This window comes from Zingiber officinale, chromosome 2B (genome assembly GCF_018446385.1).
Source record: "Zingiber officinale cultivar Zhangliang chromosome 2B, Zo_v1.1, whole genome shotgun sequence".
Classification (NCBI taxonomy): domain Eukaryota; kingdom Viridiplantae; phylum Streptophyta; class Magnoliopsida; order Zingiberales; family Zingiberaceae; genus Zingiber; species Zingiber officinale.
In genome coordinates this window covers 6,075,156-6,147,244 of record NC_055989.1, presented here as the reverse complement: position 1 = coordinate 6,147,244, position 72,089 = coordinate 6,075,156, and the positions used below count along the sequence as shown (strand labels likewise).

At 36.4% G+C, this 72,089-nt stretch overlaps 1 protein-coding gene and 1 long non-coding RNA gene across 2 annotated transcripts; one reads left to right on the top strand and one right to left on the bottom strand.

Annotated features, from left to right (window-relative positions):
• The first annotated feature begins 19,435 nt into the window (after positions 1–19,435).
• LOC122048121 (oligopeptide transporter 5-like) lies at positions 19,436–34,529 on the top strand. The gene is made up of 10 exons (XM_042609725.1): positions 19,436–19,567; positions 31,773–31,871; positions 31,923–32,055; positions 32,140–32,234; positions 32,320–32,417; positions 33,163–33,421; positions 33,507–33,689; positions 33,779–33,971; positions 34,293–34,382; positions 34,495–34,529. The coding sequence occupies exons 1-10, from the start codon at positions 19,436–19,438 to the stop codon at positions 34,527–34,529; spliced, it is 1,317 nt and encodes a 438-aa protein (XP_042465659.1).
• A 34,658-nt stretch (positions 34,530–69,187) lies between these two features.
• On the bottom strand, positions 69,188–72,076 carry LOC122048959. The gene is made up of 2 exons (XR_006130755.1): positions 71,837–72,076; positions 69,188–69,407 (listed from the first exon to the last, which is right to left on the bottom strand). It is a non-coding gene; the product is annotated as an uncharacterized LOC122048959 (long non-coding RNA).
• Between the last annotated feature and the right edge of the window lie 13 nt (positions 72,077–72,089).

Genomic DNA, 72,089 nt, shown 5'->3' with positions numbered 1-72,089 from the left:
GCGTCTGATAAGAGTAAAGATAAGGACTACTGATTATACAGTATTTGACAATTTGTCGGAGATAATGAGGAATTTTAATTGAATTGGAATTACACAATCAATTTCAACTTCTCCATTGAAATGATCTTAGTAGATAATCTTAAGTTATCGACCTTAAATATTAGGTTGAGCTGCTAGGTACTCTGAAAGAAGGTTGTCTTGTATCATCAAGTCCAAATCTTAGTCGAGTCATAGTGATCACAATCGAGTTCCAACGTCGAGCGCCGAGTCAATCGAAAGCTCTGAGTGTCGAGTCAGAAGAAGTTGCAGCATCACCCAAATGAATGCGGGGTCAGAAAGCAAGCTGTCGAGTTGGATGCCAAATGATACCCGAGTGGAAGCCTAGTACAGTCAAGTCGGGAAAGGAAACCACCTAGTGATTCCTTCAATTAGTAAGTGAAGAAGCCGAATGCTTCCTTCAGTGAAAAAGTAGAGTCGCCTAATTAAAAAAAAAATCACTGAGTTAAAAAGTAGAATCATTGAGTCAGAAAGAACTTATTAATGTCATTAGATTGCAACACGAACATGTGGTCCAATTTATTAATATATAAATGTTTATTTATTTATAGTCAAAATATATAAAGTATGATTATATAATTTTACAATTATATTATATAATCATATATTAATATTATCATATAAAATCATATATTATATTTTAGATTTTGTAGAATTTAAAATAATTAATGTATAGTGTTGTATTTAAATTTTATTTTATCTTTTTAAATTGTTGTGTAAAATTATTCGTAGGTCCGTATGATTTCTATTTAATTAAACAATGATAAATAAGCAAACTTAATTATTTATAAATAGATTATTTGTCCGTTAAAATTTTATACTCATTTATAAATGATTTATCCAAACCTTATGTCAAATATATAAAGTGAATGGCAATTTTTTTTTTTTAAATGAGATGTTTGCTTTGAAAAAATTAACAAAATTAAAAGCATTGAATTAAAAAAAACTTAAATAAAAAGTTAGATATTTTATTTAATATTTTTTTTTCTTAGATCGGTGGCACTGGGCTGTGATTGAGTGGACACATACATTTTATAATCGCAAGTTCAAATGGAATGAGAACTTACGGTGTTTACGGCGTCTTATTATTATCAGTACATGTGCACATAGTAATATAACTCTAAATGATTTTTAATAGCCGGGTGATGATTAAAATATGAGATATTATCAACTAGGCGCATTTAAATATATCTTCCCTTTAAACACTATATTTATTTTTTGACGGACTAAATTCTGGCTACTGATATTTACCATAATTTGATTTGAAGCAACCAACCACATAATCAGACCAATAAATGTAATTATTAAAACTGATAATATAATTTACCATACCTGACTTACTAGGCGTCTTAATCATTCTTGAGCCCCTTAAGTTGAAAAAAAAAAAAATAAGGTTTTAATGTTTTTTAAAAAATAAATATTAAAAATATTACTAGAGACATTTAATTTTATTAGTAAAATTTAAAAGAACAATTTTATATATTGCCAATGATTATTTATGTAATCAGAAGGAGTGACCACCTATGTCACGTAGTAATAACTTTATCTTGTGTCAAACCTCATTTTTTTATTAGTAAAATTTATAAAAAACATAAAAAAATATTTTATGTTAACTAATTTGACCATGATTAATAAATTATTATAATACTATTAATATAGATTTTAATTGCTATTTATTTAAAAAAATATAAATTAATTTTAATTTGGATGAAGGTAAGTCTATGCAACGATACAAATTATTATTATATGACTTAAATGTAATATGTCCGACTTTTGAGTAATAGTCTAGTAGGTATAGACACTGCGTATAATAGACTCTTTCTTAGGATCCCATATTGGTAGGACCTCCGTGAATCAAGCTGTCTTTTATCAATTTTAACTTCGATAAATTATCAATTAAATTTATTTAGTCAAAAATATTTAGTTAGTAAATATCGATGACAAATTATTAAAAAAAAATGTATATAATAACTCGTCGAAGAGCAACGACATAATAAAAATGGTAAACTAATAATAATAATAATAAAGGAGCAAAAAGAAAGATAAATAAAATTTAGAGAGAAATAATAATATAATATTAAATATGCTTTGAAAGACTTTCAAAAGTATTTTTATAAAAAAATATTAATTAAGTATAATCAATAAGTATTTTTAATTTATTAACTAAATTTATTTCTGGAAATTAAATTAAAAAATAAAAAATTACAAGTCAAATTTTAATAAAAAATTAAAAATAAATTACCAACCATATCTAACTTTATTATTAAAAAAATTTAAATTATCGATCAAATCTACTACGAGTAAAAAAATATAAACGATTAAATTTAATTTTAATCTATAAAAATTAAAATTTATTGGTTAAATCTAAAAGTTAAAAATTATTGACCAAATATAATTTAGCTAGTAAAAAATTAAAATAATCAATGAAAATAAATTTTAACTAAAATTTATTTTATCTATAATTTTAAATATTTAATATCTAAATTAATATTTTATTTATATATAATTTGATGGATCCCAATATAATAAGGGTCCTAGGTATAGAGTTTAATAGCCTATGTCTTGAGCCGGTCCGACTGGCTGACACGATTAAGTTTCCATAGCTAGAGAATATCATGCTTTAGTAAATACTGAATAAATAAAGGTTAGGGTGAAAGTAAGAAAACTGATGAAAGTTATTGTCACGTCGCATGTAGTTAGGGTTGTAAACAAGCCGAGCCGAGCCGAGCCGAGCTTTGTGGTGTTCAAGCTTGTTTGATAAGGTAACCAAGCCGAGCCGAACTTAAAATGAACCAAGCTTTTGAAATGAGTATTCAAGCTTGGCTTGGTTTATTTTTTATGAGCTTGAGCTTGTTTGAAGCTTTGGCTTGAGCTTGGTTCGTTTAGATGTTATCAAGCTCTCAATTCAAGCTTGGCTTGAGCTTGGTTCGAGCTTGGCTTGAGCTTGGTTCATTTAGATGTTATCAAGCTCTCAATTCAAGCTTGTTTGATTGTTTGAAAGTTTTAGTTGTTTGATTGGATATTGAGCTTGATAATTTAAATTTATTTATTTATTTTATTTTATTTTATTGTTTATTTAGCATATTGAAAAGAGTTTTATTAATGAATATGGTTCATGAATGTTGTTCACGAACATTGTTCACGAACGTTGTTCACGAACATTAACGAGCTGAACACATATGTGTTCAAACTTGTTTGTTTAGCTTAACAAGCTGTTTAAGGTTGTTTGTTTAATTAATCTTATGTATATTGAACAAACATAAACAAGCTCTTATCAAGCTGAACACCAAACTTATTCACGAACGTTTGGTTCATTTACAACACTACATGTAGTTATTCTAACAACTTCTGAAGTCAAATGATTAATCTTAATCTATTCACTTAAACAATGATAAATAAACAAATTTATTTATAAATGAATTATTAGTGAGTTAAGATTTTTGAGTTATTTATAAATGTATTATTTATGATCTCTCCGCCAACCTCAACACCAGTTAATTATGCCAATTAATGTTTTTTTACTTTAGAAAAAAGTAATAAAATTTAAAGTCCTGAATTAATAAAACTTAAATAAAAAACGAGGGATTCCATCCAACAATTTTTTTTTTCAAAAAGAGGATTGTATACAACTTAATTATAATGGCATGAGATTTTGTTTTTTTTTAATCTCTTGTAGGTCTCTCGAGAACGCTATGAATGTTTTTTATACGGAAGGTGAGTATTCTCTATTAAAATTTTAATTTCTTTTTATTTTTTAAATTTCATCATGAGACCCACATTATTGTTCATTTTAGTTAGTCTGTTCTTCATGGATTAACTCAGTTGTTTTATATAATATAAAAATGTAACACTAATTTTAACCTGTGCAGAATACCCGTTAATTTTCTCAAATCCTCTTTGCATGGATTATTATTATAGATAAAACTCTCAATGATTTATCTTTTTTCTAAACCATTCTAAAACGGCCGTCGAGGTGACGTTTTGATTCTTACTACTCAGAGTTGATAGTCCACACGTTATTGTTAGATCAAAACCGCCGGCAACTTAGTAAATTAAATATAGTAACATATTAATTTTAATTAATTGTATCTGAAAATATCACGTGAATTTATGAGATTGGTTGATAGCTGACAACTTTAATGGGGTATACAGCTGCAAAAGGCGTTCTGTTTTCGCTTGTATAATTTAAATAATTAACGAATAGTGTTGTATTTAGATATTTTTAAATTTTTGTATGAAATTATTCATTATAATTAAATAGATGATATGATTCTAATCTATTTAATTAAATTATAATAAATAAATAAACTTAGATTATTTATAATTTCTCCACGACCAGTGAATATGGTAATTATTTTTTAAAAAAATAATTAATATTGGTTCTATCTTAAAATTATAAACTGGTTCTATAGGTATAGTGACTTGATGGTTGACTAAGAGAGGATCTTTTACTTCACATAGAGGTTTCCTTTCAATTCAACATATACAGAGACGAGCCAACAAAATATCAGCGTTTAGAAACCATGGGAGAGTCCCGGGTGAAGACCCTCCAACACTTAAGTTAGTACAAGTCCGGATGGATGAATGAAGAATACTAAGGAACACGTGCGCGAGAGTAGAGTTCAGATGTTCAGAGAACGTACCTTGCCGACAGAGATGACTCCCATTATATATCACCTCTCACAACCTTCGCAATTATGAGATGGTGAAATGTGTCAGAGGTTATTAGGTAAAGGAAAATGTATAACCTAAGTAATGTGCAATAATTGTCTAAAGAATATGTTGGTCTCCTGGTGGGCGGCAAGAGGGGAGTGAATTGTCCTGCATGATAAGAAATACCTTTCTCGACTTATAGCTTTATTAACACAAACACTTGTACAAAAAGAATTAAGAAGCTAATTAACAAAAAGAAAGAGGCACAAAGATTTACTTGATTTGCAATAAGGAGATTGCTAATCTAAGACATTGAAAGCTCACTAAAATCTCCTTTTGACAGAGAATCCTCTTACAGCAGTTAAAGCATCGAATTACAAAGCAAAACTAAAAGTAGATCTGTAAAATACCGAAAAATTATGAATAATGATAAAGGAATTTTCCAAAATTTTTAGAAATTTTTCGGGAATTTTTCGGAGTTCGTATGGATGAGTTTACGGGGATAAAAACAGGGCCCGGGGAAAGCCTGTTTAGGCTACCCTATTTAAGCGAGGAAAAGTTTTATTTTCCTTTTTGTTTTTTTCTCTTTTCCTTTATTTCTATTTTCCTCACCCGTGCCCTAATACGCCGTCTCCTCCCTCCTCTCGATCCCTTCCTCTTCCTCCCTTCTCGCCGTTTTCTTCCCCAAGCACTTCGGCTTCCCCAAATTGACGGCGCCGCTGCGATGTTTCTCTTCTCCGATTACAAAATCGCTGGCCAAGTTTTCTTCTCCTCCTTGCATTGCCTCACCCCTTTCCGACGCCGAATCCTTCCTTCTCCTTTTCTTCTCGCGTCGCCTCGGTGGCCACAGCCAACACCGATCGCCAGCGCTCGAGCAAGCCGAGTCTCTTCTCCTCGAGTCTTCTTGGGTTCGTGGCTCGGATCCCTAGTGTCGATCCCTTCTTTCCTCACGGCTTTGCCCTAGATCGTCGCCGCATGGAGTAGTGCCGACCATCGCTGGAGACCATCTCCTATCCCGATTTGCCGCGAGCCACAACGTCGAGCCACTTCTCGCAACAAGCAGCCAAGCTTGTTGTTGTGCCCTAGATTTCCTCTTGCTGTCGGATCCGAACTAAAGCAGCAGTGATTTCATCAAGGAGGTGCCACGGTTTTGATCCTTTGGTGCCATGGTTGTTTTTGTGAGGCCAGATTGGCGACACCGCAACCGTCGTGAGAGCTGTCGCGATTTCCCTGTGTGCTGGTGCCCATCAATTGTGTTGAGCTCGACCAGCAGTCGTCACCTTTGCTCCGACCGGTGTAGCCACCATTAGCTATGACAAATTTGGTGAGTTTGTAGGATGATAAGGGTTCATGGATTGAGTTAAATTTAATTGAACTAATGAGAATGGATCCCTAATCAGATTAGGGTTAAGTTAGCTATTTGGTTCATGATAGATTTAGCTCACTAGTTCATATTTGACCTAGTTGTACCATGCGTTATGTGGTTGCAGAACTTTAACGCGAGACGAGCATCTCGGTGTTGGATTTGACTGGATTGGACCTGATATGTGAGGCGGGTACCTTAACTTATCTTTGATAAAGTCATGTTGATATGTTTAGTAGGTTATAACCTTTAGTAATGATTATGCTCGTCTTTGCTTCGGTTGGTCACTACCCGATACCTGTTACATGCTTGTTTTGTTTACTTATTATGCACTTCATGATAGTACCTACCTGATTATACATGCTTATTGGGGTAGTGACTCGACCATGTGTATATTGTGTTCAGGATCTAGGTTTTATACCTTATCTGATCTGTGTACCTCTGATTTGGTTCATTGCCCTATGGTACACATTTTATATATATATGGATATTGCTATGCTGTTCAGGATATTGCCATATTTAGTGTCATGCATCATCTCGCATGATTGCATGCTGTGCGATAGTCTGCTCCATTATTGTCGAGCACATCGCCAGTTACATGTATCTGCACACACCACCACTCATGGGTTAGTGGTATATCAGACAGTTGTGTGTCAGTTTTGCTGTTTGGCTCCGTTGGTCTGGTGACTCAGCGTGGTAGCCGGCAGACAGTTCTGCTCTGTTTGGCTCCGCTGGTTTAGTGTAGCAACGTGGTAGCCGGCAGGCGGTTGGACTTTGTTTGGCTCCATTGGTCCGCTCATGGGTAGTGTGACGCAGCGTGGTAGCTGGCAGAGATTCCTCCCGGTCATCGTGTATCGGGAGATGAGAGCATTGAGCTCCCCCATTTATGATTTGGGGTAGGAGAATAGATGTACTCCGACAGCATCCCATCCACTTGGTCACTCATCAGGAGCAGTGACGGAAGAGTGCACGGTTGTCACAGCCCTACCCACTCGGTCTCACCATTGTGTGTGAGATGGCTGACTGACGTCAGGGGTGACCATGTCATTGGCATCATATGCATTTATGCATTTACTGATGGTGTTTGTTGCATTTATATGCTGCATTTGGATGGATGCATATGTTTGACATGCATACAGAATTTATGATACCCTCAGTCTGACGACCTGACTATTCTGATAGGAGGCCCTGGTGAGTACAGTTCTCTTCAACTTTTTCTATTGTGCATCTTCCAGCTTTTGTCCAGGAGACTGTACTCCATAATTATTACTGTCTGTTATATCTTACTATACATGTCAACTGGTATCTGCTGAGTTGTTGAACTCACCCCCGTGGACACTATCTTTTTCAGGTACCTGGTTGTTTATGGAGTTGCTTGGAGATCCTGCCTGCCGGTCCCCACGTCACATCAGAAGACCTGTCTCCGTTTTTGTTTATTTGTATTTTGGTATATGATATGTGTGTATTTGGCTGTGTACTGGTTTTATTTCCGGAGTGTTGTGTTGTTGTGTGTGTAAGCCTAGCCGGCTAGCAGTCTTCGTTTATAGTTGTATGTGTTGTCTATTGGATTTCCGCTGTGTTTGGTTTTGGTACAGCCAAGTGGACTGTTAGATTTATATATAACTGCGTGGTTGTATTTTTGTGGTATCAGCCGAGTAGGCTGCATATAAATTGTGTGGTTGTGTGTATGTTCCAGCCCCATGTGGCTGATGTATATTGTGTCTGTAGAAATGTTTCAGATTGTCACCCGTACAGGGGAGGTGCTGTCGAAATTTCTTCGGACAGGGACTTCCTCGGGGCGTGACAAGATCGTTTATGAGTGTTCTTATTAGCTACTGGGATCAGGGCTGTATTTATAGCTCTGATCGGGGCGCCTGAAAGGGTTCCAGGCACCTGGACTTGGATAGAACTTTTATCCACGTCGTATCGAATCGCAATAGGTGGTGTTTTGATAAACTTTCTGATCCAGGCGCCTGGACCCACTCTGGGGTGCTCGAACCCTATTAAATATGATTCACAGTCGAGGGCGCCCTCGACACCTGAAGTGGTCCAGGCGTCTGGACTTCGAGCGCCTGGAATCGCTCCAGGCGCCCAGACCACAGTCAACAGTAAGTTGACTTTTCATTCGACTTCCGCTCTGGCTCCGCTTACTTGGGTGATTTTGGTCATCCAGAATAGGGCTTACCCGAATCCATTTTTCGACCTTCTCGATCAACTTTCCGCTCTGACTTCTCGTCCCTTGGAAACGTTGTGTGCCTCCTTCTCGTTTGCCAGCGTACTCTTTTGCAGCACCTTGTCCCTCAGATGCACCGAATTCGTCGACTCTCTCCCATGCCGTCTTTCTCGCTAGCTGTATCTTTCACTCGACTTCCTGTGCTCCTAAGCTCTTGCACACTTGGACACAAGACATCAAACAAACAATAGGACCTAACTCTGATTTGATTGATCACATCAAAACTGCCATGAAGTATTTACAATCTCCCCCTTTTTCATGTGAATAACCCAAGTTAAGTTAGGGTAAACCACAAATAAATAACATTAAGGTAAGGTATAGATTTTGCAAAAAAAAAAAAAAATCATATACTTGTGGGATCGAAAAGCGCTAGGGGGGGGGGGGGGGGGGGGAATATCACTTGTGGCTAATTCGTTCATTTCGTAAATACACAGTGGAATATAGAAGTAAACTAAAAGCAATCGCTAACACTTTTGGTTACTTGGTTCGGAGTCTGTGTCGACTCCTACTCCAAGGTCCGCGATCATTGATCGCTTTCGGTGGGCAATCACTATAGGCTTAAGAATCTTTACAAGATTAATTACAAGTACTGAACTTAAAAATATTATACTGACAATGAAAGATTATAGAAGTAGTCATCGATTGTCGGAACAACAGCTGAGCATTGTTTGAGTCGTTTCAGCGTAGAGCGCAGCTTCGAAAATTGCTTATAGAATTGTTGTTCCAAGTAGCTGGTCGAGTCCCCTTTTTATAGCAGCTTCAAGCTTGATCCAGATCCCTTAATCTTCAGGATCAAGCCTTGACTCCACCCAGATCGATCAACCGATCCCCTGGTTCGGTCGACTGAACCTGCTGAACTTGCTCGACCTTCCATTCAGATGCAGCCTCTCTGGATAGCGCTTACGTTCGGTCGACCGATCCCTCCGTTCGGTCAACCGATCAACCAATGGTCTCTACCTCATCTAATCCGATCGACTCACTCAACTGAGTCTCTATCTATCCTTGGTTCGGTCGATCGATCCCGAGGTTCGGTTAACCGAACCTCTAGTTAACCCTTCGTCGAGAGCTGGAACTTCAACCCCTTTTGTATTGGGGTTCGATCGACCGATCAGGTCGTTCGGTCGATCGATCAAGGCTAAGTCCGACCCTGCAGAACTATTAGTTTCTTGCAAAATAGAGTTAGACAAATAGCAAATAATATTAAACAAATAAGTTGATTGCCTTCGAACTGTCCGGTTCTGACTTCGAATTTTCTCTGAAAATCCTAGGTTGAACTGGCGCCTACTGTTCCCTCAACGAGAAATGCGTCCTTTAAAAGGATTTTGATAAACACTTAGGTTTGAAAAACAATTATACTTTACTGCAGTCCAATGTCCTTGTCTAGGGTTACTTTGATATCTGCTGACTATGCCCTTGGCAAAACAGATTTCTGATCTCGTGCATAGCATACTTTAGGCTTCCGACAGCTGAAGCATAAAGAACTGCCTTCATTTCCTCTATCTCCTTTGATGTCTACGGAGACATTTCTTTAGATAAAGTTACTCCATGCTAAAAAGGTAAGAAACCTTTCTTAGAGTTTTGCATGCTTAAAACGAGCAAGGATTTTTTTCGATATATGAAGCTTGGGATAAGTGCAATATTCTTTTCTTGCGATCTCTTATTACTTTGATCCCAAGAATATATTCATTCTCCCAAGTCCTTCACATCGAATTGTTTGGACAACCATACCCTTACTTCTGACAACATTCTGATATTGTTTCCAACTACCAAAAATGTTATCTACGTATAGTACAAGAAATACCACAACGTTTCCATCACACTTTTTGTATACACAAGACTTATCCGGTTACTAAATAAATCCATAGGTCTGGATTACTTTGATAAACCGGATGTTCCAAGACCTTGAAGCTTTGCCTCAGTCCATAGACTGATTGAGCTTGCACACAAGATGCTCTTTGCCCTTTGTAATGAACCCTTCTGGTTGCTTTATATGGATGCTTTCTTCAAGACTTCCATTAAGGAAAGCTGTCTTGACATCCACTTGCCAAAAAGAAACTGGATAGACTTTAGCATGACTACCGATAAAAGGTTTTCCTTTTTTTTTAACAAGTCTTGCTTTGAAAGTATACACTTTCCCGTCTGTCCTTCCTTTTCTATTGTAGACTTGTTTAACATCCAATGACTTTTACACCATCTGGTGGTTTTACAAGCTTCCAGATTTTATTAGAATACATATATTCTAATTCTATTATTCATTACTCTTTGCCAAGATGCTGCATCTTTATCTTGGAGTGCTTCATCATATGTCCGGGATCAGGCTCATATTCATTTTGGGATCAAGTCCAAAGACTCTCCCAAAACATGAATCTCTTAGGTTGCTTGACAACCCTCCACTACGATGAGGCACTGTCTGTAATTGTGTATCATTTATGATACGTATTGCAGTTTCTTGTGATATTTCATCTTGTACAGTTGGTACTAGATTAGACATGTCCTTTATTATTTACTTAAGAACAAATTTACTTATGGGCACGTGGTTTATTACATAATCCTTTTCTAAAAATCGGTCATTGATGCTAACAATGACCTTCTGATTTTTAAGACTATAAACATTCTTTCATTTCTCTAGGATAACCTACAAATTAACAAGTGAATTCCTGTCCAACTTATCATTGTCTCTCTTCAGCATATGTGCTGGACTACCCGAATCCGAATATGCTTCAAAATAGGCTTATGCCTATTCAATAAACCTATATGAGTAGAGAGTTCTGACTTTTGAAGGTACTATGTTCACTTCCGTTTCCAGAGTATATCCTTAAAATGAATTTGGTAATTTTCCAAATAACTCATCATCAATCTACTTATTTCCATAAGAGTCCTATACCTTCCCTTTTCTACACCATTTTGTAGGGGTGTACCAGGTGCAGTTAGTTGGGATTGAATCCCTACTTCTGATAAGTGACTCCTAAATTCTCCCAAGAGGTACTTGCCACTACGATCTCACCGTAGTGTCTTGATACTTTTACTTTGACATTTCTCCACATCAGCCTCGTACTCTTTGAACTAATCAAAGCACTTAGACTTACGGCACATCAAGTAAATGTATCTGTATCTCAAATAGTTGTCTATAAAATAGACGAAATATTTGAAACAACCTGTTGCCTGGGTAGTCAAAAGTCTTCACAAATCAGAATGAACCTATTCCTATATATCTTTGGCTCCAAACCCCTTAGAGTTAAAAGCTTCTTGGTTATTTTTCCTTCCGAGTAAGACTCGCAGGTTGAAAAATTTTCCTCTACCAATGAACCCAAGAGTTCATCGATTATTGTCCTTTGAATCCTACTCAAGTTAATATAACCTAGCCTTAGATGCCAAAGATATGTTTGGTTCATTTTGAAGGTTCTTTCTCTTATAGTTAGAAGATGTGTTACTAATTTCCATTTGTTGCATCGTGGGAGTTATTGGATTTATAAATTGCCAACCAACATTCCAGAACAGATAACTTCCCTCTTTTTTTGATAACAACTTTGTTATTAAAAGAGGTAGAATATCAAGTTCTTTAAATAGTTTAGAAACTGAAAACTAGTTCTTTCTAAACTTGGTACGTAAAGACAATTACTCAAAAATTCATGTTTTATTTTTATCAAAAGATAAACATCTCCCACTGCAACAGCTACCACTTTTACAGTAGTGCCCATGTGGACGGTGTTTTTATTTTCATTTAGTTGTCGGGTTTCCTGGAACCCTGCAATGAATTGCGGACATGATTAATGACATCTGTATCTACACTTCAGGTTCTGGTAGATAACACCACTAAACATGTTTCAACTAATGAATTAAATACACCTATATTGTTCTTAGTTCTAAGAAGACAGTCTACCTTAATGTCCAAGTCCTATTTCCAATCATTATAATTGTGACTACTAAGTCTTTTCTATAGTATAACAACTAGGGGATTGACAAATATTTTAAATCCTAAGAATCACAAAAATATTTGGTCAAGATCAACTATTTAAAATCCCCATGAATTTTGTATGTCACGATAGTGTGGACGTATACAAAATCAAAGAGGAGATTTTATCTATTAATTTTATTATCTCGTCAACTTTACTTTATGACGAATAAAATTAATAGTTGATTTGTCTTTAATCAAATATTTGGTCAAAACTTTTGAATATAAAATAACATTGATTTCTCAAACAATATTATTTAAATTCACCAACACCTCAAACACCGTGAATTTTGCATGCCACGATAGTGTGGTCGTATACAAAATTAAACATTTGTAAGAGGAGGGGTTTACCCATTAATTATCTTGTCAATAAATCTTTATGACAAATAAAATTACCTCAAACACCGTGAATTTTATATGCCACGATAGTGTGGACGTATACAAAATCAAACATTTGTAAGAGGGTTTTTAATTTTATTATCTTGTCAACCTATTTATTTGACAAATTAATAGTTGATTTTCTTCGATCACACAAATAATAGCAGTGACTCCGATGGGGAGGATACTATTAGACGTGCCTAAGTGTATACCATTACTTGACACTAAGTCCATTAATAAGATTGTGCCCCTTCCGATGGGGAAGATCACACGCTCTTAATTAACTTCCTATAGTCATCCAAAATGGAAGTTTAATCTAGTGATCCGCAAACAAGCTCATCCGATATGGAGGAAGGCACTCAGAGCCAACGCGCAAGCTTGTTGCATCACTTATAAACCAGTAATGGAGACCGTGGAATTTATTTAAAATAAATCCCTCTCCCACTTAGTTATTTAAAGTGAGGAATTTTGACTATGCTAATCTACTTAACATGCATACTAACAAGCACACACAGCACAATACAAAAGCAATAAATAGCAAAACTAATTTTCAACTATTATGGCTTTTATCTATTGTTGTCCTCCGTGTGTCGTCATCCCTAGCTGCTGCCATCTTTGGCCACCGCCACCGGGTCTAGTTGTCGCATCCATCTTGCTCCTTGTTCCGCTGCGCCACTCTGATCCTCAAAAGGTTCCACGCCTTGCAAGATTCGATCCGCGACATAAATAGAATTTTATATTTTTCGATCCTATATTCCTCGAAGGAATATACATGTAAACTAGATCGAATATAAAATAAAGTTTACATCCATCGATCCTATATTCCATAAAAGGAATGTACATGTATCTAGATCAAAAAATAAAATCCTAATAAAACTAAATACAGCTCCTGCTGTATTTTATAATACAATCATGCACACATAATAAATGCCCTTGACATGTCCAAGGTTCCAATCACACACATAATACCTATAAGCCATAATAGTTGGATCCTGCATCCACAAAGTTAGCACATCCTACTATTAACCTGCCTAAATTATGTATGACATGTGCATAATTAAACTAATACCAAATACACAGAGGCAAAACCCTAGCTCTGATACCAATTGTTGGTTGCTACTCGGAAAACCCAATAGCTCCACTGTACAAAAATTTTGTACGTGATCTGAACCTTTCCTAGCTACCATGTGTTCTTTTATGTTAAACGTGTATCTCCTGCGGAACTTAACACGTTTGATTCCAAATTTAACTTATATGTTCTTTCAGGTTTAGATTTGGATCTCCTGCGGAACTTAACACGTTTGATCCAAATCACCTAGGTTATAAATTCAATTAAATATTAGTTTCCAAAATTGGCTTCCAGTACTGCATGGCGAGGCACTTGGCCTTCTTGGATATGGGAGCAACCACCACCGACTAGACAAAAGCCTTTTAAGGAAAGTTAATATTTAATTTCCTTATATAACTCTAGGTTAACCAAAAGGAACAATCAAATCATAAGGAAAAAAGAAAAAGAACACAACATCAAAATTAAATTCGAAAAACAAGAATCGAATGCCTCTTGTATTTGGTATTTATACAAAGAAAAATTAACTAGTATGATGCGGAAATTAAATACTAGTTATACCTTTTCCTTGTATGCTAAAAACCTCGAGATCTTCTGCCGTATCCCTCGCCTCCTCTTAGACGTCGTGTGGGCGACGATCCTCCAAGACGAACACCACCCGGAAAGATTCTCCTCCTTCTCTAGAATTCGGCCACCACCACCACAAAGGAGCAAAAGAGAGCAAAGGGAAGAGAGGGAGAGGGGCCGACCACTTGATGATCTCCGACAACAAAATATCAATTGTTATGTTTTTCAAGGCCTCCTCTTCCCCCCTTTTTATATTAGTTTCCCAACGAAAAATTATGGAAAGAGTTTTATAAAAAAATTAGACTCATTCCTATTTCCTTTTAATTTTTTCTTTTTCTTTCCTTTTAATTAATCAATCCTAAATTGATTTATTAATTAAACAACTATTTGTTGATGTTTAATTATTTGACCGGCCCCTTGCTTGGGCACCAAGCAAGGTGGCCGGCCACTTATTAAAAGGGAAAGAAAGAAAATTTTTTTATAAAATTTAAAAGAAGAAAACTTCTAATAAAATTTTACAAACTCTCCTTTTTTTTCTAATGTGGATATTAAAAGGAAAGTTTTAAAATTTAAAACCAAGTTTTAAAATTTAAAACATCTCTAATAATATTTCTTTTTAAAAGAAAGTTTTATAAATTTTACAACTCTCTTTTAAAACCTTGTGGCCTAATTTAAATTAGGAAAATTTTATAAATTTTTAAAATATCTCTTTTTACAAATTGTAAATATCTGAGGAAATTTAAAAATTCAAAAACAACCTTCCTAATTTAAATATTGCGGCCGGCCCCCTTGCCCAAGGCAAGGGTCGGCCACTTCTAGAGAATATGTGGCCTGCCATTGCTTGGTCACCAAGCAATGAACCAACCCCTTCTTGGACACCAAGATAGACTTTTCTTTGGATGGACTTGAGGCTTTATTAAGGCTACAACAGGGACCTAGAGGAGAAATTGGTTTTGGCCTTCCGATGAGCTTGAGTATCCCGTGCTCGCCCCGAACACACAAATCAAGTTCATCGATAATAACTCATTCCACTAGAGAGTTATTACCGCACTACCGCACCAATCCCAAATTACATTATGGGTTCCTTCTTATTATGAGTGTGTTAGTCTCCCTATGTTTAAGATTACGAATGTCCACTAATTAAGTGAGTTACTGACAACTCATTTAATTAATATCTAGCTCCAAGAGTAGTATCACTCAACTTTATCGTCATGTTGGACTAAGTCCACCTGCAGGGTTTAACATGACAATCCTTATGAGCTCCTCTTGGGGACATTCTCAACCTAGATCACTAGGACACAGTTTCCTTCTATAATCAACAACACACACTATAAGTGATATCATTTCCCAACTTATCGGGCTTATTGATTTATCGAACTAAATCTCACCCATTGATAAATTAAAGAAATAAATATCAAATATATGTGCTTGTTATTATATTAGGATTAAGAGCACACACTTCCATAATAACTGAGGTCTTTGTTCCTTCATAAAGTCAGTATAAAAGGAACGACCTCTAATGGTCCTGCTCAATACACTCTAAGTGTACTAGTGTAATTATATAGTTAAGATAAACTAATACCTAATTACACTACGACCTTCCAATGGTTTGTTCTTTTCCATCTTGGTCGTGAGCTACTGTTTATAATTTATAAGGAACCGATAACATGATCTTCTGTGTGTGACACCACACACCATGTTATCTACAATATAAATTAATTGAACAACTACATTTATCATAAATGTAGACATTTGACCAATGTGATTCTTATTTCTAGATAAATGTTTATACCAAAAGCTAGGCTTTTAGTATACATCCTAACAGTAGCGACCACCCTTCTTACTACTACTCTCTAAGGGTGACAGTTACTTAACTACTGACTCTACTTAACCGGAATGATCGAAACCACGAAGAGTCTCTACCGAAAAATTTCGACAGCATCTCCCCTGTACCGGCGACCATAAACTGGAATACATATATAGTATACATCAGCCACAAGTGGCTGGAACATATATCAAACACCCACGCAATTAAATAAGTGTCAAACTCATCTCAACACACAATCTAAAACAAAATAATCTCAAATGACATGGATCTTAAAGTACAATTTCAAATGTTTCTTAATCACTAAAATACGAAACTCAATAACATCCCAAGTCTCTCCCATAGTCCTGGCATCACACACCATCCGCACCTCCTCATCGCCTTCCTTTGCTATAACTTTTCCTTTCCTTTATCTGCAGTAAGAGGAAATGCAATCTATAAGCAAAATTGCTTAGTAAGCGCTATCAAACTCACAAAATCTCGATATGCATGTACATATATCTATAACATAAACTAACTGAATGCTTACTGAAAACTACTCATGCTCATCTAATAGTAAGGAATCAAACAGGCTGAAATGCTAAACATGTAAAGCTGCTCATGCTCATCTACTAGCAAATAACAGTAAGCTAATCTAAATAACATGCTAGCATAAAAGAAAACTAAACTTGCTGATTTTAAAACAAAGTGAAACTTATTTCATTTGTTCTAATCTTATTCTTTTATTTCACTTGTTTAAAACTTATTCTTTTATTTCACTTGTTTAAAACTTATACTTTAATACTTCAAAATAATAATCAACTTCTCTTGGGCCCAGGCGTAGTACCAAAGCGCGCTCCCTAATAGAGACTGGGGTAGCGAGCCACCAGTTCTACGAGGGTAAAGACCTCGGTCTTACCAGGGCCAAGACCTCGGAATTGGTCACCTGGATTTATTTAACGACAACCTCGGAAGTCGAGTACTAGCCTCTTCAAAGTAAAATATCTTATTTACTTCTTCTTTAAATGTCTTGACATTTTAACAAGCACCTTGTGTGCCAAAATCCCTAAAGTCTTGACTTGGAATCTACTTAAGGCCTTGGCCTTTTTCTTTTTTTTTCTTTATCTTTCTTATACTTGTTAATACCTCTATTAAAAAGGATGTCTCATACAAAACTGCACTAAAATGCTTATTAACATTGCACTGAAATGCTTAATAGAATTGCATGGAAATACTTAATAAAACTGTACTGAAATGCTTAACTGAATTGCATGAAAATACTTAATAAAACTGTACTGAAATGTTCAATAAAACTGCATACAATGCTAATCAAATTTCTGCATATTTAGCTAACAGAAATCTGCATACTGTGCTAACAAAACTGCACTATAAGCTTAACGAAACTGCACTTGAATGTTAACTAAAATCTGCACTTGAAATGCTTAATAAAATCTGCTCTAAGATTGGAGTTCTGCATATAATACATATCAAAATCTGCAAGTAATACTTATAAAAATCTGCATACCATACAAGCTTAAACTAAATCTAAAACTTGTTGGAATTAAAACCTATATAACTTGTTTCGTTTTAACAGAAACTTGCGTTAGAAATGTTATACCACATCTAATGAATCCAAGGGTTCCATATATAAGAAAACTAATAGCGAAAGATCCATAGCAAAACTAAACAAACTGGTTTGCGATACACGACAGTAAGGAAAAATCTAAAACTGAGGTGTTACTTAATGAAGCAAACTACATGCTCCAAATTCAAACCATTTCATGCTTACTGCCTAGCAACAAACCAAAACAAAAAATCTGCTAAGGTTTAAATCCTATGTAAGGCTTGTCTCATTTGTTCAAAACTTGCACTACGTATCAATCCAGTAATTCCTTATGATATGGAAGAGCAAAACAACTATGATCAAGGCATACCCAACTACCCAATCTGACCACAGTGGCTCTAATCAGACAGTAAGGGAGAAGTTACATCACATGCTCAAAATTATCTACATGCTCAACTAGTAGCTAATGGGAAACTACTCATGCCCCTTTTTCTTTGTACAGGATCAAGTTAAGCTTGCTGTAAATTCTAAAACAAAAACCTATGTACACAAATTCACAGTTTAAGCTCTTGTAAGGTTTCAGAAATCTTTAAACATGCTTCAACAGATTTGCACAGAAGAAATTAAATTCTTGGATCCATTCTAATAATCCCTAAAATCACAATTCTCTTCAACCAAAATCTGAAAGCCAAAAGAAACAGTTCGTCCTGTTCAGTGGCACGATAAGAAACCCAAACAAAAATGAACAGAATGCTCCACATACTTAACCCTTCCATGTTCTTCCTTTGAATCTCACGGCAACAAGCCCTAAACCAAAAACCTTCACGGCATACTAAAAAAAAACAAGGAAATACCAAATCAAATTTGGAACTACTCTTACCGCAGGTGAGTAGCAACTTACATCATTCTTGGACTTACAACCGAAGAAGGAAGGTTCTAGGGTTTCGGGTGAGCTCCAAATCTCGGCGATTCCTCTGTGTCCGCGTGCTCCCCTCGACGAGATGACCGAGAAGGTGTGAAAGACTCCCGAAAATCTCCCTTAGCCGGCCGCCGAAGAAGAACCCTAGATCCCCTGCTGTGTTTTCGCCCGAGAAGAGGAACGGCGCCGCACGCGAGGAGGAGAAGGGAAAATGTTTCGGAAGAGAAGACTTAATTTCACTCTTTATAACCTAGGTTTTTCTATAAACCAACTACTACTTATATACAATTCGCTCTTTCCTTAAATAGCACAGCCCGCTTGGGCTCTTGGTTAGCCGGATTCGCTTAGGCTTGGTTCGGCCGGAGGTCATGGGTTCGAATCTCGGCTTGGACATTATTTTTGTCGAAACTTCTTTCGTTTAGTAAAAATATCAAACGACCTCCAAAAATTACATAAAAACACTCTAAAAATTTCTAAAAATCACTAGAATATTTCTATAACATTTCTAAATATTTTTAAATTACTTTTGGGACTCGAAATGAGGAAATTTGGGTTGTTACAATTACAGCCACCATGTCTGAGGGAACACCCGTAAGGGATTATATCCTTAAAATGATGGCTTATCTGAACAAAATACAAGTCCTTTGAGGAGAAATCGATGGGGAAACCCAGGTCGATATAATTCTCCAAATGCTATCCAGAAGTTTTGAGCAGTTCCGCCTGAACTATAACATGAACAAAAGAGAGTATACGTTGGCGGAACTTCTGACAGAACTATAGGCAGCAGAAGGTATATTTCGTCACAGTTCTCAGATTTACTATGCTGAAAATGGTTCTACTTCTTAATCGAAAATTAAGGCTTTCTCCATACTTACATTAATGGCAAGTCATCAAGACGAGGACTATGATTCAAGCTCGGCCGAAATGAGCATCGAGAGCATCGATGAAGGGGGAGCTACATCGAAAGAAAGCAACAGTTTAGGGGGAAACATGGATAACGACATCGACAAGGTAAGTCAGGTACGTTCTCTTCCTCCCGATAAACTCTTTAAGTTTGTTAAATTGCTAACTAAAGGCTGTTGCAAGTTAGAAAAGGAAATTAAAATTTTAAAAGTAATTCTAGCTAAGTCTTTCCCATTAGAAGAGTTAGACAAATTAAAGTTAGAAAATGAAAATTTCAAAAGACAAATAGATTCTTTATAAAATCGTGCATGTTCCCATAATATAAATTTTAGAAAATACAACAATTTAAATTGGTATTTTAGATATCACCAGGGATAAATTAGAAATATTTCAAAAAGGTATGTCCCTAAGAAATTTTTAGTTAATCCAATAGGCTGGAACCTATATTGGGTTCCAATGTCTTGTTTGACTTGAACTATTAATTAGATTTAGCGCTTTCAACGAGAAAATTAAACAATTAATTTTTTTATGAGGCTTTATCTAAGAAAGTGGTTGTTGCTCTAATAACTAAGAAGGCCTAGTGGTTCGCCACTGCCTGGAAGCCAAAATATTGAAATGAAATGTTTAATTAACTTTCTTATAAAGCATTAAAGTTAAAATTAAATAATGCTTTACAAAATTTTTAAATATTTTTTTGGAAATTAAAAAAATTATTATTTTTTTATTTAAAAAAAATTTCTTTCTTAAGTTTTCTTCTTAGAAAATTCTCAAAAATAATTTTGATTGCAAAAACTTAGAAATTTTTCAAAATATTTATTCATGCAAAATTGTCTAACTTAGATTATTTTTTAACCTTGAAATTTTCTTTGAGATTTTCTTTCACTTAAATATGTTTTCTAAAAATCATTGAAATAATTTTCAAAATTTTCTAAATTTTAACCCTTAGATTGTTCTTGGAACCCCATTTTTTATGTGATCAAAGGGGGAGAAGGAAAAGTATAAGTCTAGGAGGAGGTAGACTAATTTTTCTATCTTTTTGCACATTATTGCAATATTAGATATTTTGTTTTTATGTCTATTTACCATAGCTTAACTTGGGTTGCTTACATCAAAAAGGGGGAGATTGTTGGAACTCCAAGGTTGTTTTGATGTGATCAATAAGTTAAGTTATGTCCTGTTGTGTTTTTAACCTTGTGTCTAAGTGTGCAGGAACTTAGGAGCATAGGGAGTCGAGCAAAAGACACAGTTAGTGAGAAGGACGGCACAAGAGAGAGCTGACGGGCTCTGTGTGTCTGAGGTACGAGATGTTGCAGAAAAGTATGCGGGCGGACGAGAAGGAGACGCGCGGTGTTTCCGAGGGACGAGAAGTCGGAGCGGAAGGTTGCTCGAGAAGGCTGAATTGGGTTTGGGTGAACCTTATTTCGGTTGGCTGAAATCACCCAAGCGAGCGGAGCCAGAGCGGAAGACTCGGACTGAGACGAGCAGCACTGGAGCAGAGGGCCCGGACCAAAAGTCAATTGTGTTGACTTTAGTGGTCTGGGTGCCCGGAACCATTTCGGGCGCTAGGAATCAAGTTTTGACCGGATCACGGTCAAACGCAATTCGTTGCGAAGGGGATAAAATTTTATCCCCTCCCAGGCTCCTGGACACCTTTCAGGCGCCCTGACCGAGGCTATAAATACAGCCTTGGTCCAGAAGCTTTCAATCAACTCAAGCAATTAGCATTTCCAACACTTGTACGCTTTCTTTAGAGTTTAGCTTCTATTTTTCTGTGTGTCATTGCTTTAAGAGGCTTCTCCGCCTAAAGGAGATACTAGTATGACACATTCCTTGGATTAACAACCTCCCCGGTTGTAACCAAGTCAAATCAGATGTCTCTTCCTTTTATTATTTTCTTTTTATTTATTTTATGCAAGTGTTATTTTGAGTGTTCGAGAAGGGTAGTTTTCTTTTACTTTTGCAGGGCTATCCAACCTCCCTTCTAACCGGCCAATTCAATCCAATAGTTATAGCCTCAACCCTCGCCGCTGCAAGTTCTGCCTACAAAGATTAAAGGGTGGCTTGAGTCGCATCCACTTTCTCTTGAAGGGTCGCTTCCCGGTCTGCATGGGTTGATAGCTCATTCTTTTTAGTAGCCATAACTACTTGCAGAGAGGCTCAGTTTGACTGAAGAACCTAGAGTTGCGAGGAGAGGCTCATGATTTCCTCACTCTTGGCATCCAACTCAGCCAAGATATTGACAAGCCTCAGGCTCTCAGATTTAAGTTTGGTGGCATTTGTTCGCAGGGTAGCTTCTAGCGTCGCTATCCTTTCGGCCTCTGCACGAGCCAGGTCTCGAGCCGTCTCACCTTCAACGATTCATTTTCCCAGTGAAGGCCAGCCATTAATTGGGAGATGCTTATGTTGGTGCGGTTAGCACTAACGGTCTAACTCAGGTTTTGATGAATGACAAAGTAGGTTAAGTTAGATTTGTTGTCATCTAACACTTTAACTGAGTGTGCAGGAGAAATCCAGCTAGGTCGACGGGTCGATTGGATAGTTGATGTGAAGTCCAGTGAAGTCGACGAGTTGACGAGCCGACAAGATAGTTGGCATGAAGTCCAGGTAGGTTGACGGGCGAACGGATAGCTGGCACGAAGCCCAACTAGGTCGACGGGCAGACCGATTAGCTGGCACGAAACCCAGCTTGGTCGACGGGCTGATCGGATAGCTGGCACGAAGCCCAGCTAGGTCGACGGGCTGATTGGATAGCTGGCACGAAGTCCAGCTAGGTCAACGGGATGACCAGATAGCTAGCGCGAAGTCCAGAGAGGTTGACAGACTGACCGGATGTCTGGCAAGTAAGTTAAGATAAGTCACTGGAGGGGAGTGACTTGGTGAGGACGCATTCCCAGTCAGGGAACTTAGGTGTCGATCCAACTTAGAACCATTTAGAAAATCTAAGTTGAGATCGTGACTAGATTCTAGTCTCGGGGAGACATAATTTAATTACTACTCTGTTTGAATATAATTGTGATAACGCATTATTTTGTAGAGTAGTATAATTTTTATTTTACCTCGGACTAATATTTTCTTACAGGAAAATAATTTTCTGGAAAATGGTGGTCCGGGCGCTCGGAAGGGATCCGAGCACCCGGAGTTTGTCCGAGCTCCCGAAAGGCAAATTCTATCCTTGCCAGCTAGGAGCGCGTCGATTGGTTGGATGATGTCACGGTCCAGGCACCCGGAATGGATCCGGGGCCTGGAGCACTCCTATAAAAGAAGGCCTCCACCAGAGCTTGACTACAACTTCTTTCTACGACTGCTCTGTTGTGCTCAGCTCCTGCGATGCTGTGAAGCTTCTCCAACAACTTGTGGCTCAAGTTCTTTTAAATTGTTGTTGGTATTTCTTTTAATAATTCTTGTTCTTATTGTTGTAATCCTTTTTGGGAACTACTAGTGAATTGCCCAACACAAGCACTCGACGAGTGCGGGTCTTGGAGTAGGAGTCGACGAAGGCTCCGAACCAAATAAAATTGGTATTGTTAGCATTGTGTCTTTCTTATTTTCATTGCGTACTCGACTTGACTGTGCCATGAATTTTTTATCATTATTCACCCCCCCTCTAGCGAACTCTACGATCGAACAAGTGGTATCATAGCAGGTACCGCTCTGATATGGTGCAACCACCAATCAGACAAAGGGGGTGAATATTTTTTTTCTTTTCGATTTTAAGTCATAATCCAAATTGGTATAATTGCCTCTTTGAAAAAATTTTCTCGTAACAAATTAAACTGAACTGGTGCAACACTAATTCAGTTTTAAACTTTTCTAAATTTTATCTCGCACTACTAATCCAAGACCAAGTCTTGGGATCCAATTATCCTTTCTCTCCTTGCGTGCAGAATTAATGGCCCTGAACGAAGGATACAACACCGCCCGTCCCCCTCTATTCAACAGCAATGAATTCCCATATTGGAAGAAACGAATGGAGGTCTACTTAAAGACCGACTTCGACCAGTGGTTCAGCGTCACCTGTAGCTACAAGGCTCTAGTCGACAACTCTGAAAATCCGATGGACCCAGAATAGTGGAACCCATAGATGAAAAAGAAAACCGAAGTAGACTTCAAAGCTCTCAACACCCTCCAGTGCGGGTTGACAAAGGAGGAACTAAACCGCGTTGGCCCACATGAAAATGCAAAGGAACTATGGGACAAGCTCGTCGAACTATACAAGGGAACTAACGACGCCAAGGTAACTAAACGAGATCTTTTCTTAAATAAATTATTTAATATTAAAATACAGGAAGGAGAAACGGCAAGCCAACTCCATGCAAGAATAAAAGATATCCTCAACGGGCTCCATGCTATCGGCCACCAAATGGAGAACCACGATTTAATAAGGAACGTCCTAAATGTGTTTCCTCGAAATGCATTATGGGCATCCATCATGGATGCCTACAAGATTTCGAAGAATCTTTCAAAGTTAAAGTTAGATGAGCTATTTTGTGAACTTGAGCTACACGAGCAAACTAACGCCAGGACTGAGAAAGGTGTTGCTCTTTTTGCAGGTTCCTCCAAGCAAACTAAATCAAATCCTAAAATTGAACTTAACTCATCTCACAAAATTATAGGATTCCTTGATTAAAAACTTAGATCAGGTGATGTGACTAAGGAAATTAAATTTAAATTTAAATTCAAATCCAAATTAAATTAAATTAAATTCAAATTAAATAATCAAATTAAATTAAATTTAAATTCAAATTAAATAATTAAATTAAATTAGATTTAAATTAAATTCAAATTAATTTAATAAAATTAAATTCAAATTAAATTAGATTTAAATTCAATTCAATTTAAATTAAATTCAAATTAAATAATCAAATTAAAATAAATTAAATTTAAATTAAATTTAAAATTAACATTAAAAAATTATTTAAAAAATTATTTTAACTTTAAAAAAATTATTTTAACTTTAAAAAAATTATTTTAACTTTAAAAAAAATATTTTAAATTAAATTATTTTAAAAATTATTATAACCATTTTTTAAAAATATATATTTAACTAAAAAAATTATTTTAAAAATTATTTTAACTTTAAAAAAAATATTTTAAAAATTATTTTAACTGAAAAGATATTTTAAAAATTATTTTAATTAAAAAAATTCTTTTAACTTAAAAACTTATTTTAAAAATTATTTTAACTTTAAAAAAATTATTTTAAAATTTATTTTAACTTAAATTATTTTAAAAATAATTTTAACTTAAAAAAATTATTTTAACTTAAAAAAATATTTTAAAAATGTTTTTAATTTAAATTATTTTAATTTAATTTTTTTAAAAAAATTATTTTAACTTAAAAAATATTTTAAAAATTATTTTAACTTAAAAAAATTATTATAAAAATTATTTTAACTTAAAAAAATATTTAAAAATTTATTTTAACTTAAAATAATATTTTAAAAATTAAAACATAAATCAATTTAAAAATTATTTTAACTTAAAAAATTATTTAAATGAAAAAAAAATTATTTTAACTTAAAAAAATTATTTTGAAAATTATTTTAAAAATTTAAAAAATCATTTAACTTAATAATAATAATAATAATAATAATAATAATAATAATAATAATAACTTGGTCATAAACTAGGGTCGGGCACCCCTGATATTACCTTCCGGACGCCTGGAAGCACTTCCGAGTGCCCCACCCTAGCACTCTGCTCGAGGCGCTTGAAGGTGATCTGATCGCCTGGACCTCCCTATAAAAGGGGTGGCAGGCGACCCTCCCCCCCAATTCTCTGCACCTCTCCTTACCACTCTTACAAAGGCTCTCACTAAGCTTTAACGCAAGAGGGATCAAATTTAAAATTTTACTTCCTCCTACAGTTATTACGCCGCTGCAAAACAACCGAGGTCGTCATTTCTATTATCTTCATTAACGATGGCTCGATAAATTTTACTTCCTTTCCCAAGTTTCTAAATTACTTTATTTTAATATTTTATACTTAGTTTAGTTTTCTTTGATAAATTAGGAAACGTTCTAGATTTGGTGTTGGGCCCTCTATTGCTAGTACTGATCCTAGGTTTCCTACTGAAGAACTTAGGATTAAGTTTGACTCTACCATCTATATGCCTATATGGACTAGGTGTATAGATAGACAATTTTGTATGCTCTCTTGCATCCCAGCTGTAGAGGTCATTGACTACTACAGATTGTAGCAGCTAGTTTATTGTACCAGTTCAGTTAACATAGGTTTATGTGTTGAACTATACAACAACCTAGTTAGAGTAGATGACCTTACATATACTAGTAGGGTAGCTGGTACTGATGTCACGCTATCTCCTACCATCATCCGGACCTCTTTAGGTCTACGACCATCTACATGCACTTTTCAGTGTTATCCTCCTAGGGACCTACCATTTGGTGATCCTTACTCGCATATTACTCATGACACGATTTATTCATATTTTTTTTAGGGAGAGCGAGTACCCACTTTTACCCAGTTTAGGTATGTCTCCCTTCGAGTCCAGGACTATGTCCTCTATAGGGTCTTAGTCTTCTGCATTTTATCATTGACCACTCGCGACGTCACGATGATGTTGTCTACAATATAAATTAATTGAACAACTACAACTAAATGTAGACAATTTGACCAAATGTGATTCTTTATTCAAAATAAATGTTTACAAAAGCTTAGGCTTTCAGTATACACTCTAACAATCCCACTGCTAACGCATATGAGAATTACTCCATCTCCTTTATTTCAAGTTCAAGCCGTGGACACTGCTACAAGCTAAACTTGTCACCTCTTGACACAGGTGTATCACCGGGTGTACAGTTCTGCATACTATACCTTACAAGCACCTTTTCAATATATGCCTATTGTAAAAGTTCAAGAATGTCTCTTGAACGATTACGATAAATCTGTATGCCTAAAACAAAGGATGCTTCTCCAAGATCTTTTATTTCAAAATTACCAGATAGAAATGACTTGGTTTGAAGCAACATATCCTTATTATTACTGGCAAGCAATATATCATCCACATACAAAACAAGTATAACAAAGTTGCTCCCACTGAACTTGACATATATGCACTGATCAATGGGGTTCTCTTTAAATTCAAATGAGGTAACCACTTGATCAAATTTCTGGTGCCACTGATGAGACGCCTACTTTAAACCATAAATGAACTTCTTTAATCTACATATTAGGTGCTTTAAGTCTTTACAGTCAAAGTTCTCTGGTTGCACCATATATATAGACTCCTCTATGTCTCCATTGAGGAATGCAGTGTTTACGTCCATTTGATGTAGCTCCAAATCATAATGAGCTACAAGTGTCATGATTACCCTAAGGGAGTCTTTCGTCGACACGGGTGAGAAAGTCTCCTTGTAATCAATGTCTTCTTTCTGAGTGAATCCCTTGGCAACAAGATGAGCCTTATAATTTTCGACATTACCCCTTGAATCCCGCTTGGTTTTAAATATCCATTTACAGCCAACAGACTTCTTTCCTTCAGGCAATTCGACAAGTTCCCAAACGTCATTGTCCGCCATAGACTTCAACTCTTTTTGCATGGCGTTAATCCACCTTTCAGGATCATAGCATTGTTTGACTTCTTGGAAAAATGTAGGATCACTCTCCAACCCTATATCAAAATCATGCTCTTGGAGATAAACATAATCACGAGAATTCGTGCTTCTCCGTTCCCTTGTGGATCGCCTTAAAGGCACTTGTGTTTGAGGTGGTTGAGGTACTTGCTCATCAATATGAGGCAATACTTCAATTTTAGTGGCAGATTCCTCCAATTGCATTGGAGATATCATGGGAATATCTTGGTTCACTACGCTTACTGGATCCATAATGTGCGGTATGGTAAACATACCTCTACTGATCGCACTAGTAGTAACCACAGGAGGATTGCCAACGGATTCCTTAAAAGATATTTCCTGGATTTTATCCTCCCATTGTCCTCAATGAACTCGACATTTCCTGTTTCAAAGAAGGATCTATTAGAGGGATCATAAAATTTATACCCTCTTGACTTCTCAGAGTATCCTACAAAATTACAGCTAACCGTTCTCAAGCCCAGTTTCTTTTCATTAGGCTTGTAAGGCCTAACTTCACCTGGACAACCCCAGACGTGTAAGTTCCTAATGCTAGGCTTCTTACCCGTCCACATCTCGAATGAGGTTTTAGTTACTGTCTTACTAGGTACTCTATTAAGTAGGTAAACTGCAATTTTGAGTGTTTCACCTCCACAAGGACTCTGATAGAGAAGTGAAAGTCATCATACTTCTTACCATATCTTTTAGGGTTCGATTGCGATGCTCAGCTACACCATTCTAACTGGGTGTACCAGGCATGGTATACTGAGGCACAATTCCACAATCAACAAGGTAATTCGTAAATGGTCTTGGGCGTTGTTCACCTGATCTATCATATCAACCGTAATATTCACCTCCACGGTTAGATCAGACAGCTTAAATTTTCTTACCTAGTTGAAGTTCAACTTCGGCTTTGAAAATTTTGAACATGTCCAAAGATTACGATTTCTCATGAATGAGGTACAAATAGCCAAATCTAGAATAGTCATTTATGAAGCTAATAAAATATGTGTGTTCATTCCAAGATACCTTAGGGAATAGTGCACAAATATCCGTATGTATTAACTCCAAAATATCACTACAATGGCTAGCCCCCTTATTCCTTTTGTTAGTAGTCTTCCCCTTGAGACACTCTATGTAGACATCAAAGTCTGACATATCAAGGAAATCAAGAATTCCATGTGATATTAACCTTTCTAGGTGTTGTTTTGATATATGTCCTAAATGCCTATGCCACAACATGGAAGAATTCTCGTTAGTCAATTTACGTCTCATACCTATACTATGCATTATCACGTTGTCAACTGTAGGAGTAAAGGTGTTCAATTTATAAAATTTATCAACCAAGGAATCATTGCCAAACAACACTGAATTAAAGAAAATACTAAAAATTACATTTCTAAATGAACAAGAATAACTTGATTTGTCCAAACAAGAAATTGAAATTAAATTCTGTCGAAAAGATGGACCAATAAATGCATTTTCTAAATCCTGAAAAAACATCGGTTCCTAAACAAAGTATAAAAACATCAATCGACTCGACTTTAGCCTTCTTTTCATTTCCTGTATAGATGTATCTTTCACCATCAAGCGGAAGTCGGCTCCTGAGACAACCCTGCATAGTGATACTTATGTGAGTAGTAGCACTGGTATCTATCCACCAAGTGTCAGTGGATACAATAGTTAGATTGACTTCCGAATTAACAAAGTTGAGAAGTTTACCTTTCTTTACACGCCAGTTGGCGTACTTGAGGTAGTCTTTCTTCATATGACATTTCTTCTTGTAAAATAAACAAGTGGATTCCTTATCCTGCTTCTTGTGCTCCTTATGGTCATTGCCTCCGGAATCTGCAATTTGTTTTCCTTTTCCTTTGTTATTGATCCTCTTTCGTTTCTTGTTCATACTTTGAGAACTAGATGCTAAGTGAGTACTCTCAGATATCTCAATCTTTAGTCTCCCCTCCTCTTGCACATATTGGGCAATAAGTTCATTCAATGTCCACTTTTTCTTTTGAGTATTATACGATATCTTAAAAGAAGTGAACCATGCAAGAAGAGACATCAAGACGAAATGCACTAACATACCCTCAGACATATCGAGTTTTAGTGTTTTCAGACTTGTCGCTATATTAGACATCTCCATAATGTACTCTCTTATGTTTCCTTTATCATTATACCGCATGCTTACCAACTTCGTAAGAAGTGTGCTCGACCTTTTCATTTGAGGTGAATCGGTCTGCTAATTGGTTTAGGAAATTCTTAGCATCTTCTCCCTCCGTTATTGAGCCCTTTATTAGTACCGGTATGGAAACTTCATGATACTCAAACACATGCGATTTGATTTCTCCCATAGCTAAACTTCAGCTCTCTGCTCTATAGTGCTAACATTGGTCAGAGGTGCGAGACGATCATTCCTTAATGCATAGTCTAAATCCATGCAGCCTAAGACTACGGTTACGTATTCTTTCCATTCAGCAAAATTTGAACCAGTTAGTGTTAGGATGTTATTAATACTGACAGTTACAAATTGTATTGAAATTAAAAAAAAAGAATTTATTTAAGCTTACGATTTAACTAAAACCAAGAACATATAAGTAATAAAAAATTATGCAAATAAAATAAAATTTTAAATGCATATAAATGGGCTCTTTATGAGATACCAAGTACAACATAATGCGCTTTCCTTTGGGCCGACACATTATTTGTTAGCGATACTCTCTAATATAACTCAAACTTTAATTGGTCATACAATGTGTCTTCCTTTGGGCCTGTCTACCCATTGTGCACATAATATGATACTTTATATGAGTTATATTTTGATTCATAGCTTACAACAACCTTAATCGGCCACATAATATGTCTTCCTTTGGGTCAATATATTTTGTGCATGATTTAAACAAAATAATATTTTGTTCTATAGTTATAAACTACCTTATGCATATATTTGGCATAAAAGTAACCTTCCTTTGGACCGATTACTTTTAGCATAGATATACCTCTACCAATACAAAATGTACTAAACCTAGCTAAGATGTCTTCCTTTGGGCCGACACATTAGTTCAACTTAGTAGCACGTTGTGCAGATAGATCCAAGAAAATACTAGAAACTTAATTCGAACAGATATTACTTAATCAGTCTTAACGACATAAAATTAGACATATTGATCGATTGATACGTTATAATAATCGATTGGTGTGTTTCAATCGATTATTCTAATCGATTTGAAAGAGTATTACATGCGACTACATAATTATATATATAGTACTCAAGTTTTTTTAAATTTTATAATTAAATAGTACTATTTAATAATAATTAATTAATTAATTTACTGTTCATAGAAGATTCAATTTGAAACAAGTGTTTCAAAAAAACATATATATATATATATATATATTCTTTACGCATGAAACAGTACAATACCATTTAAAAAATAATTTTTTGGTACTGTTTCAATTTTTTTTTTGAAATAGTATTATTTTGAAACCGTGTTTTTTTTTATTGAAACATTGTTTCGTTGAATCCGTTTTTTTTAATCGAATAACAGTGAACTTAATCAAATCGATTAAAAAAACTTAATTCAAACAGTAAATAATCAATTGATTAAAATTAATTTTAATCGATTGATAATTAACATAATCACGAGTTTAAGACTGATAAATTATTTAAGAAAAATGTTTAATCAATTTCTATGATTCTATTAGATGTTTTAGGTTTGGTAATCGATTGGTCGACCAAATCAATCTATTAAATCATTACTAATGAAAGATCAAACTTTTCTTAAATTTTCTATACAAAAGATTTTGACGATCAAATAATTGTATTATATTAGGAAAACTTAATCTAACATACAAACAATAAATCAATGAAAAATTTAAACTTTATTGCCAATGAAAACGATGAAACAGAAACCGGTGGCTCTGATACTAATTGATGGTTCTCATAAAAATCTAAGCCGCATGAATTTTAGATAATCAAAATAAGAATTTGTATAGGAAAAACAAGAACATATGAGCATGGATCTTCGTTTTATCGAGAACATGATATAAGAAAAAGTAAATAATACATAAACATAATGATAAAGAACCTGATTGAAGAGTCATATCGAAAGGTAAGTCTTCCGAAGGAGTTAGGTTGATGACGCCGAATTTTCTTTGTCAATAGGGAACAAAGAGACGTCTCAAGATTACTCTAATCCTCTGAGAACAACCCATTATATAATGTACATCTATTATCAGCCCATAAATGATAATAGATGCGGGACTATAAGTTCTACACATATGAGATCCATATCCAATTATCCAAAATTCATTAGACATAAGTTAGATCACTTTAAAGAGTTCAGATCGTAATGTACAACTTACAAAATAAACTCATATAATAGGAATAATTATATCTGACAGAGACATTTAAAAGGTTAAAATTTTGCATATATGATCATGAAAACTTTAATGGAAGAAAATTAAAGGCGTTAATCTCTTTCCTTCGTGACTTTTAAAATTAAATAAAGGGCGTTAATATCTTTCCTTCGTGACTTTTAAAATTAAATAAAGGGCGTTAATATCTTTCCTTCGTGACTTTTAAAATTAAATAAAGGGCGTTAATCTCTTTCCTTCGTGACTTTTATCAATCACTCACATTAACATTTTAGAAGTAAAATTTTCAACAAATTATTTCCTATAACTTTTTCTTGTATCGATTAATCCATTTTTCATGAATATTTAAGTGTGTCAAGTATTTGCAAGGTGATAGGAAAATGGAGGATGACTCGCCGATCGAACAAGTGCGACTAACAGTTCCTCCCATAGATGATCCAACGTTGCAGGTGTTAACATTTCGTATGTGGATTCTCGGTGTTCCACTTTGCATCTTGCAGTCGGTGTTGGTTCGAATTGGTTATTTCAGGCAGCCATTCGTTTACATATCATCAGTTTGTTTCGACATCTTCATGTTCAGTGGAGGTAATATGTTGGCCAAGGTTTTGCCAAATAAAGTTGTTAGGATTCCGGGTACAAGATGGAGTTTTTCGCTGAATCCATGCTCTTTCAACGTCAAAGAACATATCACCATGTCCATATTTGTCAATTCAATAGGCAGCTCAGGATTTCTCAACATTAGCATAGCTAAGATCTTTTACCATAGAGAAATTCATATTTTGCCCGCTTTACTCTTGGTTATATCAACTCAGGTACCAAGTTTGTTATCATATATATATATATATATATATATAAAAGAAGAGAAGTGATCGTATATTTTACACTCAATTTATGCAGTTTTTAGGTTTCGGATTTGCTGGTTTGTTTCTAAAAGTTTTTGTGGATTCAGCATATATGTGGTGGCCCAATGTAATTGCCAATATCTCGTTCTACAGGTATGTTAATTAATTTATTTTTCCTAATGAATTATAAAACATAGGATGAAATAAAAACGATGTGTAATTTTTTATTTATATTTATCAGGGCATTACATGAGCAGGATAAGAGGCCTAAGGGAGGGTTATCACGTTATCAATTCTTTTGTATTGCCACTGCTGCTATTTTCGCTTATAATATCATCCCTTTTTATTTCTTCCCGTCTATTTCTGCTCTCTCATTTGTGTGTTGGATATGGAAGGATTCGATCACTGCACAACAAATTGGCTCCGGGATGAATGGGCTAGGCATTGGATCATTTTCACTCGATTGGATGATGACGACAAGTTTCATAGGAAGTCCTTTGGTCGTTCCTTCATTTGTGATATTCAATATGTTGTTTGGATATATTGTAGTTGCATACATTATCTTACCCTTCTCTTATTGGAGTAATGCATTTGAGGCAAGGAAATTTCCAATGGTTTCGACCAATATCTATGATTCTACCGGCCACAAATACAATATCTCTAGAATTCTAGATTCAAATACTCTCTCGTTAAATCAAGAAGCCTATGATAAATACTCAAAGGTATACTTCACTACGTCACTAATTTATAGTTACGGGTTTAGTTTCGCTCAGTACACATCCTCTATTTCTCAGATTGCTCTTTTTAATGGGAGGTATGTACTCATTTTGTAACATTGTACGTAGTTGATGTATGCATAATCTTAATTAGATTAATTGGTTCAGTGATCTATCTGCAGGTCACTTTGGCAGCAGTTTAAGAAGGCATATAAAGATGACGAGCAAGATGTGCATTCAAGGCTAATGAAGCAAAACTATGAATCTGTTCCTCGATGGTGGTTTTACATCATATTTTTCCCAATGATCGGAATGGCAATTCTAGTCTGTGAAGGTTTTGGAGGTCAAATTCAACTTCGTTATTGGGAGATTTTATTGGCATGCGCTCTGGTGCTTGTGTTCCTTCCAATGGAAACTGTACTCCAAGCAATTAGTGGTCTGGTGCGCACTCATCTTTACAATGAATTATTTGTTGATCCGGTCGAACCCATAATTTAACTTACGAATAACTTTGTTTGACACGTAGGGATTCTCATTAGATCTGTTACTAGAAACCATCATTGGATATATGAATCCAGGCAAACCTATAGCCAACTTGGCTTTCAAATTATACGCATCAGAGGCTCACCTTTTGGCATCATCTGTTATATATAACTTCAAATTATCACACTACGCCAAGATTCCTCCAAAAATCTTATTTCATATCATGGTAAGTTTATTCACTATCTTAATTCTTTCATATCATGGATGCTTGATTTTATTCATCATTAATTATATACAAAATGAGTTTATTCACAGATTCTAAGCACGGTGATTTCATGCTTCACTGATTTTGGCGTAGCATGGTGGATACTCCATTCAATAGATAATATTTGTCAACCAGAATTGCTTCCGAAGGGAAGTCCTTGGACATGTCCTACTGAGAGAGTAACATACATCTCTGGGGTAACATGGGGACTTGTCGGACCTAGTAAGATGTTCTATCCCAATGGTATGTACTCGGTAGTCTTCATCTTTGCTCTTATTGGCTTCTTCCTACCAATTCTCATTTGGTTATTATCGCACAAGTACCCTGAAAAGAAATGGATTAGACTCATTAACTTTCAAATTATATTTCATGCCTCTATTCTCATACCTTATGGTGGGACCGTGAGTTATTCGAGTTGGTTTATTGTTGGCATACTCTTCAACTACTTCATCTATCATAAACATAAAGAATGGTGGACAAAATATAATTATATATTGTCTGCTGGACTTGACGCGGGTTCTGCAATTTTTGCTATTTTGGTTAGCATCTCTCTTCAATTTCAAGACATATATGGAGTGAACTGGTGGGGAATAGAATTAGGTGATCATTGTCCATTGGCAAAATGTCCCACAATAGCTGATATTATTGTTGAAGGTTGTCCCATAATCCATTGACCATATTTGTTATTAAATTCAAATATTCAAGTGTGTTTTTTTAATTTTATTACTTTGTTTAATCTGACAGTTGTCGATTTTGTTTTCTTTAGCAACTGTTTTTGGTAAAATTTTCATTTCACCGTAGCTTTAAATTTATATATTACTATTTCCATTAAGGCGCATTCTATTTAAAGGCATAATAATTTTACTAATTTTATAAAGAAATAGTTCATAGATAAATATTTTAATTAAACATCATCCTCACACATAATTTTTTAAAAAATCATTTTGAGCCTCCAACTTTGAGCCAGGTATAAATAATATAATGCAACTATCAAAATTGGTCGGCCTTATGTACCGTGTTAAATCCTAGCTCGGACATAAATTGATTGCAGTGCAAATTCTAGCTCAATTGGCCCATACCTGGCTGGCTCAAACTCAGTAGCAATTAACAAAATTCATGCATCAGAATAATAAACGTCATTTTTTTGAAACCGAATACTGAGCTTAGTATCGAACTGTCAAAATTACATTTTCTTAATTGATTCCTTTAATGTTGTCCTTGCTCTTTAATTCTACATATTACTTTACAATAAATACTCTCAAATTTCAAAAATATTAAAAATAATTAATTTCTAAATCCAAAAGAAGAATACAATTACTACTAAGATAAATAAATATTATATCGTCTTGAGATAAATACAATCATATATTACGATCCCAATTTCTTTTTCTTTTTAATAATTTCTTACTCGATGCATGCCTTCAATTTCTTATGACAATTCTTTGTTATTCTCATTAGAATAAATCTGTTAAAATTTTAATTCTTTGATCGTCTAAATGTTAATCGCTTTGAAATTCATACATGTTGGTCTTTTTGAGAGCATGAAATAAAACGAAACGAAAGTGGTAACCACTCACAGTAATCTCTCAAAAAAATCGCAAATGAAGACGTCGGTCGACAAAGAGGCTGTCACTGTCGGAAGCACGATCACGGGGCAACCGGAAAGCACTTCAAAGTTCACGAGTCATATCTCAGCCTCTAGACGTTCACCTTTGCTCGCTGATCACCTCACACTTCGCTGCGCTCCTATTTGATCACCTTTCCAAAACCTCTACACCCTCTTCCTCTTCTCAAAGGCTTGGACGCACCTTTATAAGAACACTAAGGAAGACGAAGGGGAAAGGTCACCCCTTTGTCTCCTTGGCGTTTGCAGTAGTTTGCAGCAACGAGAGAGACGAAAGGACTCCGTTTCCCTTCATCTCCTGTAACGCCCAACATCTCCCACTCGTCCAAGTCAATCCATAAGGTTATATGGTCACATAGACTACAAGGTGATCATGTCACGAAGACCAGAGCAAAATTAGTCACAATGACCAAATAAGTCACGTAGACTTTATGAGGATCAAGTCACGAAGACCAGAGCAAAATTAGTCACAAAAACCAAATAAGAACATTCATTCCATACATTAGGGAAAATGGTTCGTGCGACAGCAAGCACATTGAGCATTCAACTGCTAAGAAGATTGTCACGCCTTACTTAGCTGCTCAATAGAACGAATCAGAGACATAAATGACTTGTCTTTATCCCAGATTAAATTATTTACATCATTATGAGCATCTCTAATCCCTCATATTGACCATATGTCAAGAGCATGTTCAACATCTTCAATCAAACAAATTATTCACAATTACATTTTATGTACTGAACTAAAAATGTAACTGGTACCAGTGAATAAATGTCACAGATGTAAATCAATCTTAATCTTCCTTTTTAGCTAGAATCTATTTATTCTAATCAGTCGCTTTCCTAGTTATGCTCCATAAACTGAATCATCCATAGTCAATAGGAAACATGCTAAAGTAGCAGACACTGATTAAAACTTCAAGTAGACAGCTAAATAGTCACTTAGGGTAAGATTGAGATTAACTTATAATCTCAAGGGTCTCACATAGTAGAGAAGTAGGGATCCATTCTCCTACTACCCTTCTTGTCACCATAGCATATGTGGTATGAATCACATGCTACCATGTTATTCTCTTTACTAAAAAGAGCGTATATTTTTCCCAAATTTAACATCGTACATATTTCGATCTAGACATACCTAATGTCTAATCCTGAATTCAACATATGAATTCTAATCTGGCCTTTAAGCAGATTCAGTAAATGGTGGGTGCATTTACTCCAATCATTACACAAATGATCTCATCTTGACACACTTATCAAGGTCACCTTAACTTATGAGTATGTCTCTATTCACAGCTACATAAGTTGTCCCATAAGCAACGGTCTTACCTCTATTTGTACTTAACAAATAGAGATGATTGTCCATGTGAGTGGACCAATCTCAATCTGCCAACATGCTTATCGAGACTTTTATTCGAATGTAACAAAGATATATATACTGAATAGATCATGACATTTTTCATTTATCAAAATGTCTTTACAATTAGTTACATTCTTCGAAGTCCCAAAGACTTCACATGTCCATGAAATAACTCTTTAGTCAATGGCTTAGTAAAAGAATCAGCAAGCATATTTCATGTAGGGATGTACTCAAGAATCATCATTTTCTTGTCCACAATATCACTTACAAAATTATACTTAATTCTATATGCTTGCTTTTGCTGTGATATTTGGGGTCCTCAGCTTGGCCGTTACAGTACACTGTAACAGGACTCCCACTGTCCTCAGCAATTTTCAAATGCTTTAAGAACCTTTTTCAACTAGACAGATTGTTGCACAACTAATATGCAAGCCGCACAACTAATATGCAAGTCACACAACTTCCAATGTCGACAAGGCTACATAAGCCTACTTCTTGCTATTCCATGAGATGACGCTATTATTTAGCAAGAAGGTATAGTCTGATGTAGTTTTTCTGTCATCAAGGTCTCCTGCCCAATCTGCATTTGTGTAGCCACTCAGGCTTATCTTTGATCCTTGAAAAATAGATACATAATTTGTTATCCTTTTCAGGTATTTAATTATCCTCTTCATCGCTTTCCAGTGTCTAATCCTGGGTTTAACTGGAAAACGACTAACTAAGCCAACACCATAGTTTATATTAGGATGAGTACACAACATAGTGTACATCAAACTACCAATAGCACTGGCATATGATTTCTTCTTCATTTCGACTATTTCCTCAGAAGTCTTAGGATACATACTTTTGCTCAAAACAGTACCTTTCGCTATAGGCGTCTGTTCAATGTTGCAATCTGACATATTGAAGTGTTGTAGCATCTTAGTGATATAAGCTTCTTGAGACAAACCCAAGAGCCTTCTTGATCGGTCTCTAACGATCTTCACTCCTAAGATGTACTTTGCTTCTCCCATATCAATTATGTCAAATTATGATGAAAGCCAACTTTAACTTCTATCACAGACTTTATGTCGCTTCCAGCTATTAGCATATCATCAACATATAATGATAAAATGATAAACTTTCCTTTTTCCTTTCTTAGGTAAACACAATGATCCTCATTGACCATTTCAAAATTATAAGACAATATTACTTCATTAAATCTTATGTTCCATTGTCTTGACGCTTGCTTTAGCCCATATATAGACTTCCGAAGTCTATATACTCTTTTCTCTTGGCCTTCAGCAACATAATCTTCTAGTTGTAGCATATAGATTTCTTCGTCAAGATTACCATTAAGGAAAGTCATTTTTACATATATCTGATGTAATTCCATGTTATATTGTGCTACTATAGCTAGGATGACACGTATTGACACAAACTTCACAATTGGGGAGAATGTCTCTTCAAAGTCAATACCCTCCATTTGGGTATATCCTTTTGCAACTAATCGAGCTTTGTATCGATTAATCAATCCATCTGCTTTCCTCTTTACTTTGAGAATCCACTTATTCCCAATAGCCCTTCGTCCCAAAGGAAGATCAACTAAATCCCAAACTTGATTCTTTCTCATTGACTCCATTTCTTCATCCATTGCAACTTTCCATTCTTTTCAAACTAAGTATCTCAAAGCTTCCTCAACTGTTTGAGGTTCCTCATCATCAACTGGGAGAACCATCAATGCCTCATTCTCAATATCAAACCTTCTCCGAGGAATAATCTGACGACTACTTCTTCGAAGGTTAGACTGTTGAAAAACTGACTCATTCAGTGGCAAATTACTCCTACTCGGTTGACTAGATTCAGACATCTCCTGATCTGTTGATAAAGGAACATTATCCTCCTCCTCTATCTCATATAGAGGAATTGTCTTATCAACTTTACCTCATGTTGGGAACTCAGTTTCTAAAAAACGTAGCATCTCTTGACTCTATTTCAGAGATAGTTCCATCTTGTCGCTCACCAATAAAAACATAACCCTTAGAAGTCTCAGAGTACCTTATAAAGATACACTTCTTACCTCTAGGTCCTAATTTTTCATGTTCGTGAGTCTTATCATAAACGTAGGCAGCTGACCCCCAAGGTCTCAGATTACTTAAATCCGACTTTCTGCCTGTCCAACGTTCATGTGGGGTAGATGAAACTAACTTTGAAGGCACTTTGTTAAGTATATAGGCCGCAACTAATAATGCATCTCCCCAATAGGAGATTGGCAAATTAGCCTGCGTCATCATAAACCTAACCATTTCAAGAAGAGTCATATTTCTTCTTTCAGCAACCCCATTTTGCTGTGGAGTTCCAGGGATAGTAAGCTGTCTAATAATCCCTTTCTCATTACATATTGTCTTGAATTAATCAGGCAAATATTCACCTCCACGGTCAGTGCGTAAGGTTTTAACCTTATGTTCCAATTAATTCTCAACTTCGTTCAAGTAACGAATAAAGCAATCCAATGTTTCAGATTTATGAGAAATCAAATACACATGACCAAAACGTATGATGTCGTCAATAAATGTAATGAAATAATAACTCCCATTTCTAGGCTTCATATTCATTGGACCACAAATATCCGAATGAATTAATTGCAATGGTGATTCATCCCTAATAGTCTTACCAAATGATTTCCTAGTCGTCTTTCCAGCTAGACAATGCTCACATATAGACAAGTTAATCTTAGCATGAGTGCCTAAAAGGCCCTCCTTAGCTAATTTATTCATTCGTTCTTGTCCTGTATGTCCCAATCTAGCATGCCAAACTTCATCATTAACATCAGCATTACTAGTAAGAGCAATGTTTGAAAAACAACCATAATTATTATTTGGTTCTACATTAAGAACCATAAAACCATTTGTTACATAACTATACCCAATTAACATAGAGTTAATTCAAAGTTCCACACAACGACTATAAAAGTTTACATTGTAACCTAAATCAAGAAGACAAATGACGGAAATCAGATTATGTCGAATCTCAGGAGCATGCAGGACATCATGCTGAAACAAGGTATGACCACCACGTAGGTTGAGCTTGCAAGTGCCAATTCCTTTGACTTCAATTCTTGCATTGTTTCCTATATATATCAATTTGTTGCCAGCTGGTACCCGACGGTACTCCACATATGTAGCTCGATCACGTGCTACGTGATTCGTTGCTCCTAAATCTACAATCCATAAAGGATACGAATCAACTAACAACACTGTACTTGCAATAAATTGCTCGTGGAAAGAATACAATAATGGATCTACCTTTTTAGGCTCATCACACTCCCTAGCAAAATAGCCCTTCTTGCCACAGTTGAAGCATGTCAACTTGCTCATAGGTCTCTGTCTATATCTCTTTCCTTTCTTCTTGATTTGGTTTTTAACAACAACAGCACTAGCCTCCTTTCCTTTTCTCTTTCCTTTCTTAAACCATCTTTTCTTATTTTTAGAACCAGAACCTTCAGTTACAAAAGCTTGACCAGAAATCCTTACGGATTCAATCCTCTCCGCCTCAAGTTCAACATGGCGTGAGACATCGGCGAAAGTCTTGATACTCTCACTGTAGGTCAAATTATGTTTCATCGTTTCCCAAGAATCAGGAAGGGAACGGATAACTGCTTGAACCTGTTGTTCATCGGTCAACGCATGACCAGCAGCCTTAAGCTCTCGAATCATGCTACCCTTCTCCTTGAGATGTTGGGCCATGGTAACATTCGAGTGTTTTTTATATCTATCAAACTTGATAGTTAACTGACGGAGCTTACTCAAACTTACTCCATTGTACTTTTCTCTAAGGGCTGCCCAGACAAGATAAGCAGATGGTAATGGCTCATACTCCAATACCAGGTCATCCACCATTGAACTAATCAATATACCCTTAGCAATGGAGTCCTTCCTTTTCCATGTCTTATAGGCATTAAGGTCACGTCTGTGCTGTGCTGTAGAACCATCAACCGGTTCCTCCATGAATTGATTTAGAGCATCTAAAACTTCTTGTTCCTCAAGAACGTATTGTATCTTGATGTGCCAGATTTTGTAGTTATCCCCATATAATTTCTCACCCTTATTGAGTTCAGTTATGATGTTTTTTAGTTGCCATGATCTACATAAATAAATACATTATTTATTATTTCAGTGTAATTCATATATGTGCAATTATTCATTGACTCAGTGTAAATTAGAGTTAGTTTACAAAATCAAGTGATAACATTGTTTCCACTCTTCATTCGTATGTTCTAATCTAATCAACATTGATCAATTTTATTACACACATCCCATCTAATGAATGAATCATTATTAAAATGAACTAAATATTTTTCATATGAACTAATCATATGGATATATGAACGAATCATATTCACATGAACTAATCATGTCATGAAATGAACTAATCATTTCCAAGTTTGTTAACATATAACAAAACTTTTCATTATATAATTTTGTTCGTACATAACGACAGAAATTATTACATGACTCAAAAACTAGATGAGTTAACACTGTTCGTACATAACGACAGTAACCAGAATACTAGTAATATAGATAAGCTAGCACTACTCCCACTAGGATAAATGCTAGAGTAACAGCCAACATTATCCCTATTAACCTGGACTCATTTGGGATAATCTCAGATGGGGCAGCTTCAGGATTCTCCATCAAATCCATTTCTAGATCTTCCTTGAATATTTCTTGGTCATCTTCAGACTCTTCAGGCTCTTCTTCACCCATATGGTGGAGCAGTTCCTCACACAGTTCTGAATATGTGACGCATCCTTCATGACGCCATCATACATAGTCTGTTATTACCCTAGGATACTCTGACAATGATTGCATTAATGGCCAGATCCTATAACTATCCAAGATTGGAAACTCTTCTTGCTCAAGTTTCCAAAATAGTGTATAAAGCCGTCTAACATGTCCGTCGACTCCATAAGCAGACTTATACTCTATCTCCTGAATCTCCTCTCGGAGCTGGTTTCGCTACACTTCGCGACGAGTCAATGTGATAATAGTCCGTGTCATCTGAAAAATTGAATTTAAATAAGTCAGTACAAAACCGACTAACCAGTACAAAACCAGTTCAATTCAATTTATACAGACAGAAAACCCATCATTATAAATCAAGAAAAATAAATCTTCTCGATTTTCAGGAGTTTAAGTCGACTGACCCATTGGACCGGTCAATCAGGAATTCGGATCTCTAAGCTTAATCTATTGTCCTCATTAGAACTAATCTAATTGGACAGAAATTTCTAACCTATGTTCTGTTATTGTTTAAGCTCATTTGAGTCAATCTCAGACTTATTGATCAAACTTAGGTCCGTTTGATTCATCCAATTGTCTATTGGATTAAATCTGGCCCATTAAAACAAATCTAATCTTTTTGATCAAATCTGACACAATAGAACTGATCTGGTCATATTTGATCAACCCAACTTCTGTAATCAAACTCACCCCAATTAATTCAATAATAAACGAACTGGTTAAATCAACAAATAATTTGAACTAGATCTAGATATCATTGAATCAAATTGGTCTATTTAAATCAATTAATAATTTAAACCAGACCTGGGTTTGATTGGACAAGTTGGTCTGGTTCCATTTTCAATAAATTGAACCATAAATTAATTAAATATTTATTTATTAATTAATAATACATTTCCTTATGTAATTAATTAATTAATAAATATATTTAATTAAAATTTAAACATCTACGGATTTATATATGTGAAGAAAAAAAAAACTTACATGCACATGCATGCACTGTTCTTCGAAAACACTACTGTTCATGCCCTTTTTTTCCCAAGCTTTAATCGATTCATGAATCGATTCAGTGAGTGTTTTTTTCTTCACTGTGCTTCGTCAAAAAGCACTATTCATATTTTTTTTTTTCTCTTCAATCGATCCATGAATCGATCAAAGAAATCTACGTGATTTTGAATCGATTGAAATGTAATTTCAATTGATTCAATTTAATTGAATTGATTGGTTAATCGATTCAATTGATGACTGTTCATCTTCTTCTTCATAACAGAAGGAGAAAAAATGCGAGAGTGATCTCCGCGTTGATTTTCATGCATTCAAAACTATGCTCTGATACCATTGTTGGTCTTTTTGAGAGCATGAAATAAAATGAAATGAAAGCGGTAACCACTCATAGTGATCTCTCAAAAAAATCACAAATGAAGACGCCGGTCGACGAAGAGATTGCCGCTATCGGAAGCATGATCACGGGGCAACCGGAAAGCACTTCAAATTAAGTTCACGAGCCAAATCTCAACCTCTAAACGTTCACCTTTGCTCGCTGATCACCTCACACTTCGCTGCGCTCCTCTTTGATCACCTTTCCAAAACCTCTGCACCCTCTTCCTCTTCTCAAAGGCTTGGACGCACCTTTATAAGAAGAGTAAGGAAGACGAAGGGGAAAGGACGCCCCTTCGTCTCCTTGGCGTTTACAGCAGTTTGCAGCAACGAGAGAGGCGAAAGGACTCCGTTTCCCTTCGTCTCCTGTAACACCCAACAATACACCCTCCCCTTACATGAGTCACCCACATCACATCATTATAGCTAATCTATCACCAATTAGCAAATTTGCCACCCACCACATCATGATTAAAGATTGAATGAAGAATGAGTAGCGTGATCAACATTTATCTCTCTTTATTATTTCGGTTCATATTACAATAACATATATTAGTCTAATAAATATAAAAGTAAATAAATGAAATATAAACTTAGGTCGATTTGTTATCCGCGAACTCTCTGATACCACAATTAGAAATTAAAGAAGCATGCTGATAGATTTTCAATAATAAAAGTAAATATTTTGAATATTTATGAAGGCTTCAGATGGAGCATGAAAATTATACCAAATATTTAGAATAAATAAACTGAAACAACCTCAATTTGTCAAACGAGTCAAAAAAAAAAAAAAAAGTCAGCATGTCCTTAGCAAGAAAAGCATTAGAGTCTAAGCATGCAATAATATAATTTGTCAGACAGTGACCTATTATACCTGTGACCATCCATAATGGATGCTTCTTCGAACCTTGGACTTATCAATTCCCATCTCAAAAGCAATTGTTGCTACAACAACCTAATCCGTGAGAATATTGAAGAGGGAAGAATCAAGATTAACCACGGGTTAGATATTTATGTTCACAAAAATGATGCTACGTAAAAGCCAAAGTTATTCCCTTTCATTTGGTACTACAAACTAGTATAATACAAAAATTACCTGTACAGAGCCTTGATGGAATTCATGATGGACATGTCTCAGATGGGTTTTTGGTAGCTGCAGAATATTTCAACTTAGACAAAAAAAAGGAAAATATTTGAGTAAAAAAATAACACCTGAAATATAGCAGTCATATTGCACACTCTCAGAGATTCAAGAAATATATTTATGTATGTAGCAAACTCCAAAATGCCTTTGCTTCATATTTTCAAACTCTACCAAGAAACAACACATTCAATTGACTGTACCTACCTTGATAAGGCGATGTGTTCTCCACTTTCAGAATAAAAAAACATTTTATACAATGAATTTCTCTTTTATGTATGTAGCAAAGAAACAAGGAATTGCAACAACTACCAAGCAATACTGAGGAAATAAAATGAACTATTGAAACAAAGGGAAGTCGTCTCTCCTTTAGCCCAGGAAGAGGGTAAAACATAGAAGACATTCTGTAGGACAAATTTGTTTATTTTCGAAATAAGTTTGTTATTGATGCAAATTCATCTGAGTTCTTTTCTGAAATCCAAATTGAACAAAAAACAACAGAAAGAAGCAATTTGAAAAAAAAAAAAGAAAGCACTTGTTCAATTACAAGACTGGAAAACTGGTTTAGTTGAAGGAATATTTGTCATTCGAAAGATGAAAATATATTCACATTCAATCATGGCATAAAAGTGAATAGTGGACAAACATGAAGCATAACAAAGATCTTTTTTGTTGATGACTTCAGTCTACCAGTACCTTTGCATGATATGCTGCTGCCTTGACATTAAACTTACAAAGATAATCTGCTATCCTTAAAGTTTTTTTTCGAGTAGGGACTTTGATAATTGTTGGACGTTCTTCCAAAGACACTTGCATATCAAATGGTATGGATATGTCAAAAGTCTTCAAATTCTCGGATTCAATAGCAGGAAACTCACCGCAAGAAACTGCAAAATAAAATCAATTTGAAACAAATGGCATAAGAATCGAAGAACAAGGGCATGCGAGATTTAAATGACAAGTAAAGATAATACTAATTGTTAAACCAAGTGAAATTCCATGACTGTAGTGCAGAATGCAACCATTTTGCTGACAAAACAAAATGCAAGAAACATGTGAGATGCCATTTTAGGTTATTTTAAGGCAACAGTGTGTCATGCTATTGTTCAACTTATTTTTTCGGCTGCACATCGAAAGCGGAGGAGGCGGGGCGCTTGGCGCAACCCTAATGCCGAAGAGGATCATGCCAGAGGCAGGATCAATAACCATGATCCCCTTGTTAGTTAGAGCCCTAGAGCCAATCATTTGATGATTGTATGGACTCATTGTATCATATTCTTGTATATTAATAAAGGCATTTGTTTGGTTATTATACTTATTTGTATTAGTGCCAAATAGACTAAGTATAATAGCGTCCTTGAGTAGAAAGATTCATACTTATATCAATCGATTAGTTGAATCGATAGTGAGATGATATAGGGAACACTACTCTAAATCATTCCTAGTCGAGTATTAGCATTCAGGGACAATGTTAATACAATAAAACTAGCATGTAGGTCAGCTCGATGACTTGATCTCACAAGTCATGGATATAGAGATATCAAGCTAATACATGGGTATGCATTAGAGAATGTATACTGAATGACCCGCCATGAGAAAGTATCATGGATCGTTATATGAGTGTCATATACTTTCTCATGTGGCTATTAGTATGACTATTAGTCCTTTGACCTGAAGTCACCATGGATCCCTACATAAGGAGTTATGTACTTTGGTTTCGTCAAACGTCACCCGTAACAGGGTGGACTATAAAGGCGATTACTGGGTATGTAACAAATTATGCAGAGGGATGTGAGTGATGTAGATGGGATCTATCCCTCCCATATGACGGGAGCGACATCAATATTCTTGATAGAGTTAGACCACGAAGTGCATGGCCATGCCCAAGTGAGTCAACATGAGATGTTGAGCTCATTTGATTGAGTGAGTCTACTTGGAGTTCAAGATTTAGATTGATTAGAGGATGACACGGTCTATGCCTCACATTGATTAATCTAGATGTCTAGGATAGAAGGACAATGTTATATATTGTGAGGAGTCACAATTAGTAGTCACAAGGTGATGTCGGATCTCGACATTCTTGTAACTTGGGTAGTAATGATGTGTTGCTAGATACCGCTCATTACTTATGCTCCTAAATGGGTTTAGGGCATTGCCAACGTTACAAGAACCTATAGGGTCACACACTTAGGGCAATTAGATGGAGATTAGGTTCATATGATGAACTAAGAGGATTAGATTCATTTGATAAATCAAATTGGATTAAGAGTAATCCTAATTGGGCTAACTTGAGCTCGACTCAAGTTGATTCATGTGTTCAATGAGTCTAATTTTGATTTTGACTCATTGAATCAATTTAATTAAATGAATTAGATTCATTATATTAAGTTGACTTGAATCAAATGGTTGGATTCGATCAACCATGGAAGAGATTTGGTCAAGTTTGACTTGACTTGAGAGGAAGATTAAAAGTCAAGTTTGACTTGACTTTATGTCACCTCATTGGTGAGTTGGCATTGAAGTGGACCAATGATGTTACTCCACATCATCATGGGTGCCACCTCATGGAAGTTACAAAGTCATTTTCTTAATAACTTCACATTAATTGCATTTAATGGGGAGTTACACAAGAAGAGTGGCCGGCCACTTTGGTTTGAATGGTGAATTCATTTTTCCATTCAAGTGGTGTATCTTCTCCTTCCTCCTCTTGAAGCTCTTCCTCTCCCTCTCCTCTTTGCTTGGCCGAATCTCACCAAGGTGCTAGCACACTTTTTGTGTGAGGTTTCTCCACCTACGTGTCCGTGTGGATACTTCTAGAGGACCGGCGCTTGACGGTCTTGAGATCCGGCAACTCCTTGGAAGAGCGGGAACGCGAAAGGGCACGCAACAAAGGTAAAGTTCTTAATATGTAGATCTAGGAGTAGATCTAAAAGGTTTTAAAAAGGTTTTTCAAACTCGTACTCGTATTTATCGTTTGGTTTTCCTTGCACGGATCCATTGGCCTTGGGTGATTCGGGGTTTTCGCGACGCGAAAAGCGGTTTTCACGGCCCGAAGAACCCAACAGTGGTATCAGAGCCACGTGCAAGGCTTGTACGAGTTTGTTTTTGGTTTTATGAAAACTAAAGTTTCTGTAATTTTCTGTAAAATTATGATTTTCAAGTTTTTATGGGTAATTTTTCCGTAGAAGCGAAGCACAAGTGTCTCGGCACTTGTAGGCTTCGGCTACCGGAAAGATTTTTCCAAAACGGCTTCGTTTTGCCCCAAAATTTTTGGGGACAGTGGCTTGGGTGCCATTAGATCGCTTAGGAGCAACTCGCGATGGTTAGATCGCGGGTAGGGTTACTGCCCCTAACCCTGCAAGGGGATTTGCTCTGCGGTTGCACCCGAAATCGCTAAAAACGAACCCGCCGGGAAGATTTTTCCGAAACGGCAATGTCTCGGCCCAAATCGTTTTGGGACAGCGGGTTTAGGCGCTGTTGGATCTCAAAGGAACCCTCACGATGGTTAGATCGCGGGTAGGGGCGCTGCCCCTGGCCCCGCAAGGGGATCCGTTCCGCGATTGCGCCCGAAACCGCTAAACGGGTCCGCCGGGAAATTTTACTCGTAAAAATTGTAAAAATTAATTTTAAAATTACAGAAAATTATGAAAAATATATAATTTTGAATTATATATTAATTTTGTGATAGTCATGGCCCAAAACCCAATATGATTGGATTGTGTTGTAATTCATAATACGGCCTGCGTGCCGTTATGTGTTTGTGAGTGTTGTATTATATTCGCGACCTGCGCGTCGTGCCTTCTCTTATATTCTTGTTATAAATTAGATTTAGACTCGAATGTAACTCGAGTTTCAAATTGTAATGTACAAATTGGAGCGATGGAGGGTCCACACGAGACGGAGTTCCGAGGCGGGCACGAGCAACACAAGGTGGTCAAAGGGAGGAGCTTGGAGAAGCTGTTGACCCTAGGTTGACCAATCGATCTTCTCATTGGCTTGAGAAGATCGTAGTAGGGCCATGACTAAATCACAAATAGATTAATTAATTGCTTGTGTATGTGATGCATATTTAATAAGTAGTTAATTAATTAGTGCCTTACGATTAGATTAGATCTAAGTCGTGCACATGATGCACCCTTTGCGATTAGATTAGATCTAAGTCGTGCACAAGATGCATCCTTTTCGATTAGATTAGATCTCAATCGACTCAACTCTAATGCCTAACTGTGCCGTGATACATATCACTACCTCGATCACATGTATTGTTGAATCTGCCAAAGCAGAGCAATACATATTATCTTGGTAGGGTACGAAGGGACAATCTTGGTCCCGCTTATCAACGCATGAGTGAATACAAACTCAATTAGATTGAGTATTCCTAGTTACTCGGTTGGATCGAGTCAACTATAGGCATTCTTCCAATAGTTAGAAAGGTAGGACAAAATCACGTTTATATTAACTCTCGGGCGTATTAGCCAAAGCTAACTAGAGTTTTAATATAAATATGGATCTTGATCCTATAAACAAGAGTTGCATAGAGATGTAATTGGTAATCGTTACCTACCGATCATACTAAGCCTTGGGCGGATTAGCCAAAGGTAACTCAAGGGTTAGTATGATGTGGATCTTGTCCCACATGAATTATAGTATTCAGTGGGAGCATCATTTAGTTAAAGGCCTAATTAAATGATTTTAAAAGAATATGATATTTATTTCTGCAAATTTTTTGTTGTAGATAGCCATGACGTCGAACACGAATTCCTTCTCCCTGCGATCTGTCCTTGAGAAGGACAAGCTCAACGGAGCGAATTTCCTGAACTGGTACAGGAACTTGAGAAAAGTTCTCACCCAGGAACGAAAACTGTACGTTCTGGAGCAGCCCATTCCGGAGGCTCCTCCTGCCAATGCCCCGCGAGCAGACAAAGATGCTTACAAGAAGCATCAAGACGACGCATTAGATGTGTCCTGTCTAATGCTCGCGACCATGAACTCTGAGCTTCAGAAGCAACACGAGTTGATGGGCGCTTACGATATGGTTGAGCGTCTTCGCCAGCTATATCAGGGACAAGCGAGGCATGAGAGATTTGAGATCTCTAAGGCACTGTTTCAGTGCAAGATGTCAGATGGGGCTCCTGTAGGTCCTTATGTACTCAAGATGATTGGGTACATAGAGAATGTACAAAGACTGGGGTTCCCACTTGGCCAAGAGCTGGCCACTGACTTGATCTTGCAGTCCTTGCCGGATAGCTATAGTCAATTCGTTCTCAACTATAACATGAACGAGATTGACAAGCCACTGCCCGAGCTACTTAGTATGTTACGAACTGCTGAGATTAACCTTAAGAAGGTTAAGCCCATTCTGATGGTCCAGAAGCACAAGGGCAAGGGCAAGCCCAAAGGAAAGGGAAAGTCCCAAACCAAGGGCAAAGGCAAGGCACTGAAGCCTAAAGGAGGGGTCGCCAAGGATGCTACCTGCTTCCACTGCAGTCAGACCGGGCACTTGGAGGATCTTAAGAAGAAGCGAAGTGAGACTTCCACTTCAGGTATATATGTTATAGAAGTCAATATATCTATTTCTACATCATGGGTATTAGATACTGGATGTGCTTCTCACATTTGTACTGATGTGCAGGCGCTGAGAAATAGCAGAGCATTGGCAAAGGGCGAGGTGGACCTACGAGTAGGCAATAGAGCACGGGTTGCTGTTGTTGCTGTAGGAACTTATCAGCTATCTCTGCCCTCTGAGCTTGTACTAGATTTAGATGATTGTTGTTATGTGCTTGCTCTTACTAAGAACATAGTTTCAGTTTCTTGTTTAGACAAGAAAGGATACTCTTTTATAATAAAAGACAAATATTGTTCTGTTTATTTGAAAGATATGTTCTATTGTAGTGCACCACTAATAAACGGACTCTATATTCTAGACCTTGAGAGCTCTATCTATAACATTAGTACCAAGAGGTTCAAGTCAAATGACATGAACTAAACCTACCTCTGGCACTGTCGCTTAGGTCATATAAATGACAAGCGCTTATCTCAGCTCCATAAGGATGGTTTGCTGGACTCATTTGATTTAGAATCATATGAGATATGCGAGTCATGCCTACGAGGCAAGATGACCAAGACCCCCTTTAGTGGGCATAGCGAGAGAGCAACTGATTTGTTAGGACTCATACATAGTGATGTATGTGGCCCTTTCAATGTTGCTGCTAGAGGCGGTTATAGATACTTCATCACATTTACTGATGACTTCAGTAGATATGGTTATGTGTACTTGATGACACATAAGTCTGAATCCTTTGAAAAGTTCAAAGAATTCAAGAATGAAGTACAGAACCAGCTTGGCAAGAGTATTAAGATACTTCGATCAGATCGAGGAGGAGAATACCTTAGCCATGAGTTTCGTGACTACCTAGTTGAGTGTGGGATTCTATCCCAACTCACTCCTCCTGGAACACCACAGTGGAATGGTGTATCCGAAAGGAGGAATCGTACCCTATTAGATATGGTACGATCTATGATGAGTCACACAGATCTTCCGACATATCTATGGGGATATGCTCTAGACACGGCAGCTTTCATACTCAACCGAGTTTCATCAAAGGCCGTGATAAAGACACCATATAGGATATGGACTGGGAGAGATGCCCAGGTGTCTTTCATGAGGATTTGGGGTTGTGAGGCTTACGTACGACGTCAAGTCTCAGACAAATTAGGACTCAAATCCGACAAGTGCTATTTCATCGGATATCCCAAGGAAACTAAGGGATATTACTTCTACATTCCCAGTCAGCACAAAGTAGTTGTGGCAAAGACTGGGGTCTTTCTAGAAAGAGACTTTGTTTCTAGAAAGACTAGTGGGAGCACGTTCGATATTGAAGAATTTCAAGATGCGAACAATAGCACTAATGTCTCGATGGAAATTGAACTGGAACCACAAAGTGTTGTGGATGATGTTGTTCCACAAGGAGTTGAGGAACAACAACCGGTTCAAGTAGACATACCTCTTCGCAGGTCTGATAGGGTACGTCGTCAGCCTGAGAGATACTCATTTCTCTTGTCTGACCATGATGACATTGTGCTCATAGAGGATGAGCCTATCACCTATCAGGAAGCTGTGATGAGACCAGATTCCGAGAAATGGCTGGAAGTCATGAGATCCGAAATGGAATCCATATACACCAACGAAGTATGGACTTTGGTTGATCCACCTGAAGGGGTAAAACCCATTGGGTGTAAGTGGGTCTTTAAGAGAAAGACTGACATGGATGGACTTATCTATAAGGGTCGCTTGGTAGCTAAAGGTTTCAAGCAGATTCATGGTATTGACTATGATGAAACCTTTTCTCCAGTAGCGATGTTTAAGTCCATTCGGATCATGCTTGCTATTGCAGCCTACCATGACTATGAGATATGGCAGATGGATGTCAAAATCGCGTTTCTGAATGGAAACTTACTCGAGGATGTGTACATGACACAACCTGAGGGTTTTGTAGATCCACAGCATACTAATAGAGTATGCAAGCTGCATAGGTCCATATATGGACTAAAGCAAGCATCTCGGAGTTGGAATCTTCGATTCGATGATGCAATCAAACAGTTTGGTTTCATCAAGAACGAAGATGAACCTTGTGTCTACAAGAAGGTTGTAGGGGATATAGTTGTCTTCCTCATATTGTATGTGGATGACATACTACTCATTGGGAAGGACATCCCTATGCTTCAGTCTGTCAAGACCTGGCTAGGGAGTTGCTTCTCAATGAAGGACTTAGGTGAGGCATCCCGCATTCTAGGGATACAGATCTATAGAGATAGATCTAAGAGATTGCTTGGCCTAAGTCAGAGTACATATTGACAAGGTACTCCTTCGATTTGCCATGCAGAACTCCAAGAAGGGATTTCTGCCGATGTCACATGGCGTGAGTCTTTCGAAGACTCAAGGTCCCTCTTCTAGAGAGGAGAGAGACCGCATGGATCAGATCCCTTATGCCTCAGCCATAGGATCGATCATGTACGCCATGCTATGTACTCGACCTGATGTCTCGTATGCTTTGAGCATGACGAGCAGATACCAGTCAGATCCAGGTGAAAGTCACTGGATAGCGGTCAAGAATATTCTTAAGTACTTACGAAGGACTAAAGAATATTTCTTGATATATGGAGGCAATGATGAGCTAACTGTAAAGGGTTACAGTGATGCCAGCTTCCAGACCGATCAGGATGATTACCGATCGCAGTCAGGGTTCGTGTTTTGCTTAAATGGTGGTGCTGTGAGCTGGAAGAGTTCGAAGCAGGACACAGTAGCTGATTCTACAACAGAGGCCGAGTATATTGCTGCATCAGAGGCAGCAAAGGAGGCAGTTTGGATCCGCAAGTTCATCACTGAACTTGGGGTGGTTCCCAGCATTACTGATCCCATTGAGCTATATTGTGACAACAATGGAGCTATAGCACAGGCGAAGGAACCTCGCTCACACCAGCGGACCAAGCATATACTACGGCGCTTCCATCTCATTCGAGAGATTATCGATAGAGGAGATGTGAAGATTTGCAGAGTACCTACATAGGCTAACATCGTAGATCCCTTGACCAAGGCTTTGGCACAAAGGAAGCATGATGGTCACACTAGGTCATTAGGCCTTAGAGCCTATACTGATTGGCACTAGTGCTAGTGGGAGATTGTTAGTTAGAGCCCTAGAGCCAATCATTTGATGATTGTATGGACTCATTGTATCATATTCTTGTATATTAATAAAGGCATTTGTTTGGTTATTATACTTATTTGTATTAGTGCCAAATAGACTAAGTATAATAGCGTCCTTGAGTAGAAAGGTTCATACCTATATCAATCGATTAGTTGAATCGATAGTGAGATGATATAGGGAACACTACTCTAAATCATTCCTAGTCGAGTATTAACATTCAGGGACAATGTTAATACAATAAGACTAGCATGTAGGTCAGCTCGATGACTTGATCTCACAAGTCATGGATATAGAGATATCAAGCTAATACATGGGTATGCATTAGAGAATGTATACTGAATGACCCGCCATGAGAAAGTATCATGGATCGTTATATGAGTGTCATATACTTTCTCATGTGGCTATTAGTATGACTATTAGTCCTTTGACCTGAAGTCACCATGGATCCCTACATAAGGAGTTATGTACTTTGGTTTCGTCAAACATCACCCGTAACAGGGTGGACTATAAAGGCGATTACTGGGTATGTAACAAATTATGCAGAGGGATATGAGTGATGTAGATGGGATCTATCCCTCCCATATGACGGGAGCGACATCAATATTCTTGATAGAGTTAGACCACGAAGTGCATGGCCATGCCCAAGTGAGTCAACATGAGATGTTGAGCTCATTTGATTGAGTGAGTCTACTTGGAGTTCAAGATTTAGATTGATTAGAGGATGACACGGTCTTTGCCTCACATTGATCAATCTAGATGTCTAGGATAGAAGGACAATGTTATATATTGTGAGGAGTCACAATTAGTAGTCACAAGGTGATGTCGGATCTCGACATTCTTGTAACTTGGGTAGTAATGATGTGTTGCTAGATACCGCTCATTACTTATGCTCCTAAATGGGTTTAGGGCATTGCCAACGTTACAAGAACCTATAGGGTCACACACTTAGGGCAATTAGATGGATATTAGGTTCATATGATGAACCAAGAGGATTAGATTCATTTGATAAATCAAATTGGATTAAGAGTAATCCTAATTGGGCTAACTTGAGTTCGACTCAAGTTGATTCATGTGTTCAATGAGTCTAATTTTGATTTTGACTCATTGAATCAATTTAATTAAATGAATTAGATTCATTATATTAAGTTGGCTTAAATCAAATGGTTGGATTCGATCAACCATGGAAGAGATTTGGTCAAGTTTGACTTGACTTGAGAGGAAGATTAAAAGTCAAGTTTGACTTGACTTTATGCCACCTCATTGGTGAGTTGGCATTGAAGTGGACCAATGATGTTACTCCACATCATCATGGGTGCCACCTCATGGAAGTTACAAAGCCATTTTCTTAATAACTTCACATTAATTGCATTTAATGGGGAGTTACACAAGAAGAGTGGTCGGCCACTTTGGTTTGAATGGTGAATTCATTTTTCCATTCAAGTGGTGTATCTTCTCCTTCCTCCTCTTGAAGCTCTTCCTCTCCCTCTCATCTTTGCTTGGCCGAATCTCACCAAGGTGCTAGCACACTTTTTGTGTGAGGTTTCTCCACCTACGTGTCCGTGTGGATACTTCTAGAGGACCGACGCTTGACGGTCTTGAGATCCGGCAACTCCTTGGAAGAGCGGGAACGCGAAAGGGCATGCAACAAGGGTAAAGTTCTTAATATGTAGATCTAGGAGTAGATCTAAAAGGTTTTAAAAAGGTTTTTCAAACTTGTACTCGTATTTATCGTTTGGTTTTCCTTGCACGGATCCGTTGGCCTTGGGTGATTCGGGGTTTCCGCGACGTGAAAAGCGGTTTTCGCAGCCCGAAGAACCCAACACCCCTTGTCCAGGAGCCAAAGGAACAACCCTTCCTACGCCCACTCGACCACCCCGTGGAGCACCTTATAGCTGAGGTTCCCCCACACCTCCTTAATTTTAAATATCTCCTTGAAATATAACTTTCAAATTTATTTTTGGCAAGTATTTTGAAAAATGTTTTGAAGATGTTTAGTCTGCAACACCTCTTTGAAAAATTATATTTTTTGAAATACTTAATTATATCTTTCAAATATTATTGTTGGTGCACAAACCTAATCGAGAGTAACCTTAATGTTATATCCTTTTGATGTGTATAAAAGGGGGAGAGTGATCTTAAGTTAGAAAAGTTAAAGGAAGAGAGTTATCTTAAGTTAGAAAAGTTAAAACATTTCTAATCTCTCAAACTTTGAGAATCAACCCTTAAAGATCCAAACCTAACTTAAGAAAATTGTCAAACATCAAAAAAGGGGAGATTGTTGGTGCAATCGACCTCTATGGTTTCGATGTTTGAAAATATGACCAAGGGTTGGCCCAAACAAGACTTGATGTTTGGGAGAGAAAAGTCTAGTCAGGATTAGATAACTAACAAAGGTAAGTTCAAAAAGTCCTAACCAAAGGTTAGGCAAAGTGGAAGTCCTGGTGAGTGAAGTCATGATCTAGTGAGTGAAGTTAGGTAGTGGAAGTCCTGGTGAGTGAAGTCAGACTCTAGTGAGTGAAGCTAGGTGGTGGAAGTCCCGGTGAGTGAAGCCGGACTCTAGTAAGTGAAGCTAGGTGGTGGAAGTCCCAATGAGTGAAGTTAAGCCCTATTGAGTGAGCTAGGTGGTGGAAGTCCCGGTGAGTGAAGTCGGCCCCTAGTGAGTGAAGCTAAGTGGTGGAAGTCCCGGTGAGTGAAGTCGGACCCTAGTTACTGAAGGTAGGTAGAGGAAGTCCTGGTAAGTGAAACCAGGTAATAAAAGTCCTAGTGAGTGAAGCTAGGCAACCCTAGGGTTATACTGGTTTACGGTCGACTGCGCACGGTCGACCAGACCAGAAAAATTCTGTTAACATTATTTTACTTTATCATCTTATCTATTGCGATAACTCAGTGTTGCATGGAAATTCAGTCAGGTCGACGAGCTGACCGGATAGTTGGCACGAAGTCCAAACGGGTCGACGGGCTGACCGAACGTCTAGCAAGTAAGTTAAGGTAAGTCACTAGAGGGGAGTGATTTGGTGAGGACGCGTTCCCGGTTAGGGAACTTAGGTGCCAATCCAACTTAGAACCATTTCGGAAATCTAAGTTGAGATCGTGACTAGATTCCTGTCTTGGCGAGATGAAATCTAATTACTACTCTTTTCTTTAATTGTGCTAACTTTTATTTTGCAGGGTAGTATAACTTTTATTTTGCCTCGGACTAATATTTTCTTTCAGGAAAAGAAACTTTTGGAAGATGGTGGTCCGGGCTCTCGGAAGGGATCCGAGCGCCCGGAATTGGTTCGGGCGCTCGGAAGGCAAATTTTATCCCTTCGCAACATGGAGCACGTTGGTTGGTCCGGTCTACGTCACAGCTTGGGCGCCCGGAGCACTCCTATATAAGGAGGTCTCCTCCAGAGCAACAAACAACAACTTCTTCCTACAACTGCTCTCTTGTGCACTGCTCCCGCGACACTGCGAAGCCTCTCCGACAATCTGCGGTTCAAGTTCTCTTTATTGTTGTCGGGATTTTTTTTATAATAGTTCTTATACTTACTATTGTAATCAATTTTTTGAACTATTAGTGATTGTCCAACGAAAGCACTCGATGAGTGCGGGCCTTGGAGTAGGAGTCGACGGAGGCTCCGAACCAAGTAAAATTGGTTCATGTTAGCATTGTGTTGTTGTTGTTTTGCTGTGTATTCAATTTGCTACGATACTTTTTCGATCGCTATTCCCCCCCCCCCCCCCCCCACACTAACGATTTTCATGATCCAACAAGTGATATCAGAGCGGATACCGTTTTGAATTGGTGCAACCACCAATCGAGGAAGGGGGGTCTTTCATTTTTTCCCTCCAAAATCATTTTTGAAAAAGTCATTTTCATCTTTTCACCATTCGTCAATATTAGCAAAATATCACATTTACTAAATTTGAAATAATATTTTATTAATATATTATTATTATTTTTGAAATTAATGAAATACTATTATTTCTCTCTAGCACTGCTAATCCAAGACCAAGTCTTAACACCACTTTTTAGTTTTCTATCTTCAGTGTTCAATGTCTCTTCAAGCAGGACGGAGCATCCACAAACCACCACCATACGATTAAGAAGATTTCAACTACTGGAGGCGAGCAAGAATGGTTCTTAGGAAGCCTAAATTTCGATAATGTGCCGATATTGAAAAAGTCTTCTCGGGATTCAAAATTAAACAAAAATGTAAGTAAATAAATTTGTAATATTTTACCTAATAATGTTATATGCAGACTAAAAAGTATAAGAATGCATATGAGCTTTGAACCCAGTTGATCAAGCTTCACGAGGAGCCGATAGAGCTAGAGGATCAAGTCGAACTAGAGTTCGGATCTAAGTCTGAATCCTCAGAGTCATCCTTAGAATCAGACCAAACCAACTTTATGGCCTTAATAGCACAAGGAGAGGTAGAAGGATCTTGTAAAGACCCCACCCTCCTCCCTACTAGTCTATGAGGGTGGGACGCTACTGGACTACTAACTTCTCTTAACTAATGTTGCTCACATGAAAATATCTATACTTAAAACTTTCAAGAACTCAAAGCATACAATATGTAACAGCGGAAAACATAAATAACTCATCTATATATACTACTCAGTCTTATGTTCACAACTAAATCTATACATCAATCTGAACATGCTAAAAACAAAATATATACTAATCTGATCATGCATGCAACATTAATACAACTCTATTAATGGAACTAATGTTCATAGCAATTAAAAGGAAGAGTTCTAAACATAAAATATCCAATGCAAATCTAACAACATGAAGAAAGGTTCCAATATTCTGAATACAAAGTCTTAATGAATTATTAAACTAAATCCCAAGGTTTCCATAGTCCAAACATCACACATCCATCCGCACCTCCTTGTCACCTTCCTTCGCTATAGCTTTTCCTTTCCTTTATCTGCAGTAAGAGGAAATGCAACTATAAGCAAAATTGCTTAGTAAGCGCTATCTAACTCACAAAACTCGAATATGTATGTGAATATACTGAAATGCTAAACATGTAAAGCTGCTCATCTAATAGCATACAACAGCAAGAAAATTCTAAATAACATGCTAGCATAAAAGAAACTAAACTTGCTGAATTTTAAACTTATGTGAAGCTTATTTCACTTGTTTAAAAAAATCTTATACTTTTATACTTCAAAATAATAATCTTTTCTTGGGCCCAGGCTTAGTACCAATGCACGCTCCCTAATCGGAACTGAGGTAGCGAGCCACCAGTCCTATGAGGGTAAATACCTTGGTCTTACCAAGGCTAAGACCTCGGAATTGGTCATCTGGATTTGTTTAACGACAACCTCGGAAGTCGGGCACTAGCCTCTTCAAATAAAATACTCGTTCTTATTAATACTTCTAATAAAGGAATACCTCATACAAAACTGAATTTGAATGCTTTAACAAACTAAAATTAAATGCTTTAACAACTCTACACCGCGGTGTTGAAACTAATCTAAACTACAGTGCTTAAACAACTTTAAAACATACAGTTCTTGAACAATTTAAAAACTGAAATGCTGGAATAAAATCATAGAATGCAACCTTCAAGCTTAACCTATAACAATTGCTACGGTAAGGAAATTGCTACTGTAAGAAATCAAAAAGGAAATTGCTACTGTAACAATTTCTACTGTAAGAAAATTTCTACTGTAAGCTTAACCTTCAGTCCACGGCAAAGAACCAAACTACATGCTAATCAACAAGTCTATGCTTTCTCAGGTTCAGCAAAAATGATCGAATTGCACAGCAACCCCAAGGGAGCTACTCGTGCCCCTTTTCTTTGCACAAGATCAAGTTAAGCTTGCTGACATAAAAAAAACTATGTGAATATGTTCAAAGCTTGCACTTTTATGGAGCAATAGAAAATCTTAAAGCATGCCACAACCGTAATGCAAAGGAGAAGGCAAACCTTGAACCTACTCCCAAACCTCTAACAAACTAAATCTGTCCAGTATATTCCGAAAGCTAAAGAACTATATCCCTTGCAATCCACAATTCTAACAGCATATTTCGAAAGCCAAAAGGAAACCTAAATCCCTAGCAACCGAAATTCTCTACAGCATGTTCTGAAAGCCAAAAAGGAAAACCAAAACCGAAGCTCGAAACTACCCTTACTGCAGGTGAGTAGCACTTACATTGGTTTCTTGGTCTTATAATCCGAATTAGGCTTCTAGGGTTTCGGAGATTGCAAATTTTCGGCTTCTTCTTCGTGCCTACAGATTCTCCTCGACGAGAGGATCGTGATGGTGGAAAGAACTCTCAGATTTGACCCTTGGCCGGCCGCCGGAGACGAAACCTAGCTCCAGCTTCGTTTCCTGCCCGAGCACCGCCGTTGCGAGCGAGAGGAGAGGAGAGGATGGTTTAGGTCACGGGAAAACAGAACATCAACTTATCCCTCTTTATAACCTAATATTTCTGTTATCTACTACTCCATAAATTAATTTCGCTATCTCTTTTATCAGCACAGCCCTGCTGGGTTCTTGGTCATCACGCTTCGCTTAAGTCTCGGATCAGGTCGGAGGTCGCAGGTTCGAACCTCGGCCGAACCTCTTTATTTTTGAAACTTCTTTCTTTTGGTAAAAATACCAAACAAACTCCAAAAATTACATAAAAATACTTTAAAAATTCCTAAAAATCTCTAGAATATTTCTAAAGCATTTCTAATTATTTTTAACCTCTATTAGAACTCGTAATGAGGAAATTTGGATTGTTACAATTCCCCATACCTTATAAAAAGTTCATCCTCGAACTTAGAATAATTCTGGATATTTCTGTCTCATACTGTCCTCACGCTCCCAAGTAACTTCCTCGTGCTTCTGATTCTGCCAGACGACCTTCACTAGTGGTACTTCTTTGTTCCTTAGTCTCTTAACTTCTCTGTCCACTATCTGTATAGGTCTACTCTTATAGCTCAGATCCTCCTGGATCTGTACTGACTGATGCTGAATCACTTGACTAGGGTCGTGGAGACACTTCTTTAGCATAGAGACATGAAATACATTATGTATTGCTGACATATCTTGTGGTAAGTCCAGCTTGTAAGCTACTTTCCCAATCCTTTCTGTGATCAGGTATGACCCTACGTAGCGGGGACTTAACTTACCCTTTTTGCCAAATCTCATCACTCACTTCATAGGAGCGACCTTGAGAAAAACCGAATCCCCTACTTGGAATTCAAGTGGCCTACGGCATGTGTCAGCATAACTTTTCTGTCTACTCTGGGCAGTCTCAATCCTCTGTCTGATCTTCTGGATAGCCTGTGTGGTTTCTTCTATCATCTCGATCTGCCTGCCCAATTCTGATTCCATCTCTTTTCTTTCTCCAGCCTCCAACCAGCATATAGGTGATCTACACTTTCGACCATACAGTGCCTCGTAAGGTGCCATCTTGATAGTGGCCTGGTAGCTATTATTGTAGGCGAATTCAGCTAAATACAGATACTTGCACCAACTACCCTTAAAATCTAATGCACAAGCCCTAAGCATGTCTTCTAAAATCTGATTTACTCGTTCTGTCTGTCCATCAGTCTGGGGGTGGAAGGCTGTGCTGAACTTGAGTTTGGTGCCTAATGCATTCTGTACACACTCCCAAAAATGAGAGGTGAAGCTCCCATCCCTATCGGAAACAATCGACTTCGGAACTCTATGAAGTCTGATCACTTCCTTAACATATAGCTGTGCCAATTGCTCTATTGAATGGGACACCTTGATGGCTAGAAAATGGGCAGACTTGGTCAATCTGTCCACTATCACCCATATCGCATGATATCCATTAGTAGTTCTTGGAAGACCTGTTATAAAATCCATAGATATTTCTTCCCACTTCCACTCTGGTATTGGGAGAGGCTGTAGAACTCCTCCTGGTCTCTGGTCTTCTGCTTTGACTCTCTGGCATGTCAGGCAGGTACTGACATATTTTGCAACATCTCTCTTGAGTCCAGACCACCAGAATCTTTGTTTCAAATCTTGATACATCTTGGTGGAACCAGGATGCATGGAGTACGGTGTACTATGAGCTTCTTCTAGAATCTTCTTTCTCAATTCCTCATCATTGGGGACACAAAGGCGGCTCCGCTAATAAAGGATTCCACTGTCTGATACCCGAAACTCTGAATTTTCTTCTTCTTGTATCCCTCGCTTGATCTTCTGGATATCAGGATCTTCACTTTGCTTTCTCTGTATATCCTCAAGCAAGGTTGACTCTATGGTCAATGCAGAGAGTTGCCCATAAACAATTTCAACTCCAAAATCTAACAATTCCTTCTACAGTGGCAGTGCTAATGATGACAAGGACATCAGAGTTGCACTGGATTTTTGACTTAGTGCATCCGCCACTTTGTTAGCTTTACTTGGGTGGTAGAGGATTTCACAGTCAAAATCTTTAACCAACTCTAGCCACCTGCGCTGTCTCATGTTTAAGTCCTTCTGAGTAAAGAAATACTTCAAGCTCTGATGGTCGGTGAAGATTATGCACTGAACTCTATACAAATAATGTCGCCAGAGTTTTAGCGCAAAGACCACAGCTGCCAGCTCAAGATCATGAGTGGGGTAGTTCTTCTCATAGTCTTTGAGTTGTCTAGAAGCATAAGCTATAACCTTCCCTTATTGCATGAGAACAACTCCAAGGCCCATTTTGGAAGCATCACTGTAGATGTCAAAACTCTTGTCACTCTCTGGAACAGTCAGGATGGGAGCACTGGTCAGTCTTTTCTTTAGTGCTTGAAAACTTTACTCACATTTGTCTGACCATTCAAACTTCTTGTTCTTCCTAGTTAGGGCTGTTAGTGGAGAGGCTATCCTTGAAAAGTCCTCTCCCTGGCATTCTTGGGTCTACACCAGTTGTTGACCGCTTCTATTTTGGCAGGATCCACCTGGATACCTTCTTTAGAAATGATGTGACCTAGAAACGCCACCTGCTCTAACCAGAACTTGCACTTTGAGAATTTGGCATAAAGCTGCTTTTGCTGAAGGATCTGCAATACTATTCTCAAGTGCGTGTCATGCTCCTTTGGGGTTCTTGAATAAATCAGAATGTCGTCAATGAACACGATGACAAACTTGTCAAGGTATTCTCAGAACACTCTGTTCATTAAGTCCATGAAGATTATAGGTGCATTAGTCACACCAAAAGGCATGACTACAAACTCGTAGTGTCCATATCTGGTCTTGAAAGCTGTTCTGGGTATATCACTTTCTTTCACTTTCAACTGATGGTACCCAGAGTGCAGATCTATCTTAGAGAGCACTGTTGCCCCCTTTAACTGATCAAATAGATCATCTATTCTGGGAAGATGGTACTTGTTCTTAATTGTCACTTTGTTCAGCGCTCTATAATTTATGCACATCCGCATAGATCCATCTTTCTTCTTGACGAACAACACTGGAGCTCCCCATGGTGAAGGACTAGGACGGATGAAACCTTTGTCAAGCAGCTCCTGTAGTTGTTCTTGTAGCTCTTTCAGCTCTGCTGGAGACATCCGGTATGGAGCTTTTGAAATTAGACCGGTACCAGGAACCAACTCAATTTCAAACTCCACTTCTCTGTTGGGAGGTAGTCCAAGTAGCTCTTCTGGGAATACCTCTGGATATTCACAAACTACCCGAACATCTTCCTGCTTGGGTCTTTCTTGTTCTTCTGCATTCACAATGTACGCAAGAAAACCAGTACACCCTTTAGCTAACATCTGGTGAGCTGTGAGGGAAGAGAGGAATTTCTAGGTCTTCCTCTTCGGCACTCCCGTGAACTCAAAGGATGGTTCACCTTCTAGGCTGAAAATCACTTTCCTTCTGCGACAGTCCACCGAAGCACTGTACTTGCTGAGGAAACCCATACCCAGAATGACATCGAAATCTTGCATCGCAAGAACTACTAGGTTAACATATAGCTCTCGGTCTGAAATTCTGACTGGTACAGCCCGAAGCCACTGGTTGAACTCCATGACTTCCCCAGAAGGTAGGGTTGTCAAGAACTTGGAGTTCATGCTCTCTGTTACAACCGTGGAGGCACTAGAAGCTTCCTCTTTAGTGAGGGAGAATACTCTGGCACTAGCTGGAACTGGTGGGCTTCCAACCTTCCTTGACTGAGTTGAGGTCCATCCAGAGTTGCAGGCATGTAATGTAACTGAGGCTTGTACTCGTATTGCGCTGCCTGTTGCTGAGGTGCTTTGAGCTTGTTAGGACACGCCTTAGCCAGGTGTCCTTCTTGACCACACGAATAAAATCCATTCATACCCAAAAGACAGTCTCCTAGATGTAGTCTCCCACATTTAGGGCAGGGAGGGAACTTGGCCTGCTTGTCTACTGGACCTCGCTTTTGGCTGCCTCCTGTATTCCATCGTTTCCTTTTGTTATCTTTGCCCTCCAGTTCTGCTTACTTTCCTAGGACTTCTGACTCCCTGCTGTCTTGTCCTCTATCTTGATTGGCTTGAGTTGCGTTTGTTGTGCATTGATGCTGTTTAGATAGTGCTTAGTGACTAATGCCCTGCTAACCAGCTCTTCACCAGTCTGTGGCCGGTGAGTTCCACTACTCACTTTAAGTGTAATTTCTGGCTTTTCAAAGTAAAATATCTTAATTATTTCTTCTTTAAATGCCTTGGCATTTTAACAAACACCTTGTGTGCCAAAATTCCTAAAGTCTTGACTTTGGGATCTACTTAAGGTCTCGGCCTTTTTCTTTGTTTTCTTTATCTTTCTTATACTTTTCTTAAACTCAAAATACTGATAGGGTATTTTTTTTCCATATGCATCTATAAGTGAAAATAACTAGATACCACACAATCATGCATAGAACACAAAAGAAATCTACACATACAATATTTCTACGACGAGAAATCAACGGAAAACACCTCTTACTACAGGTGAGCAGTACTTCTAAACATTTCTCTTTACTGTAAAGAATAAGAAAAGAATACTAAAAAATTTAAATACTTTCTTACTTGAAGACGGCAAGGCTGGTGCTGTGATGCTGGAGAATGGGGACTGCTCTGATACCAACTTGTAACGACCCCACCCTCCTCCCTACTAGTCTGTGAGGGTGGGACGCTACTGGACTACTAACTTATCTTAACTAATATTGCTCACATGAAAATATCTATACTTAAAACTTTCAAGAACTCAAAGCATACAATATGTAACAGCGAAAAACAAAAATAACTCATCTATACATACTACTCAGGCTTATGTTCACAACTAAATCTATACATCAATCTGAACATGCTAAAAACAAAATATATACTAATATGATCATGCATGCAACATTAATACAACTCTATTAATGGAACTAATGTTCATAGCAATTAAAAGGAAGAGTTTTAAACATAAAATATCCAATGCAAATCTAACAACATGAAAGAATGGTTCCAATATTCTGAATACAAAGTCTTAATGAATTATTAAACTAAATCCCAAGGTTTTCATAGTCCAAACATCACACATCCATCCGCACCTCCTTGTCGCCTTCCTTCGCTATAACTTTTCCTTTCCTTTATCTGCAGTAAGAGGAAATGCAACTGTAAGCAAAATTGCTTAGTAAGCGCTATCTAACTCACAAAACTCGAATATGTATGTGAATATACTGAAATGTTAAACATGTAAAGCTGCTAATCTAATAGCATACAACAGCAAGAAAATTCTAAATAACATGCTAGCATAAAAGAAACTAAACTTGCTGAATTTTAAACTTATGTGAAGCTTATTTCACTTGTTTAAAAAAATCTTATACTTTTATACTTCAAAATAATAATCTTTTCTTGGGCCCAGGCTTAGTACCAATGCGCGCTCCCTAATAGGAACTGAGGTAGCGAGCCACCAGTTCTATGAGGGTAAAGACCTTGGTCTTACCAGGGCCAAGACCTCGGAATTGGTCACCTGGATTTGTTTAACGACAACCTCGGAAGTCGGGCACTAGCCTCTTCAAATAAAATACTCGTTCTTATTAATACTTCTAATAAAGGAATACCTCATACAAAACTGAATTTGAATGCTTTAACAAACTAAAATTAAATGCTTTAACAAATCTACACCGCGGTGTTGAAACTAATCTAAACTACAGTGCTTAAACAACTTTAAAACATACAGTTCTTGAACAATTTAAAAACTGAAATGCTGGAATAAAATCTTAGAATGCAACCTTCAAGCTTAACCTATAACAATTGCTACTGTAAGAAATCAAAAAGGAAATTGCTACTGTAACAATTTCTACTGTAAGAAAATTTCTACTGTAAGCTTAACCTTCAGTCCACGGCAAAGAACCAAACTACATGCTAATCAACAAGTCTATGCTTTCTCAGGTTCAGAAAAAATGATCGAATTGCACAGCAACCCCAAGGGAGCTGCTCGTGCCCCTTTTCTTTGCACAAGATCAAGTTAAGCTTGCTGACATAAAAAAAACTATGTGAATCTGTTCAAAGCTTGCACTTTTATGGAGCAACAGAAAATCTTAAAACATGCCACAGTCGTAATGCAAAGGAGAAGGCAAACCTTGAACCTACTCCCAAACCTCTAACAAACTAAATCTGTCCAGTATATTCCGAAAGCCAAAGAACCATATCCCTAGCAATCCACAATTCTAACAGCATATTTCGAAAGCCAAAAGGAAACCTAAATCCCTAGCAACCGAAATTCTCTACAGCATGTTCTGAAAGCCTAAAAGGAAACCCAAAACCGAAGCTCGAAACTACCCTTATTGCAGGTTAGTAGCACTTACATTTGGTTTCTTGGTCTTACAATCCGAATTAGGCTTCTAGGGGTTCGGAGATTGCAATTTTTCAGCTTCTTCTTCGTGCCTACAGATTCTCCTCGACGAGAAGATAGTGATGGCAGAAAGAACTCTCGGATTTGACCCTTGGCCGGCCGCAGGAGACAAAACCTAGCTCCGGCTTTGTTTCCTGCCCGAGCACCGCCGTCGCGAGCGAGAGGAGAGGAGAGGATGGTTTGGGTCACGGGAAAACAGAACATCAACTTATCTCTCTTTATAACATAATATTTCTGTTATCTACTACTCCATAAATTAATTTCACTATCTCTTTTATCAGCATGGCCCTGCTGGGTTCTTGGTCATCACGCTTCGCTTAAGTCTCGGATCGGGTTGGAGGTCACGGGTTCGAATCTCGAAAGTCAGAGCTGAATCAGAGCTAGAACAAAAGTTAGAATTTGAATCTTAGATGATGGTGCACAAGGAGGAGAATCCTAACAAGGATTCTGAAGGTAAATTTGTAAATTCAAAATTCAAATATCATTTAATATGTTTTAAATGTAGTGAAAGAGGCATTATAAAAGTAAGTGCCCCACCTATAAAACTCGAACCACACAACCAGAGGTAAAGGAGAAGTCGACACCTAAAGTTCAAAAAAGGAAGGAGCATATCCAAAGTTTTAATTGCAAGAAGATGGATCACTGCAAACTTCAATGCCCAGAAAGAAGACCCAAGGATCCAGGGGGAGCAAAGGTTAGTAAGTTTATAATACATGACAATCTATTTTTTTTCTACACATGTTAGTAAATTAGATAATCATCATTGCTCTAGTTTGGATTTACCTCAACAATTAGATATGCATGCTCAACCAAATAAATTAACTAATAAAAATCTAAACAATAATTTAGAAAACAATTCTTTAATCTTTAAAATTTCATATTCAAGGTTTAGGAAATTAGAAAAACAAGTCAATCTTTTGAAAAACAAAATTCATAAGCAAGAACAGATAATTAAATCAGTAAATCTATACTTGAATTATAAGTCTAAACCAAATCTAAGATATAATCAAGTATCTCTTGATCATGAAATTAATCAACAAATATAATTCAAACCATTCAAATTTAAAAAAAAAACTAATAAAAACTTAAACACTAAAAATAATCATAACTTAATAAAATTAAGATTGAAAGAAAATTTAAATATTAAATACACTTCTTTAAAGAAGGATAATTTGACCAATTTAATTAATTCAAAATTAAAAAACTAAACATTTAAATCTTAAATAAAATTAATGTTAATTATACAAAAATATTAAAAGGAAAATCAATAATTTAGGGGGAGGCTCCAAATTAGTTGGCACCTCCAAAAGTAACCTACCAGACAGGGTAATTAGGATTAGAGTAAAAAGGGACAAAATTTAACTTGATCTACGGTACTGGTGAAGTTTTTGATGATAGTAGGTTAGGGAAGTTCAGTCTATGCATGTCTAGAAAGATATGACTTCGACTTGGTGTATTTGGCTAAGTGGAACTAATTGAAGCTACCTCTTACGGATCCTAACTAGTTAGACCAAGGTTTTATACTAAGTTCAGTGGATAGGACTATTTGAAAAACTTCGAAGGCATTGTTATTCTAATGATGTCCAAGTGACTCACCATAGCCCAGAAGTTTATCCAAAGAATGTCTATTTGTTGATCCTAAAGCTAAACTTGAATCTAACACAAAGTTAAACCAAACCCTGAAATTAAACTTAATTCTTCTCACAAAAATTATAGGATTCCTTGATTGAAAACATAGATTGGGTGAGATGACTAAGAAAATCAAATTAAATTCAAACTAAATTTAAATTCAAATTAAATTCAAACTAAATTTAAATTTAAATTAAATTTAAAGTCAAATTAAATTCAAACTAAATTAAATTTTAAATTAAATTCAAATGAAATTAAATTTAAATTAAATTCAAACTAAATTAAAATTAAATTAAAATCAAATTAAACTAAACTATTAAATTAAAATTAAACTTTAAACTTAAATTTAAACTTAAAATAAAACTTAAAATTAAAATTTAAACATAAAATTTTAACTTAAAATTAAATTAAAATTAAAACTTAAAATTAAAACTTAAATTTAAAATTAAACTTTAAATTTAAATTTAAACATAAACTTAAACTTTAAACTTAAATTTAAAATTAAACATAAACTTTAAATTTACATTTAAACCTAAAATAAAAGTTAAAATTAAAATTAAACTTAAACTTTAAACTTAAAATTAAAAAGCTTAAAATTTAAATTTAAACTTAAACTTAAAATTTAAACTTAAATTTTAATTTAAAATTAAACTTTAAAATTAAAATTTAAACTTAAATTTAAAATTAAACTTTAAAATTAAACTTTAAACTTAAATTTAAAATTAAACTTCAAAATTAAAATTTAAACTTAAAATTAAAATTAAAATTAAAATTAAACTTTAAACTTAAAATTTAAACTAAAATTTAAAATTAAACTTTAAACTTAAATTTAAAATTAAACTTAAAATCAAACTTTAAAGTAAAATTAAAACTAAAATTAAATTAAAATTAATTCTAATATATGTTACTTAACTTAAATTTTAACTTAATTTAACAACCTGAAGTTAAAATCTTATTTAATTTAAATCTACTTAATTTTTAACCTTAATTTTAAAAAAATTAAACTAATATACTTATTTCACAGATTAATTAATCTAATAATAATCTCAATCAAAATCATGTTAAATTTTTCTATTTTAAAATTTATTTTAAAATCCTTTTAAATATTTTATAAATCTTTAAAACATTATTTTAAAAACTCTATTACAAATTATTTTAAATTTTATTTTAAAATTCTTTTAAATATTTTAAAAAATCTTTAAAAATTATTTTTAAAAATCTTTTAAAAGTTATTTTAAAAATACTTTTGAAATCCTTTTAAAAATTATTATTAAAAAAATATTTTTAAAAAATTATTTTAATTTTTTTTTTAAAAAAAAACTCTTTTAAAAATCATTTAAAAAATCTCCTTTAAACAAACAGTTTAAATTCAATTTTAAACATTATTAAAAACTATTTTAAAAATTGATTTAAATTTAATTTTAAAAATTATTTTAAAAACTATTTTAAAAATGATTTAAATTTAATTTTAAAAATTATTAAAAACTATTTAAAAATTGGTAAAAACTATTGTAAAAATTATTTTAAAAACTATTTTAAAATTATTTTAAAATCATTTGAAAAACTTTTAAGAATAATCATTTTAAAAGTTCTTTTTTAAACTTTTAAAATAATTTTAAAGTCCTTTTAAAAAATCTTTTAAAAATTATTTTTTAAAAAATAAACCATTGATAATGATTAACTATTATTAAATTAGCACCAAATTATTTCATCCACCTAAATCGAAAAGTAAACATAAGTAAGTAATCTTAATAAGGTATAAATAATTTTGATGAACATTAGTGTAACGAACAGTTAATTCCCTAGGCACTAAGGTCAACATTTTTATTATAACAAAGATAACCAGAAGGTGCTAAGTTAATGTAACGACCATCCTTCTTACTATACTATACTACTCTCTAAGGATCACCGTTACTTAACTGTTAACTCTACTTAACTGGTATGATAGAAATCACGAGGAGTCTCTACCGAAAAATTTCGACAGAGTCTCCCCTGTATCGGTGACCTTAAACTGAGATACAAACATAATATACATCAGCCACTGGTGGCTGGAACATATATCAAACATACAAAAGAAATAACATCACCACGCAGTTTAATAAAATCAAATCATGCAAGTAATGAACAACGGAAACAAAATAAATTACAGCTTAAATTTTCTTGTCAACCTATATACAGAATTAATCTAACAAATTCTTAGACTAAGTCCCAAGACTTCCATAGTCCTGGCATCACACACCATCCGCGCCACCTTGTCGCCTTCCTTTGCTAAATCTTTTCCTTTCCTGTATCTGCAGTAAGAGGAAATGAAAACTATAAGTAAAATGCTTAGTAAGCGCTATCTAACTCACAAAAACTCGATATGCATGTGAGTATACTGAAAACTAAAACTAAATGCTCAAAAGGAAAACTACTCATGCTCATCTACTAGTAAAAGAAACAAACGCACTGAAATGCTAAACAGGTAAAGCTACTCATGCTCTTCTAATAGCAAAGAACAGTAAGCTAATCTAAATAACATGCTAGCATAAAATAAAACTCAACTTGCTGATTTTAAAACAAAGTGAAACTTAATTCATTTGTTCTAAACTTATTCTTTTAATTATCTCACTTGTTTAAAACTTATCCTTTAATACTTTTATACTTATGTAAAAATTTATTTTACTTGTTCAAAAACTTATACTTATAATACTTCAAAATAATAATAAACTTTCTTCTTGGGCCCAGGCGTAGTACCATCTTATGTGCGTTCCCTAATAGGTTGGGGTAGCGAGCCACCAATCCTAAAAGAGCAGACCTCGGTCTACCAGGGCCAAGATCTCGGAATCGGACACCTGGATTTGTTTAACGACAACCTCGGAAGTCGGGTACTAGCCTCTTCAAAGTAAAATATCTTAATTACTTCTTCTTTAAAATGTCTTGACATTTTAATAAGCACCTTATGTGCCAAAATCCCTAAAGTCTTGACCTTGGGATCTACTTAAGGCCTTGGCCTTCTTCTTTCTTTTCTTTATTTTTCTTATACTTGTTAATACTTCTAAAAGAATATTTCTTTAAAAAGAAACTGAAATATTTAAGCCAATTCTAACTTTGAAATGCTAAACTACACAACCAAGAGATCTTAAGCTGCATATTAAGGAACTAAAAACAAAAAGGGTCATCAGCATGTTAAATAATTGATAATACAATAGTCTAAATGAGCCACGGAAACTCGACAATTAATTTGCACTCTACACATGGTACCATTTGTTTTCTATAGCTAAGGATATGGGGAATCAACTTTAAACTAAACTGATACATGAACCTGATAATCTTGATACCAAATTCCTGCGTAGATACACTAAGCTGAGCATGATTGAAGTTCCTACAATTGAACCATGATCTTGGATAAACACTTTTTATACCGGTAACCAAGTTTGGGCAGAAATGTATCGAACCAAAAAGAAACTATACTATTAAGCCAAATGACAAATGCAGGAACCAGGTAACCTTGATGCTAACTTATGCAGAGACAATTAAAACTCAAGGTGAAACATATATAGAAGGATTCAAGTCTTCAAGTTATGCAAGCCCAGAAATCAGTGAAACCATAGATCCATGGTCACAACAGCTAACTAAAATCCTAATTATGGGCATCAACATCCAATACAAAAATCTGGACAGGAAACTATATAAATTTGATCTAAATTCCTTTTTTTTTGGCAACACGACAGAGTCTCAAATCATTAGCGACTAAAAATCGATCACACAACCTCAAAGCCACTATGGCTAGACTTCAAATCTGTTCTCTGAAATTCTAGCACAAGAAAACACAAAACATCCTTGAATCGAATCCCCCATTCACCAAGTTAACCAAACTTTGCTGGACAACAGTAGGAAAAGGGAGAAAAACATCTCTAATCTGAGCTTAAACATCAACAGCATGGCCAGAGATCTGGACACAATAAAGAAAGTAATAGCATCATCAGTCGAAGCCTATTCTACAAAACTCTGCTCAGACTTTCGGAAGCAACAAGAAGAAGCAAAACTTCACCATCCAAAGTTTAAACTGCCAACAAATATCCATCCAGAAATTTCAGAAACAATAGAAAGCTAAAGCATCATCGATCAAGGCTAAATCTGCGTACATACTTATAAAAATCTACGCTATTATTGGAATTCTACATAGATAACTAACAAAATCTGCACTACACTATGCTTATCCAAATCTGCACTATAAGCTCTAAAGCTGGTATAGAATCCATGAACGATTCTTGTTCATTGTATAGAACAACCGAAACTAACAGTAAGGGTTGTTCGTGCCCACTTCGTAGCGCAACAAACTATACAACAGCTCTTAATTAACAGTAAGCAACAGTAGGATAACAACATAAAGGAAACTACATGTTATTCAACAAATCTAGGCCTTCTTATGTTCAGCTAAGTAGCCGAATTGCGCAGCAACCCAAAGGGAGTTACTCGTGCCCCTTTTTCTTTGCATAAGATCAAATTTCAACTTGCTGTAAAGTTAAAATAGACCTATATAACACCTTCACAGCTTAACCCTAATTGTAAAGCAACCCAAAATCAAAACCTAAACAAATTCCCCTCTTATATCCCTAATGAAACTCACAGCAACAACATGGCAGCAAGTTCACAACATGCTTCAAAAATCAAAAGACACAAGGAAACATCAATCGAATCCGGAACCACTCTTACCGCAGGTGAGTAAGCGACTTACAGCATGTTCTTGGTTTCAAACCGAATGGGAAAAACTTCTAGGGTTCGGACAGCTCGAGATCTCCGACCCTTCTTCGTGCTAACAGTTCCCTCTTGACGGGGGAAGCTCGGATCCGAGAAGAACTCGCAGAATCCCTTTGGCCGGCCACCGGAGAAGCCCTAGCTCCTCGTTGTGGTTTCGCCCGAGAGGAGGAGTTGCGGACGCCGCGTGAGGAGGAAGGAGAGAAACAGGATTAGGGGTTCGGGTAAATCAA

Excerpts from the sequence above, each read along its gene's own strand:
- LOC122048121 (XM_042609725.1), top strand. The coding sequence starts at position 19,436 with ATGGCAAGTCATCAAGACGAGGACTATGATTCAAGCTCGGCCGAAATG. Across the intron at positions 32,056-32,139 it reads TAAAGTTGTTAGGATTCCGG|GCAGCTCAGGATTTCTCAAC; the intron begins GTACAAGATGGA and ends TCAATTCAATAG. Across the intron at positions 32,235-32,319 it reads TCTTGGTTATATCAACTCAG|TTTTTAGGTTTCGGATTTGC; the intron begins GTACCAAGTTTG and ends CAATTTATGCAG.